This window comes from Lytechinus pictus, chromosome 14 (assembly GCF_037042905.1).
Source record: "Lytechinus pictus isolate F3 Inbred chromosome 14, Lp3.0, whole genome shotgun sequence".
Classification (NCBI taxonomy): Eukaryota; Metazoa; Echinodermata; class Echinoidea; order Temnopleuroida; family Toxopneustidae; genus Lytechinus; species Lytechinus pictus.
In genome coordinates, this window is record NC_087258.1 from 15,446,052 (window position 1) to 15,518,140 (window position 72,089).

General features: G+C 36.3%; 1 protein-coding gene across 3 annotated transcripts; it reads left to right on the forward strand.

Annotated features, from left to right (window-relative positions):
* The first annotated feature begins 4,452 nt into the window (after positions 1 to 4,452).
* Positions 4,453 to 40,232, forward strand: LOC129276567 (nonsense-mediated mRNA decay factor SMG8-like). 3 transcript variants are annotated; one of them, XR_010295657.1, is made up of 23 exons: positions 4,456 to 4,575; positions 10,047 to 10,164; positions 15,004 to 15,054; positions 16,632 to 16,754; positions 18,604 to 18,687; positions 19,191 to 19,258; positions 22,086 to 22,197; positions 23,284 to 23,331; positions 23,778 to 23,866; positions 25,375 to 25,505; positions 26,667 to 26,845; positions 28,141 to 28,280; positions 29,753 to 29,840; positions 30,136 to 30,291; positions 30,626 to 30,772; positions 31,866 to 32,070; positions 32,627 to 32,830; positions 33,700 to 33,843; positions 34,565 to 34,717; positions 35,196 to 35,379; positions 36,096 to 36,278; positions 37,566 to 38,649; positions 38,946 to 39,859. XR_010295657.1 is itself a non-coding variant. In XM_064109265.1 (22 exons), exons 2-22 carry the CDS (start codon positions 10,055 to 10,057, stop codon positions 37,681 to 37,683), a joined length of 2,712 nt encoding a protein of 903 aa, XP_063965335.1. In that variant the 5' UTR covers positions 4,453 to 4,575; positions 10,047 to 10,054; the 3' UTR covers positions 37,684 to 40,232. The 3 variants fall into 3 exon arrangements, 2 of the variants coding, with proteins under 2 accessions (XP_063965335.1, XP_063965334.1); XM_064109265.1 differs by having other exon boundaries at positions 4,453 to 4,575; positions 18,609 to 18,687; positions 37,566 to 40,232; XM_064109264.1 differs by having other exon boundaries at positions 37,566 to 40,232.
* Positions 40,233 to 72,089: the final 31,857 nt, after the last annotated feature.

Consider the following 72,089-nt stretch of genomic DNA (forward strand, 5'->3'; position numbering starts at 1 on the left):
TCCTCGCACTTCGAATTATTATTTTATGTGCAATAGTATGCTTCTTGTCATGACTACTTAAAGTGATTGCCACATTTTAAGGTCTTAATATAAAACATTTCTTGTCCATGCTTATGTTCGCATTAGTGAGATATGTCTGCTCTCCATGAATTCCTAGAATCAGTCCTTAAAATGTCCCTTTTTCTGATCTCAATATCAAAACTTTTCAGATTGCGCTTCGCGCTCGCATCATTTGGTTAACGAAATACGTATGGTCTTAGTGAATTCCTACAAACAAGCTTAAGAATGTCCCTTTTCAGGTCTGAATTTCCTAAATTTTCAGCTCGCGCTTCGCGCTCGCAATATTTGATTATTGAGATGCGTATGTTAATAATCATGATTACAATGACTTCAAGTGCTTAATGTGTAATTCTAACAAAATCAGCAAGCACTTAGCACTCGCATTAGATGACTGTGGTGATATATGTAGTGGATTCCTTAAATATAGTCCTTAAAATCTCCCTGTTTGGGGGTCAATATATACTAAAATTTCAGCTCGCGCTTCGTGCTCGCATTATTTCATCAGTGAGATACATATCTGTTTAATATATGGCACTGTCCTTAAAGTGTGTCTATTAGGTCAGTATACCTGGCAACTGAGCTCGCTTCGCGCGCTCACTAAGTGACTCAACATTTTTGCTGGTGCCCCCCAATGCCATGACCCACAGTACGCAACTGGGCCTACTTGTAACACAAATTGAATTTTGTGATTTTAGTGGGGGTAATATTGAAAGATCCCCATCCACAAGAATATTTGTGTCAATCATCCCCCCCAACCAAGAATACCGATCGACACCCATGACTATTATTATCATTATTATTATTATTATTATTAGTAGTAGTAGTAGTAGTAGTAGTAGTAGTAGTAAGAGTAGTAGTAGTAGTAGTAGTAGTAGTAGTAGAAGTAGTAGTAGTAGTATCATTATTATTACTATAATTATTATCATTATTCGTCCGTTATCAAACATGCAAAGTATGCAAGCTGGTTGCAATAAAGATTGAATTGAATTGAAATTATTGCCAACGTGTTCCTGTCTCATTTTTGACACAGTATCTGAACTGCCAACCGAACATAAGACATTTCATAATAATAAAAAAATAATTGACACACCACATTGATATTTACACGCATGCAGTTTTTTCATTGTTTTTCATACTGAATCTGGATATCTCAAATGACAATTCCATTAATGCTCAACGTCGTTGTGAAAGACTATTTGTTACTCTCTTGCTAATACACCATTAAACTGCGCATATATGAAATGTAGTCTCATTTAACCTAAACTGATTTTACAGCAAAAGAAATAAAAATAAAAGAACGATTGTATTAACATTTGGAGGTTTACTAATGTTTTTATCAATATGTTTTCAAGTCTATGTTAGGTTTTGTCTACCAATATGATTGAATTATAAGCTTCATTGGTTGAATTTTAAAAAAATATAGATAAACGAAACGCTCAGTCGGATTGATATTTTTATCATCATCGTTGTTATATCACAATCATTTTTTTTTTATGCAAGAATATTGTTAATTTATAGTCGGGGGGGGGGGGGTGGGTTCCTGTGAATAATAAGCCTACTGTGTTATTGAATGGAAACCAAGTCAGATTAGTTCTTTTTTATTATCATTAATACTTCAAAGATGTAGGAATATTGATGAATTCTGGCTGGGTGATGCCTGGTGTCCTGTATATGAGCCTACCGCGGTTTCTCTTTTAAACTGTAAGTGAATGGAACATCCGGTCAGATGAGTATTTTATCTATTAAAAAAAAAAACACTGTTTGATTAATTTTATTTTAGGGATTATTTGTCTTAATTTCTGTCTGGGAGATGGTTGTCCTTTGAATGATCAGCCTACTGGGTTAGCCCCTTAAATTGTAGGTCAATGGAATGTCTAGTCAGATGTTTTTTTTTTAATTCATAGAATTTGTAAGAATATTGTTATTCTCTGTCTGAGAGATGGTGTCCTTTTTAAACTATTACGAGTAGGCAGTATAAAACTCGACCAGTCCTGTGCACGGGACCGAAAGTTGAGGTCAAGGCCTCGAGGACAGCCTCGTCCCGATGATCACAATATATAGACGGGTCAATAAATGGTTTGACCCGGGACAAATTGCAACAAAAGGTTTTTCAACTGATTCTAGCAGTATTTGACCTCAGGAATAATATACTAAAAATCTACCAAAATCCGCATCCAGGAAAGTACCTATTTTCAAGGTGGCGTCCAAGATGGCCGCCATTCACTGAACTTTGATTATCCACCATAGAATCCTATTTCGGATTATATTCCATGGTCCAGGGGTAAAAGGATTTGTTCATATATACAAGTTAGAGTGAATGTAGGCACTCTAGTCTCTAGACTAGGTGTGGTGTGTCAAAAAATCGGAGATGGCTTCCAAAAATGGATTTTTAAATTTTTGGAAGCCATCTTGGATTTTTTATCATATAGGCCTATACCGGACCAAACTTGTCCCAATGTATTTGACCATTAAAACTATGGTCTAGACACCAAAATAATATCTCCTAGGTGGATATGAAATGAGCTATGTCAATTTGTAGTAACGGCCATTTTAAACTCCAATTTTGGAAGCCATCTTGGATTTTTGGACTCATAAGACCGCTGACTGTCCTTGTAATTTGTTACAATGCACTATTTCACCCTTAAAACTATTGAAGAGAGATCAATATTTAAAGTCACTTAAGTAAGTCATAGATGATTGTGGATTTTTAGCCTACGGCAACCATTTTGGGCGCCATCTTGAATTTACCAGGCCGTCTTATAGAGTAGGTGACGACAGTTGGAGGGGCATCAATGGGAAACCTGTGCATCTGACCGTAATTAAAAGCAATAACTTATCACGGTTTGCGCACAGGTTACGTTATGTTTGCCCTCATAAACAGGGGCCGCGGAAGCGCGAGGGGGGGGGGGGGCTTGGAGTTTAAGCCCCCCCCCCCACTTTTTTCCAAAATCGTGTACAAAAAACGTAAAAATTACCATATGATTGTGATTTTTTGCATGGTCAGCCCCCCACTTTGAAAACCGTTCCGCGGCCCCTGCTAAATGCATGGCTCTGCATGAGAAGCGGGGTGATGCTGGGTGTGCATGCTGAAGCACCCCCCTTCAATATTTTTCTAGGGGTCCGAGGCACGGCTCCTGGAAATTTTTTTTTTTTTTTTTTTTTTTTTTTGGGGGGGGTGATTTTTAACAAATCAGTACCACTCTGTAAAAATCGTTCCCTGGCCCCTCCCTGCTTCAATAAAAAAGAAAACTAGAATCTGGACAAGTGGCATATACATGTATAATGATCAGAGGAACTAAGTTAAAGAGATCTTTCGATCGGGAACCCCTGATAAAACTTGATTTTCTAAGTCTTGCCCTTGCGAGGGGTGGAGGAGAGGTGACACGATCTTGTAATTTGTCGCAGACTAGATGTTAAAGGGGCAATACTTTGTGATGAAGCTATGTCAATACCGGGTTTCAATACTATAAAGTCCTATAATAGAAACATTTTTTTTCTGTAATACTGGTCCATGCAGAGAGTGGTCGACATGTTGATGCTCATGTCGTTGTTGTTGCTGTTATTTTGAATAGGCATGCAAACTATAGTCAGTTTTGACTAATTGTTGCCTTGTTAATTTGTCCAAGTCATTTCAGCAGACTGTCAACTTAAAAAAAATAATTGATAGTGGTCTCAGAATTAATGGTATTGATCTGTATATTTTAAACGTCTTTTGCCTTTAGCCGGCAGTAGAATGTTTCTGCTGTTTCATTTTTTTTCGTACAGAGTTTAGTTCTTTTGCCCAAGTTGAATTTTAAAAAGTCTTGGAAAGTTGGGATAGTATACAAGTATTAACGCCACCAGAAAATTAGCTATGATCGATTAACAGGGATGCATGCCTAAGCATCGTGGGATTGAAGTTAAGTACAGGTACTTTTCAAAAAGAAATTTCTTCTGGAATTTACTCTGAAAGTTCCTGGAATTTTACAAAATATCTCGGAATTTTACAAAGTATATCCAGTCTTCTTCTCTTTTATACACAAAAAGGGATGAAATATAGGGTCCAGTGCCGTAATGAGCCACAAATTTTGAGGGGGCGAAATTTGGGTGAAATATGACCAAAGACGTATAGGGTAAAAGAATTGCTAGCGAGCGATCAAGCGGGCGAGCAAAAATTTGACATTTTATCATTACAAAGATCTAATTTTGAGATAGATTTTGACGTAAAATTCAGAAAATAATGTCATTCCTGGAAATGATAACTTCTCAGTATTTCTCACTTCCCGAAATGATCTTAGAAAATAGCAAAAGTTTAGTTCAGGAAGAATGGAAGCACTGCGTCCAGCTAGAGCTGTCTCGATCTCTTTTGTCCTGTTTGTCTTTTTCTGTTACAATGTTTTTGAGGATACCGTTCATCTTTGCCGAATATCTTGCTTCTGCAAGAAAAGAAGCACTGTTAGAATTAGAAATCCCATCGATTTTTTACCATTCTGAAGAAATGGAAAAGGAAAGTGTGCAACTGTTGGATAAACTAAGGTTGGTTATCTACATGGGCCTCATTCTTTCCCTTTATTTTGAATTAAAATGATTGTTTTGATATGGAAAAGCGTGTCGATTGAACTGACTAAGTGGAGTCGGTCGATGGAGAGCAAGCGGCGCAGTGCTGCAATTTCTCCGGGGCGGCCGAGGCGAGGATGGACGCTAATGTTCGGACCAACCCACGTCCACGATCTCACTCTCAGAATGGGGGGGGGGGGGGGGGGGGGCGGGGGTGTGATGAATCAGGAACAACTCGGACTGCGGGCCGAGTTGTCCCACCCGTTTCTTAATTTTTTCCACAAATTTGTATCTATTTTTTGTCATTTCTAAATTCCTTCCTTGTAACATTACTAGGCGGCTAGGCCTAGGCCTACTAACAATTTCTAGGACTAAAAATTAGGCATTTATTTTAGGGATATGGAGTCGGAGATGGTAATGTTCTTCACTTCAGTCACTTTCTACTTCTTTTTTCTACGTCTTTGTTTTTTGCTGAACCTGAAGTGAAATATAAAAAAAGGGTAATTTACTTTTTTAGGCACTTTTCTACAGCTTTCGATTCCCATAGGTGCGCGTGTATTAGCTGTGTTGGTGCTCTACTCCGCCCCGCTGAACAACACTTGATTTTGTGATCGTATCACTTGAACTTAGTTACAATACAACTTTTATCGCAGAAGATGGACTTTCTTGTATTCCATGATTAACTCAATTTTTTCATCACAAGGATAAACTTTGGTGTATATGCACGATTCTGTTAAACTTATTCAACTTTTTTTTCTGGTCGTAAGTAGCGAACAACCTATGAATGGTCCGGTGCTCTTCATTGTAATTATTTATACGTAGCTCGGCCTGGCCGCTGAAGCTGGTGGGATGGGATTCAGCCTGAATCCTCATTGGAAGTGGGCATGCATAGTCAAAGAGCTGAGCTTGGCTGAGTGAGAGAGAGTGAAGTTTGGCAGTGTAGGCTCTGCCCTTTTTAGTAGATTTTTTTTTTCTTTTTTTAATATTGATTTTCCCTGGTGAGTGTTGTAGATCTAGAGCTTAGTTTTAGTTAATTTGTGGTGTGGCTTACTCGAGTAAGGGAAAATATATACCGGGCTTGGGGCGATCCCGCTCCGGCCCCAAAAATGCTCAAAAGCATGGCCCTACGCACGTAGCAAGGGTAGTGCTTCTCCCCCACCCCCCCCCCCCCCCCCCTGGAATTTTTTTTAATTTAATTTTTTTTATTGAAAATTTTCAAAATATTCACTGAAAGTTTGCATGAAAGCTTTCACTTTAAAAAATGCAAAAGCGCCCCCATGACAAGCTCGGTCGCTTCAATCGCTCCCTCAATGTTAGTTTTTTTAAATTTTTGTGTGCGTCTTTTGAATGTCTGCATACGGCCATGCTCAAAAGAGCCAACTAAATTCCAGATTCATTGCAATTTTATGCACCCTTTCCTGTCAATATTGTTAATGGGTACCCGGTAGGAAGAAATTCCTTGAATGCTTAGGCAGCTCAGCTAAAGCTGGGGTAATAATGATAGCAGGGCCCGCTGGTAGAACAGTTTTTGAAACTGAAGTGGCTACCCTGGGTAAATATACCTATATTATTATTATTATTATAATCCTATCTAAAAATGTCATCCAGCTACCTTTTCGTCTACTAATCAGAATATAATTTGTATCAGCATGCAAAATTGTATATTGATCATATATGGGACAAATGAAAATCCTAAGGATATCGATGCATTTATAAATTCATTATGTTCTCGCATCATCTTCATCCCTCCTCTTATCTCTATCTGCCTTGTTTTCCCTTACTCAAGTAGCAGAAAATTGATTTAAAAAACACAACTGCAGGGCCAGGCTTCCATCTCCCAGCTCAGACTGTGCACGTACGTCCACTTCCATTGGGGATTCTGGCTGAATTTCACCCCAGCAGCCTGACGTCCACCCTTAAGACCAAGAAATGAAATTTTTAAAAATAAATCAGGGAAAAACAAGGAATGGAAAGGGGCACAATGAATTAAATCAATTTATTTTAATTCCTGTAGAAATAAATAAAACTAATTAATAAAAAATTTATTTGATTTAAATATAATTTAAGCCCCCGAATAAAACCTATTTCTATTGATCAGTACCCTCGGCACGGCATGCCCACACAGCTACAACGCAAATATTTTTCACATTTCGAGGGCAGGAGCAAAATCGCCTCGAGCCCCTATCCACGTAAAAGTATTTTTTCCGTAACTCAAACATCCACACCACAAAGTCAAAGAAAGTGAAGCATATTAATTATTACTACAGTCCAACCTCTCTTATCCGGACACGTTGGGACCAGCACCAATCCGGATAAGGGATTAATCCGGATCTGGGAGACCCAATATTAAATACACGCAGCTGCTGCCTCGATCCCCGATACGGCGGTAGCTATACGTTATCTATGGTAGTGGGCGTACAGACAGTATTCACTGCAGTGTCAGTGCAAATTATAGGCGGTATATTTACGGAAATGAAATCGAACAGTGGCCTAAACTGTTGGGTAATTTACCTGCTAAAATGATTGAGGAATAAATCGAGCATACCTCGAAAGAAAGAGATTGAATGACTCGATGAAACTAAGTTTTACAATTAGATCATCGCGGCGGCTATCGCAGCTTCGCAATGTCAGCCATTGTTATACTGACTGTAGGCTCAAATATGATAGATGGCGCTGTCCGTATTGAGGCCTAGCGTTAGCTAGTGAGACATGTGTTGTTATTCCCGGGAAACAAAAAAAGAACGTGATGAAATGTTTGAACTGCGCCCCGATTATTATCCTGCCTAAGTTCTTTCGGTGATTTGGGTGAGATATTTTCATGAAAAATAATGTTGTTTTAGGTAGACTATATTAGGAAATATATGTAATCAAAGTGAGTTTGCGTATAGGATTGAGTTTAGATTGCATTCTCATTTCCTCACGTACTAGATTGAATTGAAAAAAAAAAAAAATCTCGGCAAGAGTGCGTCCGGATAATAGAGAGATCCGGATAAGGGGAGGCCGGATAAGAGAGGTCGGACTGTACTTAAAACTAAGCTCTACACCAGGGCAAATCAATTTAAAAAAAGAAGATATATTTACTAAAAAGGGCAAGAGCCTACACTGCCAAGCTTCACTCTCTCTCGCTCAGCCAAGCTCAGCTCTTTGACTATGCATGCCCACTTCCATTGGGGTTGAATTCCTGTATCGCATGTATGCTAGTCCTTGCCAGTGCGGGATCCTATAATAGTTGTGAGGAGGGAGTTTGAAGTCATTTTTGTACGATATTTGTAACCGTCCAATATTTTTGCACTTTACTCTAAAATGCTTTTCACACTGCATTTCCTTTAAAAGCTAAATGAACGCAGTTGCAGTAAAACACTGATTTCGTGAGAAAGTCTGTAAAACCAAGGTAAAGTATTGATATATCATCGTGGATCTAGATCTGGTACAGTTACATAAAATGAACTTCGTGAAATCATAATATCTAGCTAAAAAACTATCACACTGAAGATCACCAACACAGATAGGCACACGTGGGACAGTGTATTATTATTGCTGGAATAAAGACCCGACGGAAGTGACCGAATCCGCGCTTATTTTGCTTATTTCTCAGCAATTACACAATTTCTTCCAGAATCCTTTGGCACATATTTTTTATTCATACAAACAGACACTTTGGTGATCATTACCGTAAGTAACGGTGTATTAACCGCACCCGTGTATTAACCGCACCCCCAACTTAGGTCTAAAAAAAAAAATCCTTCTCACTTTTACACTTTTGAGGTACGAAGAAACAAAAACTAAGTTAAAGATTTCAAAGTATTCAAAGAGATTACCGGTATGAGGAAATCTGCTGTTCTTGATCAATTCATCTACAAATGTTAGCAAGAAAGAAAGGTCCCGACAATATTGGCCACTTGCACACTCACTCACCTCACAGTCACAGTGTACACACACACAGCACTGCCGTTCTTGTACATGTACATTGCAAACTTCGATACGGTACCACTACCAGTACATCTTATCAAATTGTGAACTGTGTCTTTCACATTTCTTGCATCACAACCTCACAATCACTTTCAGAATTTGTCTAGCATTCGATGGCTTAGCATGAATTTTGGATACGGGATTACAGGAAGGTTCAAGAAACAAAGAAATTGGCATTTTTTCCAGTTGTTTTACGGCTTCGTGCCGTCTCTCTCATCCGTGGTGCACGGTGTACATGGTATCTTATGAAAAGCAAACAGGAAAGAAAAAAATAAGCTGGCGCGAAACGGGACTTTGAGGGGTTAAAATGAATAGCGCCAGCTTAAGTCGCACTAAAACCACAATACAACGCAAGTTAGCTCTCGGCCGCGCTCTTGCTCAGCTGTGACAAATTATTACCGAGAATGCTTGGTGTCTCTTTGAACTTAGCCAGGGAACTTCGCTGCTTTGAATCGAGAATAAAGTCGAAATTAGTGTCATGAAGGTGGGTGCATTTGTTATGGACACTATTTGATTAAGATCGTAATAATCGCTTCCCATTACCCGCGGCTCATACCCCTCTAAACGACATTGCCCTGGGCGGCTACGCCCGGCCACTCGATGTGTTGTGTACTGGCAGACTTCTTACATGTTCGGGAGGGGTTACGCGGGCGGGCTCAGACCCGTCACCGTGTATTAACCGCACCCCCGACTTTTGCTTATATCCCGCCGAGAAAAAGGTGCGGTTAATACACCGTTACTTACGGTATATTAAATTCTGTAAAAAGTCATTTTGAGATCGTTCCCACATCTGGAATTTATCTTTAACCCCATAGGCTACTATCTTATTTGGATTCACACTGTCTTTCTTAACCCCATACTATTTGCCTATCCGGGATTAACGCCTTAACTCCGGACTTTCACACAGCTCATGAATATTGATGATTTTACCATACAGAGCGTGATTAACGTGCAATTTCGACTGCTGTGATTGGCTAATGCTTAGCCCCACTTCTCCATAGCCCAGGTTCGTTTCACACTGTATCTCTTAGCACCGCAATGCTAGCACCACAATAAGCCGGCTAACCCTGCTTTTTTGCAGGGTCAGATAATACCGTACTATTTACTGTGCTAGCCCACTTTGCTAAAACGTAGTGTGAAAACGAAGTGGGCTAAGCTTAACCCCGGGAAATTGGTGGGGCTAAGACCCCCTCCCCTTAGCCCCACCAATTTCCCGGGGTTAAGGAAAAAAGTGCAGTGTGAAAAGCATATAATAATCTGATAGTTGGTTTGCCTCTTGTTCCACTAATCAATGTTCCACATCATGCATCTAGAACACTGAATAGAGAATCTAATGAAAATGAGAATTATGCTCACTAAATTCACTTTTCACTCATGTACCTCAAAAAAATTATTCTTCCCCCCTCCCTCCACAGGGTACTCACCTCTGAGTCCCCCTTTGCTCTGAATGTAAAAATATTTTGTTTTCCATCATGTTTTAGGAGCTTGAATGGAGGTTCAGAAAACATTTGCGTCATTGGTGTTTTTGGTAAAGGGTCGTCTGGTTCTTCCTGTAATGGGCTCATTCTCAACAACCTTCTTGACAAACACATCTTTGAGGTGAGAATTTTATAAAATAAATGATAATAGTGATGATAAAGTGCAACAATTTCAACATAAAACACTACCAGTCACAATTCTTTAACTCACTATTGCTAAAAGCAGAGAACGATTTTTTTTACTTTGCTTTATAGTGTAGTAGTAGTGCTGCAAGTCAGGCGCCATGTTCGGGTTCGGTTCGGTTCGGCAAGGTTCGGCAGAAATTTGCCGAACATTGGTTCGGTTCGGGGTTCGGTAATGATAGACTGATAAAGCTATAGTTCATTCAGGTATATACGTAGCGTACCGGTAGATAATTTGTACTTGATTGACTGCATGTGCTCGCGTGTACCTCTGTCACATCAAACCATTTTATCTCTATCTTGACATGAAACTATGAAAGTTATAGCTCGCTCAACGAATCAACTTTTATCTCGAATTTGATTATCTGATGACAGATTTATTGGGTAACTCACAGTTCTAAAATGGCGACTCTTCCTATACCCTTTTTACACAGGATTTTCTTAACCCCGGACTATCGCTAACCCCGTACTATCCTTAACCCCGTACTATTTTTTTTTCCTTTTCACACATGCCAAATTGTTATCGCTAACCCCGGATAAGGAATGCTTGCTTTTCACACACGAAACTCGCTAACCCCGGACTAGTGGTTTTTGTCGATCATTCGTAGTACAAGTACTTCACTCGTACCTTTTTACACACGCTAAAATTTCCTTAACCCCGTACTATATAGTACGGGGTTAAGCTTAGCCCACTTTCGTTTTACACTAGCGATCTTAACCCCGTACTATCGCTCTTAGCACCGCAATTGCTGGGATAACCCTGCTTTTTTGCAGGGCCAAATAATCCCGTACTAAAGGTGGGGTTAGCCCACTTTGCAAAAATGCTGTGTAAAAAGAAAGTGGGCTAAGCTTAACCCCGTACTATAGGTGGGGCTAAATTGCCATTTAGCCCCACCTATAGTACGGGGTTAAGGAAATTTTAGCCTGTGTAAAAAGGGTACTAGTCGTCCATACCTGGACCACACTTAGCTTTGGATACTTGCCAAATTAACTACGCTCGCACTCGTACCAGCTAGGCCAGCGCATGCAGTCCCCTTGTAGCGGGACTCTGAGCTCATGAATATTTATATATACAGTCCGGCCAAACGTGATTGGCAATTACGTCGGCCAGCGCCAGTGCACTGAACTGTAGGCATAGTAGGGCCAGGGGCGTGTCGAAGAAAGCGTGCTTATGTAATGCGCCTTTCGCTAATTGGCTCGATGGGTGAACTAAACCACCAATCGCATGTCGCTAATTGTCGCATCGGTACATACAGCCACGTGCTTTGTCTGCTCGCGAAACTCAGCTCACTGATTGAAGAGCAATTCCCGAGATTTCTATGATTTCATTGGTCAGATTTCATTCGACCATGAACATACAGACCAAGTGGGATGCAAAGTTTTACGACTGTAATGGGACAGGGGGAGTAGAGTGATCATCGAATTATTTATGGTTAATTTGAGAAGTTGATAAGAAAGGAAAAAAAAGTAAAGATTGGGGGTCATTCTCCCCCAAGAGATGAATGTTTCCGCATGGCTTTATCTTCATTCAACTTGTCAACGAGGGGAAGGGGATCTTGCTATATGCTATACCGTAATCATTCATGAGTGTTTTATTTTTATTTTCATCTGATTGTTAATAATAAAAAAAGATAACTTCACCTCATCTCATGTCTATATTATTTGTTTTGCGTCTCTCTTTTCCATCTCTAACAGTCACTCACTTTATTTCCCACTTTCACTGGATCTCTCGTTTTCAAAACTCTTTACTTCTCTCTAAAATCATGAAAACTAGACAGTAGCGAGCCGACACCTCAATAATAATGTCAATCACCTCAATCAGATCTTTATTCTCCGCCGCAACAATACACGAGTTACGATCTTAATCACATCGTATCGTAATTCGTAATATTAATGGTACTTCATCTTTCACTTTCAGTTTATTGAGCTCGTTCATTCAAAATACTTTCAAACAAGAATCTTGTTCGCCACCTAAAAACAACAATATTTTAGATAATTAGATTTAACCAATGAACACTCATACAGTTTTGGTTTTCTTTACCATGCTTCGGCGATTCGGCCACAGAGCGAGAGATGATGAAAGCCAGTAAAATGATTATAGCGCAAGCTCGCGCAACATCATTCATCGGATCGCCTTTCTTAATCAGGGCCGTAAAAACCACAATGTCAACATGAAAATGAAAACAAAATCTAGTAACCGCAAAATAAGCGCATACTTCCAACATACAATTGCAAAGAAGATTAAATAGAGAATGCGCAAATATAATGATTAGAAAGGGTGTAAACTTATAAATTTATTAGCTGAAAGCCGTTTTTTTTTTTTTTTGGCCGAACTTCCGAACCAAGTCTTAGTGTTCGGTTCGGTTCTGTTCGGTTCGGAAGTGCCATGTTCGGCGAACTACCGTTCGGTTCGGCGGTTCGGCTACAGCACTATGTAGTAGGTTTGTAAAGAAGTGTGACTGGTAGTGTATGTAGTGCTGATTACCCCTGGCTTTGCATGGCTACGTGAGTATTCACGGAATTCTTTCCTACCGGGTATTACACCTGCACTTGCATCCAGATAGGGGGAGCAAGCAGCTACCCCCCAAAAAAAAAATAATAATAAAATCGTTCATGACCAAGAAAAATTAGAAGAAAAAGAGAAAAGGGAAATATTGTATTTTTTCTGATTATATCAAAGTCGTCTTTAAAATTAGATTTTGTTTTCAAAACCCTCAAAATGTTTGCTTGCTCGCCCGCACCTTTTTAGAACTTTTACTCCATCCACCATATTAGGCCCCCTCTGTACACATAGGTTTGGATTGGCTAATGTCAATTAATGCCTTGCCAAAGGACGTAGTTCTGTGGTGGGATCTGAACCTTGGACCTTGTGATTCAAAGTCCAGAGACTTTCCTACTGAGCCTCAGTGCCTTATATAAAATTCAGTGAAACATTTCCATAGTGACTATGTAAGATATGAAAGGGGCACAAACTGTTCGGCCTTCAAAATGTTGTTTCCCTCATCTGACCGTAAATTACATTAAAAATTGGGCAGCTTTTTTTTCTTCATATTTTTTGTTATCAGACCCAAAATATACAAAAGCAATTTTCTCTCAGAAAATGTCAGATTTCCATACAAAATTTACATTCAATGGTTTAAAAAGTACTCAAATATACATTTGACTGTATAAATAAACAATCCCATGCATGATTTTCTTGTATATTAAAGTATAAAATGGACCAACCATCCCAAATTTTTCACTTTGGGCTAATGAGGGCAAAAGCATTTTTGTCTCGCCTGCATAGCAGAGCGAGACTATAGGCGCCGCTTTTCCAAAGGCGAAGGCGTCAACATTGAAATCTTAACCAAGGTTAAGTTTTTGAAATGTCATCATAACATAGAAAGTATATGGACCTAGTTCATGAAACTTTGACATAAAGGTAATCAAGTATTACTGAACATCTTGCCTGAGTTTCAGGTTGAATGACCAAGGTCACAGGTCATTTAGGGTCAATGAACTTAGACCATGTTGGGGGAATCAATATCGATATCTTAACTAAGGTTAAGTTTTTGAAATATCGACCTAGTTCTTGAAACTTGGACTTAAGGGTAATCAAGTATTAAAACATCCTGCCTGAGTTTCCTGCCACATGACCAATGTCAGAGGTCACTTAGGGTCAGTGAACTTTGGCCATGATGGGGGTATTTGTGGTAGTGTCATCATAACTTTGAAAAGTTATGGATCTAGTTCATGAAACTTGGACATAAGAGCTATCAAGTATCCCTGAAAATCCTGAGTTTTAGGTCACTTGACCAAAGTCAAATTTCATTTAAAGGGGAAGTTCACCCTGAAGAAAACTTTGTTGCAAAAATAGCAGAAAAAATAGTAAAAAATATTGGTGAAGGTTTGAGGAAAATCCGTTAAAGAGTAAGAAAGTTATTAGAGTTCAAAGTTTTGGATTTGTGACGTCATAAACGAGCAGCTGCCCCATGTGTTATGTAATATAAAATGCATGAATTTCAAATTTTGCATGGTTCCTGATGACTTAATTTTGTTTTCTTTTCATGATCGGGTGTGAAATGATTTGTCTATTGATATACAAAAGGTATAGTGAAAACCATTTTCAATTTTCTGAGAAAATGACATTTCATTGATTTTTTACCATTCGCTATGTAGGAATGCTGCTCGCATATGACGTCACAAATCAAATAATTGAAATTCTAATAACTTTTTAATTATTTGATGAATTTTTTTCAAACCTTCTGCAATATTTTTTATTATTTTTTCTGCTATTTTTACAATAAAGTTTTTGTCAGGGTGAACTTCCCCTTTAAGGTCAATGAGCTTTAGCCGTGTTAGGGGTATTTCTTGAATTGGCATCATAACTTAGAAAGTTTATGGATCTAGTTCATGAAACATAGACATAAGGGTAATCACGTATGAATGATTGTTTTGCACTGGTCTTAGGTCACATGATCATGGTCAAAGGCCATTTGGGGTCAATGGACATAGTATTTTATTATCATATGAATGTTTTCTTTTGTGAATAATTATTCAATAGCTCTATTTAAAGTCAGCACTGCTACTATATCAAATCACGTACATGTAATGCAGGCGAGACTGCCAGAGGCGTTCCACTTGTTTTTTTTTTGTTAGGCCTGTTGACAGCAAAAGATCATTTGACAAATTCAAAGTGAACTGGCAGAATGTTCTGTTTTTGTTGACTACCAAGACACTTGATCTCATACTGACTCTTAAAAAAAATTCAATGAAATATATTATCTTTTCCCTGCAGAAATATTCATTATTTGAGCGTGTACAGTCAGGTGATCAGGAAGTTAATAGTGTGAGTATATTCAGGGCCCCGTCTTACAAAGAATAACGATTGATCCAATCAAGCGTAACTCTATGGAAATCCATCAGTGTCATAATTTTTTCTACAGGAAATGTGCACAATGTCCTTTATAAACAAAGAGAAGCACAGCGAATTTTCAAGACAACGATGAATGCATGAATATACATCATAGTTAGAAAATATTTTGAACAAACATGCATAATAGATGTTGACATTGCTGGCCATCCATAGTTGCGACCAATTGGATCAATCGCAACTCTTAATAAGACGGGGGCCCTGATAGATACATCTATGGTGTGACAAAATAAATTTGCAGTAAGATGCTTCCTAACCAGTGATATAGCTGCAGTGGTCGGCAGTGATCGGCCTGACCGGCACAGAAGATTTCTGACCACCACTCATCATGAAAAAACACAATTTCCGACCACCATTGATTTCAAATGAAAAATGTTTCAAACAACTCCTGGCATGCAAAGAAGAATTGCACTTGCGTTAATTTCCATCTTTAATCCTGTCTTATTTGCATAATTTACAATAAACATTTATATTTGATAAATTTTAGTTTATTTTCAAAGATTTGCTTATGTCAGGTTGTCAATACATGATGTTCATTCACTTTTTGCTTTAAGTCCGCTAACTCTGCCTAAAAAACTTTGTATTGCAGACAACAACTAAAAGGGCTCTAGCTAGAACACTTGCTATCAACAAGAATATTAGTTTTTTTTAATTTGATATTTGTCAAAATATTTCAAGATTAGGTGTTTGGAATCAAAATTGATTAAGAATCTTATTTAGCAACTTAGAACATGTTACCAGTCATGGGGGGTGTTTCACAAAGATTTAAGTATGACTTACAGTCGCACTTAAATGCTGACGCAAACATGATATGCAATGCGTAATCTTATCGATCAATACGCAGTAGTGCGCGTCTTCTTGGCATGATCTGACCAGTGCGGTTGTGCCTTTTATACCGCACGCAACTAGGCATATAAGTGTGACTTTAAGTCATATTTAAAATTTTAAATCTTTGTGAAACACCCCCTGGTCACACTGAACTCTTTGTGGCACATGTAGGAGTGACTTTAAGAACGACTGGGGATCCTTTCTTGAGGTAAATGATATTCACCATTAAATGTTGTTTGGTGGTTATTTAGCATGTAAGAAAGTTTCACCAGTCGTTCTTAAAGTCGCTCTAAACTTTCGAACAGCTTTATGAAACACCCACCAGCATAAAGTTTTCAGATGTAAAGTGGAAATAGCTTTATAAAAATACCTTTGGAGCTATGTCACAAAGAGTTCAGTGTGACTTAAGATCACATAAGAGTGACTTATAGACACAGATTGTCGATGCGCAACTGATTAATACGCAGTATTAAACATGCATAACCTGAGAATAATTTGACCGATGCAATGACACGCAGCTGGGAATTTATGTGTGACTTTGAGTGACTTAAAATATTTGTAAAACACCCTCTGGGAAAGATATTGAATTGTGATCATCAAAATATTTCCATTTTACCAATTCTATCGCGGAGCTTTGTGTTTTTCTTCCTCTTCTTCTTCTACAGTGTTATATTGAACCATACTATGATCAATCCAGGCACACGCTTTACCTACAGCTTGTGTCTATATATGATGGTGCTCAACTGGCTCATATATGTCGACTTCTCCCGCAGCATATATCAACAGCTGTAAGTCAGATGATTAAAGTACCTTTTTGTTCCACTGTGAGTTGTGATCCATGTATAAAGACCCTTGGAAAAAAATGGAAATGCAATGATATTGGTAAAAAGAAAAATAAATTGGAGAATTGTCCAATCAGGTAATAGATTTAATTGTTAATGTCTGAAAGCAAAATGTACTTTGGGACTTTTTGTGGTATGGTTTGCTGAATTATTTTTAAATGAAGGGAAAATGCTTTAATTGTTGTGATTCATGGAAAGATAAAAAAAAATGGATATGGAATATGGAGATATGAAATATTTATGAGTATCATACCCCCACCTGCTCCCGACCCTTCAAGATTGTTGAACTGTACATTCATTGTCTTGATAGCTTTTCAAGGTGATTCGAATAATCTTCTTGTAATATATTTTTGCTTTGAAAATCATTTCAAAATATTCCTGACCACATACCTGTAATTTCCCAATTTATATAATCGTTCCAGGGGTGTGTGCTTCACAATCATTGCATGTACTTTTTGTGTCATATGCATAAATATAAACATAGCACTGTAATGCTAAATTAAAAATCCAACTCAAACTCTTGTGATCTTGTCCTTTTTGACGATGTTCAGCAGTATACAGATCTTTATCCAGATATGTCTTTTCTCTTTGACAAAAGTACTTGTAGCGATAAAGAAGATAAGTATTTGGAGATGCAATAGCTCAGTCGGTAGAGCGGGGTTTCAGATTCTGGTGACCCGGGTTCGATGCCCACTTGGTGAGCTAGTGCCCTTTGGTAAGGCTTTAATCCTCATTACCAGGGCCCTCGGAGAGGGCTTTAAGGACGTTCCACAGTTAAAGTGAAATCCATGTCATTTTCACCAAACTTTGCACATAGATACTTTAGAACCTTAATATTCGAAATATGCAAAAATTAACATAGGTCCATGTGCTTGATTTTTTGCTATAGAGCTTCAAAGTTCACCCAAATTGATGTTCTTAAGAATTGCGCATTCAAAAGAATTTGGCATTTTTAGACCGCCCAAGATTACTACAATGAGTTTAAACCTCCATTACTCAGTCAAAATACATGAAAAAGTCATCAAATTTCGCAAGAGAGTTAATAATTGTATCGTTAGAATGGAGAATCTATTAATAGTGCTATTTGTTTGCAATTTTAAGTTTAACAGCACTGTCAGTTCTTAAAAATGGCGTAAAAGATAACAAAATTCCAATCTAAAAAATGTAAAATTTCAGTAACAAACTACAAACGTACAATACATGCTGCACTTTATTCAAAAACCTTGTCATTTTCACCAAAATTTGCAGAGTTGTAGAGGAAGGTATACCTAAGAGGTACAAACATTAAAAAATAGGTGTTCATGTGCTTGTTTTTAAACTATCAGCATTTTTATTAGAGCAAATGTGCTTTTTAAAACACAAAAAATGGGCCGAATGCTTTAATAGTATCTATGTGAAGAAAAAATCAAAACCACTCTACCATTTATTCAAACTCGGGGTAATATTCGTGATTCTTGGCAGCACTGCAGAGTAAAGTATTTTGAATTTGTAGAGAATATTTTTTTGAATGGTCCATGGAATAATTCAATTTTTTAGCTTCATGAAATAATGCATCGGATCTGCAGTTAAAGTGCAGAAGATGAGAAAAATCAGCTCATACCCGCAGCTAATTAATCACCAGTTCATCCATTGTGACGTCAGCGCGCAGAGTGTAAACTATGCGCAGATCATAATGCGCACAAATATAACTGTGGAACGTCCTTAAGCCGTCGGTCCTCTGGTTGATTGCTTACAACCATTCATGCTTTCTTAGCAATCAGGTAAAAAATCACTTTATGTGATTGTTTTCTTACAGGATAGCCATGCATACTGGAAGAGCCATGAAGGTCAACACGCCAGACTCTTGCTCTACTTATTTAATATATGCCACATTACGATAGTGAGTATTTCATGTATAGCACACATTCTAAGAATATTACTGTCCGATTGTAAAACGGGCATCTCTTGATGCATTGTAGTTTAACCCACTCCATAGGGTCATAGCATATGTTATCAAAATCCAGAGAATGCATAAAATTAAAGTGTGTTGCATGGAGTACAATGTGTCCACAAAGAGCAAATATTTGGAAATAAGTCTGATACAGTAAGTTAACAGCGAAGAGAGAGGGAAAGAGAGAGAGGGGCAGGGAGGCAGTGGGGTGTACATGTAGGTCAGAGAAGGAGTATTGTATATTCACTTTTATTTTAATTCTAGATTAAAAAACGAGACACGTATATCAAACAGAAATCAATTGAATGTGTGCTTCATCCAATTACATTATTATATACATGTACATATTATATTATATATGATCCAGAATTCTCTACATGTAGCTTACTTTTAACAATTGTTCTTTATTAATCTGGCTATTGTTTTCTGCTTATGTTTGTGATTGAATGCAGGTCTGTCACCCTAGAGCTGTATTTGACACCAGCTATGTGAAACTTTTCAGAGCATTGCAAACAACAAGGTGAGATATTGCTAAAATACAGTACTCTACCTTTTGTCATGCTCTATTCAGATGCATTTCGACAAAATTGTCTTGGTGTTCTTTTTAAGCCATTAGATATGGTGAGAAAAATTGCCCTAATTATGCTTACAAATGTGCATTACATAATTAAGGTCTCCCAAATTGTTTAAAGTTGTGCAGTCAAATTGTGATGTCATAATGATGTAAAAATGATTTTATAATAGAGAGTTTTCGCAACAGCTCCGCAGACGCTTTCTGGGACATAGAGAATCTAGTAAATGCCCTTCATGACAATCATTTGTCGAGGGTTGAGTTATGGAACAGCAGTTTCTTCCTGGACTCTGTACAAACAACATATTTGCAATTCTTCATCAGCTCTGAAACGTCGGATGAAAGTGCTGTCCCCATTCACCAATTTTCAGCAAAGACTTCCCAGGTTTTCATTGTTATTTGTAATGCATTTTCAATGCATTTGCATGCTAGGATTGCTTCTGCGTCGCAGTGCGAAAACTTTGTAATATCATTGTAACAGAGCTGCCAACCATTACGTTTTTGCCGTAATCATTACGTTTTTTCATTCAAATTACGGCATTATGGTTTTTCTTTTCTAATTACGTTTTTTGACAATTTTGATAATGTTTTTACATAATTGTATGTATGTGGAGTGCGTGTTGAGCCCGAGATGAGCCTGGTACTTGGGCGTGTGTAGTCGCCCGCCGGCCGGTTTTCCAACGCACTTTAATAATTTGATAGCTTGCACGTACATATACGTTAGTTGAATATGCGAGCGGCATGCATGGTACGAATCGCGATGTATAGCGACTGGTAAATACGTCTGTAAGGATGATGACGTCATCCAAGATGGCAACTTACGATGACAAACGAAAGGATCGAGGATGATTATGTTTTGATCATCATTTGAAAGGAAATAACAGTAACTGCGGTCTAAGGTACGATATTTCTGAATTTTATATGTTATCTTAAATTTGCATGTAATTTCTTTCTTAAATTTGCATGTAATTTTATATGTTATCTTAAATTTGCATGTAATTTCTTTCCTATAAAGTGATGTTTTATGTACAAAAAAACGATCCGAAAATCAGATTTCCGCCGAATGTTAGATCTAACGTTACTGCTAATACGTTGTCTTTACGCACGGGCCAACACTCTTCAGGTGAGTGGAGCCAACGTTTGTTCTTGCAGCGCAGAGCGAGGAGTACTATGAATTGGGTAGGGTAATTCCCCAAATGTAGTAAGAGAAGAGTCCATTTGTAATGGAGGGGATTTGGAGGTTTGAGGGAAATTATTATTCCATTTGCAAAATTTTACAAAAATACTCATCATATATATTAAAAGATTGAATCATCAAAAGATATTTTTCATATACTTTAAAATTAATTGTAGTGATAAAGAAATGAAATTTTGAGGCTATTTTCTTGAATTGATTAATATAAATTCCCTTCGGATAACGGTACTGTCTGGTTAATTTTCATCAACTCGTATCAAACAAATACGATGAATTCAGCTTTGAAAAGACCTGGAAAGCTCTTCATTGTCCCCTGAAGTAATAATTCTGGGTGATATTCAACATTTATTGATAGTTTCACATGATTTATACTAGAGAGATGTCCTACTGCCTTTGGAATTCATTAAAAAAGTTGGCACTTTAGCATTCAGTTTAGCAGGAATGGGAAGATTTCTTCCCCGGTTCTGTCGGCCTAGATGTCTGCTCTATAGTGCTGTCACTGCTGGGGATGATTGAGTGTGCGTGCAGTGTGATTGAGGCTGAGCTGTGCACATCGTGAAGTGATTTACGATGGGACTTTTGTGGAATGATTTCAACTTCTTATCTATAGATCTATTTGAATTTTAGATTAGATTGATTTATGAATAATTTTTCTATATTTGTGGAATGTTACATGTACACTTCCATTTTATGACACTTCGATTTTAAAGGGTACTGTTTGGCAAAAACAATGTTACTTGGGAAGAGAAGTCTGAATTGATGTCAACTTTTTTTTTTTTTTCTCTTAGTCTACAATTTGGTAGTTTTGTCAGGAAACTCAACATAAAACAATGAATTATTTTAGAAGTGGAAAGGAAGCCCCAGAAAAATGGAGCCCTAAAAATGTTCACCAGAACTGATTTTGGTGCCCCTGAAAGAATTTTTTCTCGACAGATCTTCACTTTGATAAGTGCCGGAGTAGGTTGCACTACAAAATGAAAGGCCTACATGTACTTGTCATTTTTAGAAAAATTTGCCTAGGTGCCCATTTGACTAGAATAAAAGTGGCCTTCATGCCCTTTAGAATGGCCTTGATACCCCTTGAAATTTTGGGGCATCCAAGGCCACTTTGCCGGTCGCCCCAAGCTGAAAGTGCCCATTTAAAAATGGCCTTGCCCCTCTCAATTCTTAATTCAAGCCCTGCTACTGACTTAATTAAAGTTGGTAGATTATATCAAACGGCCCAAGACTAAGGGTCCAATTTGTAACACTCCGTTACTTAGCCCAGACTAGGCCTAGAGATTAACTTTTTTTTAATTGTTCACTGCATACATACTTTTTGCATTGGATGTTTGTCGCATGTGGTTTTATGGTTCGTTTTAACACATTCCTTTTTTTTGTTGGAAATTCCTTTTTTTGGCCATAATGATTCCTTTTTTTGCTTGCACAAGGTTGGCAGCTCTTTTGTAAGGCTCTCTGTGAGCTTCATTAAAATTAAGAATAGATATTTTGAATTTCAGATGCTGAATCATTGACCAGAGCCCTGTGTTATTGTTTTTGAGAAATAAATCCTGTCCATTTTTCCCACTTTCCGTTGATTAGGGAGAAGCTGTTGCCGCAAATAAGTAGCAGTCTGAAAGGCATGTCTGTGAGTAGACAATGGCAGACATCAGGACGTATGTGTACACCACGCTTGCTCTTCATATGTCAACAGGTGGGTGTCTATAAAGGGGGGTGTTTCACAAAGACTTAAGTGTGACTGATTTGCCCAATGTGGTGATGCCTTTTGTTCGGCATGCGACTGGACATTTAAGTGTGACTCTAAGGGTGTGTTACAAGAAAATATTTGCAATCAATCGCAAATATTCTGTTGTAATTTTACAATGAATAGGTCAATTTTAGCTGTAGCAGATCAGATTACTATGCTTGCTGCAAGAAGCAGTTCAGCAATCAATCCCAAATTTGTAATTAATTACAAGAGATATAATTGATTTAGGGATTGAAAATACACTTGCAATTGATCGCAAGTTTCTTGAAATGCCCCATAAGTCCTACTTATCTCTTTGTGAAGACACCCCCCTTGTTATAATCTTGAATTGCAGTTTGACAGAGACCAATGGGGTGTTGCAAGAATGCATTTGCAATCAACTCCTAATTTCCCATGCAAATTTACAATTGATATATCAATTATGGCAAATCAATTTGAACCTATTGTTCCAAAAAATAGACCCGAAATTGAGTGCAAATTTGCAATTAAACAAACAAGACTTATGTTTGATTTAGGGATCTGAATTATCCTGCAATTGTTTGCAAGATTATTGCAACTCTCCATTAGAGAACAACTTGCAATGATTGTAAGTCTATAAACGGTCTCGATATCAGTTATATGTCTTGACGTTTATTGGAAATTTGCACTAGAAAATAAAACACATTTGAATCAATTGCAGATTTGTCATTAAAATGTTTGCAATTGAGATGTAATTGATTGCAAATATGTTTCCTAGATCATTCCCTGTGATGAACTGAAATTTACATAACATCAGCTGATCATCATCACTATCGTATGAATTGATTTGAACAAACTTTATTTTTCCCTTCACAGAGCATTGTACCAGACACTCGTATCAAATGGAAAATGAGAAGCACTAATTTTAGTTGAAGTAATGAGTAGTAAAGGAAAACAATCGTCATGCTGATATCTCCAACATAGTTATTTCAGAATGCAAAGAATTAAGTAACAAGTACGCTTTTGTGAATACGTACTATTTGTATAGTAATTGAATTGTGCTTATATTTTCAGAGTGACTTGGAACATGATACTGACTTGAGGCTTGGAGGGCAAAACAAGGTTGGTTCCAATCATGTTTCTTTTATTTGAAAATGTTCATACACTCGGTGTATTTTTGGATTTTGAGATTTTGGATTTTGGATTTTGGATTTTGGATTTTGGATTCATTTGGATTTTGAGATGAAAATTTCATAAAGAAACAGTAGGAGGAGGAGGAGAAGGGGAGGTAAATAAGAAGGAAAGAAGAAGAATAAGAGGAGTAGGAAAAGAAAAGAATGAGGAGATGGAGAAGGACATACGGAGAAGAAGAGAAAAGTAATTCAAGAAAAATAACAAGGGGGGGAGAAAAAGATTAAGATGAATGTTGACCAAAATACCAGGAATTGTAATATTTTATTTTATGACTGAATGGATATTGATCTGGTTCTGTGTGGATTATGCATGTACCATTTGTCACAGAGAAGTGTTTGTATACAGGGTGTATGTGTTTTTATATTATTGTACAGAAAAAATCTCAGCGTAAAGTTCTTCAACATCATCTTGAAGATCAGATCTACAGGATCTTCAGGAAAAGCCACATCCTCACAAATAATATGTAAGTGCTTAAATTATTTCAGAGAAAAATATTTCTTATCTTCCAGCAATAGAACGGTATTTTTCCTATCAGCTTTGTTTTTGAGGATCACCAGCGTTTAGCTGTTTGAAGTTAGGACTTAATGTACTTTTGAAAATGTCATGCCCAGGACATTTGTCGGAAGATTCTCAGTCTCTTACGATAAAAGAGATAATTTGTTCACTTTGAATAACTTAAAGAATGAATTTTAAAGGTGTTCCAGTGATGGTACAGATAGGTCATCACTTCTGTAAGCTGTAAAGGTCACAAATTTACAATGTAGTGGTTCATATGCAAACCCAATATGAATCACAGGATATATCATTTAATAAGTTAACAAATCCTTGTTATTGTTCTTACCTAGGTATACCTGTTCAGTATCCTTTTGAACCAAGCATTTGTGCTTACCTGCTTTTTGATGATCAACTGAAGGGTTCCATACAGATGGTCTTAGTGTAAATCCTAGAGTACTGAAATGATGACATCATAAAATCCTCTTTTTTTTTGCATTTTAGCATTTGTCATAACATAGGGTGGTTTGGCATGATGGAAAACACCCATAACCTAAAATTTGGGGCCAAATATATAACCTCATAAAAGCATAATTAGCCCCGTCATAGTCAGTGTATCATTTGCCTGGTTCATAACATTTAGAATCAGGGCCAATAATGCATTGATTTCCGTGGGGCTGATTAATAATAAATGATATATTGATAATAAATTTTACCCAGGGTAACTACATCAGTTCCCAAAACTGTTCTGCCAGCGGGCCTTGCTTAACATGATAATGAATATTACCCCGGCTTTAGTATGGCTAACCTGATCGGGCGCTCAAGCATTCGAGGAATTTCTTCCTACCTGGTAGATATTCACCTCACCTGGGCTGAGTGCAGCACAATGTGGGTAAATCTCTTGCTGAATGACAAAAACGCCATGGCTTGGAATCGAACCCACGTCCCTCAGATTGAAAGACAAGAGTCATAACCACTAAACCACGACACTCCCCCACTTCATGAATTGTGTATTCATGAGGTCATATCTTGGGCCCCCATGGTTTGATTCCAGCCAAATTTGGGTTGTGTGGGTACTTCATCCTGCTCTTCCAAGATATGGTATAAAAATGCTGAAATGCAAAAAAAAATTTATGACATCGCACTTCGATAGAAATATCGGGGCCTTGTCTTACAAAGAGTTGCAATTGATCCGATCAATCACAACTATGGACGGCCAGCAATGTCAACATCTATTATGCATGTTTGTTCCACATATTTTATAACTATGATGTATATTCATGCATTCATTGTTTTCAAGATAATTCACTGTGCTTATCTTTGTTTACAAAGGACATTGCATATTTCCTGTCGAAAAGATTATGACACTGATGGATTTCCATAGAGTTATGATTGATTGGATCAATTGTATCTCTTTGTAAGACGGGGCTCAGGTTAAAAAAAATCCTTGTAATTTCTTTGTCTTTGCATCTTCCCAAGGTCTCATTGCCTGTTTAGTATCCCGTTGAACCAAGCATTTGTGCACATTTTGCATTCAGATGATCAACTGAAGGACACCATACATGAACTCATCAACTCTTGTTCTCTGACCAGCAGTAGTGACAAATCAGGTATGGACTTGAACCGCTAATCTATAAAAAAATCCTCTTTTATAAATATTGTTGTGAATGACAACATGAAAGTGATAGTTTAAGTGATGAAATTGATCAGCCTTATTTAATGAGTCAATTAATAATTCTTTCATTCGAAAAAAATCTATTACTCATTGTTTGTTATTAGATATTATTCAATATTCATCATTTGATATTTATCATTTATTAGTCATTATCCATTATTCACTGGTCAGTATTTATTATTCATTATTAATTATTTATTATTTATATTATATCATTTATCATTCATTTATTCACAATTCATTATTTAGTAGTCACTCATTGAAGATCATGACACAGGGCTCTAGTTATTTGAATAATACCACAGGACAAGCATGTAGCAATGTAATTTACATCACAGCACCTATAAGAGAAAATATTGTGCTCAAAGGGGAGCGAATTGACTAATGTGTGTTGTCTTTCATCGACTGTGTGTTATACATGGCTATTCTTAAAATATACCTTTTGATATTAACGATAACTATTAACGATACAGAGGATATATTTGCTTATGATTTTTATTTTTGTAGATAAAATGTAATTTTTCGAAGAAAGGTACCTGTTTGCTTCTTGGTAACGTAATTATGGTGATATGAATTTGTATATTAGTCTGGTGATAATGTAAGTTGGTCTATATCACGAGACCACACTGTTGAGAATGTTGCTTCATGGGTAATGAATCTGGCTAGATATTAGTTGAGGATTTGAGGTGGGGCTATCAAGGGTAATGGTTCAGTCCGTTCAGTTAATTTATCTTCTATTTTTGTTATGAAATGTCATTGAACTGTCAATATTGTTTTGAAAATGTACTATTACTTCGATTATATTTGTTTATTTTGATGAACGGAAATAAATAAATCTGAATCTAAAAATGGTTTGTATGCACTTTGAACAAAAAATTCAAGGTATTAACTGCACTTGGAAAGGGAAGAGCCAGGAGAAGAAAGTGGTTGATCAATCAACGATTCAACTGGAGAGACGAAGGGAGAGGGTTGGAGCTATAATTAAAAAAAAAACAGATTTCTCAAACCCCTTCTTTCTCCAAAAGTTTATTGTATCATCATTTTTAAACAGATTACTGAAATCATTTCTTTCTCAATATGTAATTGTATTATATAGGTAACCAGCAATCAGAGAAGGGGGTATTTGTGATGCCTATCACCATGGAAACCATTCCATCTCTGACCGATAAACCAGATGATTCATTGAGGGCTTTTGTTCACCAGCATGTCGATCTCATAATCAACAAAAAAGGGTTTGATGATAGTCAAAGAGGAGCTGCAATCTCACATTTCGAGGTATATTTTAAAAATATTTTATTGAATTATCTTTCAAATTTGAGTATAAGTGATGAAATTTACACAAGAATTTGCCATTGTTATTCCAATGATTGCACTCTTTATTATTAAGTTCTTTGTTTTAAAAGGTAATGCATCTAAACATATATTGTCATTTTATACCAATTTTATTTTTGTATATTTGTAAACCCCGACTAGTGAGAAGAGCTTCATAACAGAAACTAGTTTTTCTTTAAGTCATCCTCAGGCACTAGTGGGTGGTAATTCCTTCCTCTTGTACATATTCTTGTTGTCTTTTGCCTGGAAATAATGTAAATAAATAACCCTGTTCATGTGTGCCAATACTGAGATATTAGGGTAAAATTACAGATGCACATAAGCATTAAAACACTTTTCAATCCCCTTCCCCCTTCATAAATAATTCAATATACTATACAGTTAAAAATATTGTAATGTTGCCAATTTGCCATGATATTTTAGTGATTCGACTGAGATGTTAATTGTAACAATAAAATTGATCACTCATATATAGAGAGAGGCAAAATGTTACAGCATTCGCTTTTTTTTTAACAGAAATACTTTACAAACCATGCTGTGTAGTCAGGCAAACATACAGCAACCAAAACTTACTTCACTTGTATATACGTACTAAATTTTACTTGTTTTTTTTCTTTAAAATAATAACCTTAACTATAAACACAATTAGGACACCTAGATAGATCCTTGTCATTTGATTGGTTGTTTGATATCGATCATTCTAGCTCAATTTACAATGACGTCATCATCCGTGCAATTTTGGATCTATACGATTTTGTCCATTGCTCACGCGCACTGAGACCGCATGCACCACAATTAAAAACACTCGTGTTTGCAGCACGTGTGTTGTATGTACATGCCAATCAATAGACTGAGCTCGCACTGCATGAGCATATATTGCTTTAAAATTCATAAATTTAAAATGAAAAAGGATCTATTTTTAGGTGCCATATAAATCAAATAATGAATGTTTGTTTCATTTGTGCAATGGACAGAATCTTTCACCTCATGAAGTATTCTGTCCATTGCACTCATAAACATTCATTATCTGTATACTGATAAACAAAAGTGAAATAGATAATCATATGAGACTACCTTACCTTTATTATATAATTTTTTTGGTTTGTACAGGCAGAATTGTCTTAAATCTGTTTTTTTTTTTCATTTTGTGGCTGTTTGTAATGGATGAAAATTTACTCTTATCTGCACATGTGTTTACCTTGTCTTTCCTTTTCTTAACCTTTTAATCAAACATGCAGTATCCAAGCATGAAAACATGGATTGAAGTAGCCACTTCATCTTATGAATTATTCATGAATTTGACCAATGACCCCAAGGTGACCTCTGCTTTTACCTACCTCCAGACTGCGTTGGACCAAGATCTTAGATTCTCAGAAATGTAAGTAATCAGAAAAGAAAAAAAACAGATTGTTTTATTTAAATCAGATTTTTTTTTCTTTTGGAAAACAAAGTGCAAATACTAACATTTTGAAAGTCCACTTATAAAAATGGAGCAGGGGTCTATGTATAATAACTGCATAGGCTGCATCTTAGGTTTTGCAAGAATAACCTGATTTTATTAACTTGATTTCAATTGCCCTGAGTAAATATGAAATATTCATATTTTGATGTTGTAAAGTTGCTTAAAAAAAAATAATAATAAATCTGCCATGAACAAAACATTTGTCAATCATTTGTACATGTTTCAATGGAAGTGATTCAAATAAATGATTTGAAGAAAAAATAGGGATTTAAATCATGATTCTAATCAACGTGATTTTAATCCACCAACCCTGGCCGTTAACACAAAACTTTGTGATTGATCGTACACTTGATTTATATGCTTGATTACACATAATGGTCAATGTAATCGAGCATAAAAATCAACCTTATAATCAAACTGTTGACTTTTTCTTGAGGGGCCCCTTACAGACCTGCCAACTAGTACGTTTTAGCCGTATTTAGTACGTTTTTGCAACCAAAACATGGCAGTACGTTTTTTCTTTGAAAAATATGTTTTTTGTAAAAAAAAAAAAAATTTATTGAGAAAAATAATCTCTATATGTCTCTATTTCATAAAACGTACACAAATATGGTTATTAGATCAATGTAATTTCAGGTAACTTGTTTTTTTTTTCAATCATTTTGTTAAAACCAGGGTGACGATATACAACATGTTTTAATGTTTTTTTTTTCATCTGCAAGAGCAGTGCGCATTTTAGCTTGCATGCAGCTGGAGCGCCGCGATGAGCGAGTGCGCCAAGCATTTTATTATGAAATACACTTTTTTGGGGAAAAATACAGTTTTTTTAAATCACAGAATACAGTTTTTCATTCCCAGAGGTTGGCAGGTCTGCCCTTATGTAAAAATCCCGGGGGCAGTTTCATAGAGCTGTTTGTAAGTTACACACAAATTTACACACTACTGGGGCCCGTTTCATAAAACTTGTTACAATAACAGTTTGAAGCTACTGAAACCTTTTAATTTGATTGGCTGATAGTTAACTTGTTATAGAAATTATGAATTTGTTATATCAAGTCTTTATGAAACAGTACCCTGGTGGCCGTTCACTGTGGTAAATGAAATTACTGAAATTTACAGTTTGTGACGTAACAAGATACATGAGGTTTTTTTTTTCCTCGTTTTTTTTCTAAATTGCTTTCCAGCATTACTGAGAGATATTGCACAGTGTGCACATCCCATGTTTGAGTAAACCCCAAACTTCAACACATGTTTTCTCCTTATTCTTGGAAGCTCTTTGTGATTTCTGTGGGTTGTTGGTGATTAAATTTTATACTTTATATATATATCATTTTAAATCTTAATATAAGATTTTTAAGTTAGTTTTATTTCTTGATCTTTGTGTATAGGAGGTGCAAAAAGATTCTACCGATGGCGAGCCGATCCTATCAGGAGAATGCTTCCTCACATTATACCAGTACTGTTCACAGAAACAAGGTAAGCTGATTCAGGATGTTCAGAATAATTGATGGAGATTGAGAAGTAAACATAGCATGCATTGAGCCACTCTTGTGGTCTGCCTACTGGGTGCTCCCAGGCATGGTGTGTGGCAGACTTCATTTGATTTTTTTTTATAGATGTTTATGGACTTCCATTTCATCCGAATAGTTTTTGTATTGTTTATTAAACTCTTGAAAGACTTGTGGTACGCCTCTCTTTATGTTTGAATCAAATTATTTTACACTTGACAAAGATGATTAAATCCTTTAAAAATTGAATCACCCTTTAAAAGCTCTTACAGGCGATGAAGATGTACTCCCAGCATGCCCGTGGTCCGGGCTATGAAACCTTTGCGGCTCAGCTCCAGGAGGAATGCGAACTCTTCTGGCAGAATGGACGACAGCTCTGTGAGGTCATCAGTCTGACCGGTCATCACTGTATACACAAGGTAATGGTGTAGGAAATATGAGAGGTCGACAGGCGATTTCTTCCTTATGACTGCCCAAGTTGCCCCTAAAATTCCCCCAAAATGCATGTTCTGGGGCGACCATTCTTTCTAGAGTTGCTGCAAGATCTGTCAGAAACAGTGGAAGATTATTTAGAAAATCAACATTCTACCCTATGGCAGAAAAAATTCGCTATTACTGCATAATTGTTTGTTGCGTGTAAATTTCGCCTTTTCGCTGCATCTTATTTTCGTCCCCTGGTGGGTGTTTCACAAAGATATTTGGAGTTATGAACGACTTATTTAGTCTGTTATTCATTTATTCTCCACCGAACAGCTTCACTTACTACCGGGTGACCCTGAGTTAGATCCTCCTAGGGAGATTGTCTTGAGCCATCTACCCCATACCAATAACAACCAAACACCATGCGCTTGTAACTGTGGCAAATCGGTAGGCACCAGGGAAGACCCTTTTGATGTGAAGGTAAGTTCTGATATGTTCTATGAGGATACCAATTGGAACCAGTTGTGACCTGGGTCCCGTAACACAAAGGTTAGCGATTAATCGTACGCTTGATATTCACAATTGATTGTACATTGTAGTCAATGCAATCAATCGTAGAAAAATCTTCTACTATCATTGCTAAGTTTTGTGTTACGGGCCCCAGGTGAAACACTTGTCCAACTTCCAACTTCATCATTAAAGGTCAAGTCCACCCCAGAGAAATGTTGATTTGAATAAATAGAGAAAAATTAAACTAGCAGAACGCTGAAAATTTCATCAAAATCGGATGTAGAATAGGAAAGTTAAGGCATTTTAAAGTTTCCCTTATTTTTCACAAAACAGTGATTATGCACAACTCAGTGACATGCAGATGATTCGGTCGATGATGTTCATCACTCACTATTTCTTTTGTTTTTTATTGTTTGAATTATACAATATTTCAGTTTTTACAGATTTGATAATAAGGACCAATTTGACTGAACCATATAGTATTAAATAATGCTAATTCCACATGTTCAGGGAGGAATTAATCATTGTTTCACTTGACGAATAGGGGAAAATTAGAATATTTCATATTGCATAGACTAAAAAAAATGTACAAAAGTAATAGTGAGTGGATGATGTCATCAGTCTCCTCATTTGCATACCGACCAGGATGTGCGTATAACTGTTTTGTGAAATTAAGCGAAACTTTAAAATGTCATAACTTTCTTATTTTACATCCCATTTTGATGAAATTTTCAGTGTTATGCTTGTTGGATTTTCTTTATTTATTCAAATCAACTTTTTGTTGGGGTGGACTTGTCCTCTAAAAAAATTAAATATGAATAGAGATTTGTGAGATCATATAAACCTCAAGAATGAAATGCAAGGCAACTTAGGTACATTGGTTGGACTGAAAATCACATTCAGTTTGCAAAATAGTTATTATTTTGATTTTCTAGTTAAACATATCCAGATAATATTCTGTTTGAGATAAAATCAAGATATGCTGCTTAACATCAGGATCAGAACAACTGCAAATATTTAATTCATTTTTTTTGTTTCCATACTCTCATTTTTTGTCATTCAGGTTGCCAACTACGATTTCTTTGAGGAACTGGAGGAGAAATGCTGCAGTAAGCTTCAACACTATGCTTTTACAGTCTACAGACCTCCCCCCGCAAGACGACCTTCCCAGCTGAACTGTGAGGATGATTCCATTCCAGATGAAGGGGTGTCAGACCAACCGGATGAGATGGTCACTAAATCAATTGAAAAGATCAAATTAAGCAATGGTAAGTGATTTTGTTGCATTCAATGAAGCTTTTATCTGTGCTAAAGTTATGGCTTGATCTGTTTTTAAAGCAGTCGCATGTGTAAAATCTGATATTACATAAAGGCAGGAGTGTTATTTAAAAGTCTGATCAGTATTAATACGTAAGGAAGCTGGAAGTATGAATGTGTATGATTATAAGAATGATCAATATTTTGTCATGCATGAAAAAATTGCGAAATGGACTCCAGTTGCTGTACAATCATGCACTCGCATTCTTTGGTAAGGCATTCATCTACATTTGCCACTCCCTACCCATGTGTAGTAAATGGGTACCCAGTAGGAATGAATTCCTTGAATGCTCTAGCGCCCGATCAGGGTAGCCATGCTAATGCCGGGGTAATAGTATTCCGCACTTAAAAACATTGTATTGAGCACTATATAAATGTTGCATATTATTATTAGTAGTATCATGTCCGCTGTGTGTGAGTTTGTTGCTTCGAGGTGCAGTTTACGTATAAACGGTATTGACATTATACATTTTTATGTTGTGATTTTTCATTTCATTGTTAATGTAGACACAAAAGGAAGCCAATCGGGTGTAATGACCCCAGAGCTCAGTCTTGGTCAATCAGTCCCCAATGAAGGCTCTGCAGATCAGCCAGTGATGGGAACAGTTGATACCCTATCTACACAAGATGAACAACCAGATCTTGAAGAGGAGGAAGAGGACCAGGAGGAGGAGGAGAAAGAGGAGGAGAGTGATGAAGAGAACGATGAAGGTACATTGCATTTCATAATTGACTTTTTTGTGCGTCAGTAACACTTCATTTATATTTGGTCTTTAATCATCGTATGGTGATCGTATTTTGCTATTTCTACAATTTCTTTAGGGGACATGTGAAGGTTGTATTCTTCAATTTACAGTGCTTGTCAAAGTTTTTTCTTCTATATTTACATGAGCTCAACAAAGATGTAAATCATGAGTTATCATTATGAGTTATTAAACAAGGATTTTTTTTCTAAGAAGTTGATTATGTGATACCTTAAAATCTACAAGTAATCAAAATTATATTTGTGATCCAAATCATACTAGATTATTTCAGAATTCTTGCAATTTTTTTGCACTATAATTGATGTACCTGTTTTACCAATTTCTCCCATATGTCCCATCCTGCATTTGCATGCAAGCTCATGGTCACATATCTCTCTTTAATAGACTCTTACTGTTGTGAAGTCAAGTTTTATAAGTTATTCTTTGATGTATAAATTCTTAATAATCATTTTAATAAAGAACAAATTAATGATGCAATGATGCAATTAGTTTTAGTTTGGGATTGTCATTTTTCTTCAAGCAATCTGCAAATTGTGAATATCATATAATAATTTGGTAGTTAATTATTTTTGTATGGAATTATTTTTATTTTTTTTAGTACACTTTATTTATGATTCATGCCAAAAATGCTAACATATTATGTTTATTATGTTATGGAAAATGTATTATACGAATGTTCCATGGATGCAGAAGAAAACAATAAATCAAATCAAATCAAATCTCTGATTTTATTAAAGCAAACTGCAGGATCTTCATGATAGATTTAATAAATCCATTATTAAAGTGTATATTCATATTGTTTGTTTTGTGTTTTAGATGAAATGGACGTTTCTGAGCCTCATGTTAGGAGACCCATAGAGGGTATGTTATGTAGTACCACACTCAGAGGCATGCTTCCTAAGTTCCCGTCCTGGTCGCTGGTTTGCCTTGGTCCAGCTTCTCTGTATAACCCAACAAAAGGTAATGATTATGAAGAGATATTAAAAGATTAACTCTGGGTCAGGTAGCAACCGAAAATGAAATGTTCATGGAACAGAACAAAACTTACACAGAATTTCATTTCCATGTATAAAAATCATGAATAAATGATATCTGCAAAACAATTTTCTTGAAATTTAACCCTTTCCGCGCGTACTTCGCTTCAATGCACGCTCAGTGCCGCGCTAACTTTGCATTTCATGCTCAATCAAACTGCATTGTTTCCCTCCCTGAAAACAATTCAGCACATACAGAATATTTTCATATGGAATCATCTGCCTACATGTCACCAACTCGTTTCCCTTTTTTTCAAAGCCTTTCAAAGATTTGAAATGCAAACCAGCCTAAAAACAACCCAGCAAGATTCATTAAAATCAGAATTTTACACAAATTGGCTATGGCTTTTCAAACTTTTTAAAGGTAACAGGTCGTGAGTGCTTCTTCAGACGTCTCACTTTTATGTCAATAGCAATATGCGTGGTGTCGTTTGGGAACTAGAGGGCATTTTCCGAAAAAATAGGAAATCTGTCTCTCTAAATCTACATTATGCTTTTTTATGTCCTCATGTGAAATATGATATATTATAGAATAATTGCAAAATACCATGCTTTTCTCTCAAAATCATCGCTCACTACGACAACTTGAGTTTTGGCAATGATTAATTTTAGTTTTTTTGTCATTGATATTTGTTTTTGCGTTCAAGGTCTGGAGCAGCCAAATTTCATGCGAGACAGCAAGCATCTGTTATCTTGGGATATACCGATCCCTAAAGGCTCTCTCCTAGACTCCGTCTGGCCCTCGCCTGGTGAGATTGTGACGTCATCAAAGAAAGGAGGCAGGACAAGGGATAAGAAAGGTAATGACCACACCATGTATCGGTTGGTCTAATTCTCAGATAGTCTAAGACCACATAAGCTACACCCACTTTGTCACTATTAATTTGGTCTATTTGCAATTTGGTCTCCACTACCCCTGGCCAGATACTCACTTTTTACTTTCAAGTCTTACGCAACTGTTGAGACCATATTTGCGACGCCTGGGTACGTGGTTATGAAATTATGCAACATTACGAACAGTACGAATCTCCTAGACGTCATCAGTTTATTTGTCCAGAGTCAGAAATGGTCGTTGAGGTTGGATCTGGGTCCGGGTTCTTGGTAATTAATGAACTATCTCATTGTTTTTCTATCAGATGAGTGTCCATCAGCAATGAGTATGATTGTCCTAGAGGATATTGATTTTTCTGTTCTGGACCAAAGAAAGTTGTTATGGTTTGATCAAGATCCGGGGTCCTAATGATTAATGAATGATCTCATTGCTTGTCTCCTCTCCAGATACCTCATCGGATGGGCTCAGAGCATACATTGGCAATGAGTACGAGTGTCCCAGAGGTCATCGGTTCATCTGCTCTGGACCAGAGAAGGTGGTCAAGGTCGCGTCGGGGTCAGGCGGTCCTAAGGAAAGCGCCAATAAACTCATCACGCTGGACATGCCTCTCTACTTCTCCTGCCCATGCAGGTATGAATCACTGTGACACGCGAGTCTCTCCTCCCGAAATAACTGGGAGTATGCAAGTATACCACTACACCGGGTTTCCCCTAGTCCAATACGAATAGTGCTGTGGGTTCGTAAAGTGCAAAGGTGGTGACTCTTCTCTACACAGGTCTCCAATTTAAAGGTCACAGAAGTCATTAGCTACATCAAAACTTATTGTTCTTGTGGTAACTGAAGAATCATTTGAGGGATCAGTTTCAGACTTTGGATTTGTATGCTTATTGATGTGGAGATGATACAAGGAGATTCTGGGGTCAAAATGTCAAGATCAAGGTCACAGAGCTCATTGCATATGTAAAAATTGATTGTCTTTATGATAAATTTCAAATGCAGCCCATTAATGCATACAGGAATTGCAATAAGGCAGGATCAACTTTGGGGTTAATAAAGTGAAAGGTCAAAGATCACAGAGGTCAGTGCATAAATGAAAATGCTTCGTTCTCACCATAACTCAAGAACGATGTTTATCGAATTCTAGCTTGGCTCATGTTTATTTTAGGAGTGTTGGTGATGCAATATCTTCTGGGGTCACAAAACCAAAGCTTACAGAGATCCTAACTCATTGTCACAGTAATTGAGAGATCGAATAGATAAATTAAAGTTATCTTAGTTCATGAATGCATTTGGGTGTGACAATTCGCTGAGTTAATTTTGTTTTTATCCCTTTTGATTTTCCTCAGATCTAACAAACCTCCTCTAGGTCAGCTGATCAGGTCATTCATCGTGACCCCACCCAAACCGGTGTACATCAAACTCAACCCTAAAGTCAGACCAGGACCACACCCTACACCTGTCTTCTCCCCTCTACCGGGCGATGAGGGTATTACCCTTACCCCTAGTAGCGTGTGGGTCTTGAGATACCCGTATCCTTTCTCATTCATCATTCTGTAGCTATGCTTTAATCAGCCAGATTCGGCACCTTGTCAGGGGCCCGTCTTGCAAAGAGTTGCGATTGATCCAATCAATCACACATATGGAAAGCCAGTAACGTCAACATCTAGAATAAATTTGGTCAAAAGATTTTCTAGAAATGGTGTATATTCATGCATTCATTGTTTTCTTGAAAATTCACTGTGCTTCTCTTTGTTTACAAAGGACATTATGCAAAATTCCTGTAGAGAAAATTATGACAGTGATGGATTTCCATATACTTCAGATTGATCGGATCAATCGTAACTCTATGGAAATCCATCATTCATCATCAATTGTAACTCTTTGTAAGACGGGGCCCAGAAGTCAGAGCTGCGTCTTTCCTTCAGGAATTCCTCAAGCAGCTTTCCATAAGCAATCTTTACATTCCATCATAGGCAAAGTAATGGGACATGCAGGAAAAAATGTATAGTTACTTTTTACAGGATTCCTGCTAGAAGACACAGTACAGGCTTTTGACAATTTGCCTAACATCTCTTTGATGTCATTTGAATTTGTTAAAACCCCTAAAGGTAACCTGGAGGTGTTTCACAAAGATTTAAGTGTGACTTTGAGTCATGCTTAAATTCCTGATTGCATGTGTTATATAACACATTCCCGCATTGGTCAGATCATGTGCACGAGACATGCTCTACCACATATCCATCAGTCAGATTTCATGTTACATGTTATGTGTGCATTGACATTTTAGCATGACTCTAATGAGGCATTGCAAGAAACTTGTGATCAATTGCAAGTCTATTTTCGTTCCCTAAATCAATCTTAAGTTTTGAAATTAATTGCAAATTTGTCATTGATTGCTAATCTGCTTCTTGAAACAAGCAGTGTGATATGATTTGCTACAGTTAAAATTGATCTATCAAATGTAAAATTTCAACAAAATATTTGCAATCAATTGTAAATAATTTCTTGCCCCCATAGTCACGCTTAACTCTTTGTGAAACACCCCCTGAAGTGATAACAAAATTTTGTGTCACTGTACTGTTTAGAAGTAGCATTACAAAATGGCTTGTGTTTCTAAATGCTTGTAGCATGCAGTGTTCAACGTTGATGATGTTTGTTTAAATATATTTTGGAAGGTCAATCATAAACATCCTTGTTAATTCAGAAATTTAATAGGGAGAGAGAGCAAATGCTTTACATATTCTAATATACCTTGATGATTATAAGATTGGATGTTGCCAATGTATCTATCCTCCTTGACCAATCCATTGACCCAGATTTGTATATGTGAGCGAGGCTGGTCCAGTCATGCCTCCTGCAGACAATCAACCCACACCTGGCGCTAAGCTTCTCAAAGGCCTGTACCTAGTGACCCTACAAGCACCTGAAACATGAGATGATTGTCCAAGGAAAATTTCGGAGAGGAAGTCCACGAGCCGCTGCAACAGCCACGACGAAGTCTTGACAGTGATAGAGAAGGAAATAAGCCTAGTGAGGTCATCACCTTTTAAAAAGATATTGCCTTGTGATTTGCCAGGCTCCTGAAGCATGAGATGACGAACAGAGGTACATTCTGGAAGGGAGCTAGCATAGGCCATTTTAAGAGTGTTGATTATCAAACTGTTGTCCTAGTTCAACAGAAGACCTGGAGACCTTAGAGATCTAGAGATGGCATATTATGGACCAAGGGTACATTCTGGAATTTAGATATCATAAGCCACTTTGAGAGCTATGATAGCTTTGATAAAGCCGTTCTATGATATCAAAAGTCTTGTCCTTGTCCAACAGCGTTTTGAAGAACTCTATCTGATGTCCCTTCAGAATCTGGAGATAACAGACCAAGGATACATGTACATCCTGGAAGAGATATACCATGAATCACTGCAGATCTTTGATGAAGTCATGCTTGGACACAAAACACATCTTGGACACATCTGTTGGACTTAGTCCAACAACATCTTGAAGCACTCTACCAGGTGGTCCTAGGTTATCTGTAAATGAGAGTCTGTTGTACTTCCTGGAGAGAAACTACATATATTGCATCATCATCCTTGCTACCATTGCCTGTGAAGAACTTTACAAATATTCCAGCAGACTTGCTTTCAAACAGCACACCTGTGTGCTGGCGATTGGTTACTGATGATGTTGAGGTACTCAGCAGGCACAGATCTCCACTCACTAAGATGGTATCTCTGCGGTTGAAGACCAATTCCTTTGAAGAACTTGATGATATTTGCTGCCAACTGGTCAACAACCATCCTCCCTCTGTACCTGCAGTTGTAGTTATGGATGACTTTGAAGAACTTGATGATATCTCCGAAGATGAACCATCAACCACAATTGGTTACTGATGACTTTAAGGTATTTGATAATATCTCAGCAGGCACAGATCTCCACCCACTAAGATGGAATTGTCTGCAGTTGAAGACCAATTCCTTTGAAGAACTTGATGATATTTGCTTCTATATCTCAAGATGAACCATCATTTTTGTTTTGGTTACTGATGATGTTGAGGTACTTGGTAATATCTCAGCACACAGATCTCCACCCACTAAGATGGAATTGTCTGCAGTTGAAGACCAATTCCTTTGAAGAACTTGATGATATTTGCTGCTAACTGGTCAACAACCATCCTCCCTGGATACCTGTGGTTGTAGTTATGGATGACTTTGAAGACCTTGATGATATCTCAGAAGATTAACCCTTACCACCTTATCTCTGTTGCTGTGGTGAATTCCTGATGATTTTGAAGAACTTGGTGCTATCTCTGAAGATGAGCCTTCGACCACCCTGTCTGTATGCATGCAGTTTATGACCATGTTGATGAGCATAGGTTTGGATCTGATCATCTGCTGAATCCAGAAGCTGTTCAGTCGAATACTTTATGAGAGATGACCAAGGTTAGCTTAAAGGTTACAGGTGAGCTGTGTTGTGTCTTGTGTGTTATTTCATGGCACAATCAGTCAATCACGTATTGAGTCCTTTTGGGGGCTTCTCAGTAAAATCATCAAATCACTTAAATAATCATTCCAATTTCCATGTAAAATGTGTGGCCATGACCATATGAAAATGTAAATGGAGAAAGAGAAGTCTTTGTGTACAATGCTACCGAATACCATGATGATGTTTGTCTGGTATACATAATATGCATGAAAAATTATGTACAGTAATGTAGTACAAATATGTTTTGTCATAATCATGATTCAAATTTATGATACTTGTCACTGGAAGTTTAGTTATGTTCTAAGGAAACATCTCGTGCTGAAATTGCATGAGATGAGAGAAGAGAGAGAAGAGACGATTTGTGTAATGTTTGTATGAATTAATCATGAATAAATCCATAACATATTTGATCTACTACCGAACAGAATGTCAAAAGAGAACACTGCAATATTCGGCAAATTTGTATCCTTAATCAGTGTATTTATACTTTTCTTTTTTCAGAAAAGAATATTTTTATGAAAGTATAATCTGGAAAGAACTATTTCAGATCTGTTAGGGCTTGAGTGTAAGGCATTGTTCAACATTCATTAATTTTATTTTGTGAAGAGACTAGCACATAGTGCTCTGCAAAAAAAAAGTAAAAATAAGAAGAAAAAAATGAAGAAAGAGAAGAAAGAAACCAGAAGAATAGAAGGATCAAGGGGATGTGGAGGAAGAAAAGAAAAGAAAGTGGGAAATGGACATATTTGAATGGATTGAAAGAGGAGCACAAAGGCAAGTATAAGTCCTCTATGAAAGAGCGCCATCTATGTTTTAGTTTTATATACATGTATAAAACTCTTCTAAAGAGTCCAGGGTGAAAATTAATGTTTCATCATTTTGTACAAATCATTAAAATTTCTTTATATGTAAAAGTGATTATTCAAATATTATGTAAGCTCTCAGATGATCCAAGATACAGACATCTCGACATTTTAGGAAATGTTATTTCATCTTTTCACATTACAAGGGAAAGAAGAAAGAGAAAAAAACGTCAGAGGGGAAAGATGAAAAAGGAGAAGACAGAAGAGGACCACATGACTTTACAATTCAATTCAAAGTGATGCATTATCAATCAGATATGCGATAGTATAGTATCATAATTTACAACATAATTAGCGTCCATTGTCTGGTTATGGTTCTATTACATATTGTTTTGCTCTAGCGTTTTAGTCATTCATGCGATTTTACTCCGATGAGTGCATGTCGAAAAGCTTCATTATGTCCGTTTTTAAGGCTATTTTACATATTAGATTTGTTTAATTACATGTATATGTATGCGTTACAAACAAGACTGACAAACAATTATATGGAAAGGGGTATTGGATACAGTACATGTACATCTGTTATTGTATGCCATAACCTTGAATTGATATAGAAATATTGTTTCTTTGCCCGGATGGGATTATCACAAATCATGAGTTGGTGCTTTCTGTAATTTTCACTTCCGTATGCGTTTTGCTAAGATAATAATTCTTTTTTTTTTTAAATCATGGATTTAAATCATCACCAAATATATCTGCTTGTGAGATAATTACTCTTGATTATTAATACCACAACATTAATCTTGTCAAAACTCGCAGATTCACAGTAATCATGAAACTTTGTGTATGTAAAAGTGATCGTTGTTCAAATATTCAGCTAAGTATTAAGCTTAATTGGAAAAGTTCATTTCTTAAAGTAGCACTCTACATTCAATGTAAAATTCAATGAAGCGCTTTGAGCAGTTGTAGATTGATGAAGCGCTATATAAAAGCCAATTATTATTATAAATGTAAATTTTTTTTTCGTAGTGCTACATTCTCTCTTTGTAGAATGTGTAGTGATGCGACTGGTCGGGTTGCAACAACTCACAGTTGTTGATTCTTGATCTCACTAAAAGGGTTGTGATTGATCTTATTATTTTTTAGATATGGAAAGCCATCAATGTCATAATACTTCATATAAAAGATATCCACAAAGTCACTTTGTATTAACAAAAAGGAGCACACTGATTGGCCCAACATTGGTAGTCTGATGTGCAAACCCTTCACTTGAGTTAGGGGTCTTAATGTGCAGCCTATTATTTCTTATGTACTCAAGGCCCTCTTTGAATGGACGTCAAGTTTTATAAGTTCTAGCCTTATGGAAACCCACTTGTTGATCAAAGTTTCATTCAGGGTCCATGCCTGCAGACTACAACAATGGTGTATTCATCATTTTTAGAAAACACTACTTATGTCATTCTAGATATTGGCATGACTGGCTTTCCATAGTCGTGAATGATGCAATCAACATCACTGTTTGTATTAAAGACAATGCCCATGCCATCATTTCAAACAATGGCATCTTTTAGCAAGTAAACAAGTGGAAGTTGTAATCGATACAACTGTATTTTGTACATGACCAGAAACAGTTGGAATTTATTTGATAAGATTGCAATTTTAGATCTCAGAGATAAATTTTATGAAGCTGTTTGTAAAGTTTTGCCCAGCCCTAATAACAACTATGGCAGGCCAAATGTGTGTCTGGATATCAATATCTGAAGTTGAAATATGTGGGTATTTATTGACATTTTACTGCTGAAAATCATATTTTCAGAGCAAAGTGCACATTTTCCCATGAAAAAAAAAATGGAAGAAAAAAAAGTAACCATTTCAGCATTTCATATTCCAGCCATTTGTATGATTGTGCTTAGGTTTTCAAACAGCTTCGTGAAACAACCTCTAAATATCATGAAACGTGAACTGTCTTTTCTTTGCTTTTTAATTATTTGCGAATCATATTCACTGTCTACGATTAAAAGGAGAAAAGATTGTTTTCTTACTGAAGGTAAAACTATTAAAATAATCATCATTTATTAATCAACTTCTTAGATTTACTTCTGTGCAGCATTTAATTCAATGGGATGACATTTCTTTATAAAAGTACCGTGCTTTAAATAGATACTATAACCTCTATCATCAGATTCTGGTTTGCCTGCATAGTATGACTTCCTCCCCTCCCGAAATAATTTCAAACAAATTAATTGGCTTAGTCAGTTAAGTTACGATATTGAAGAAAAAAATGAAATGAGTGATATTAAAAATGATAAAATATGACAAAGGATTCATGTACATGAATAGTGAGTATATGGCATCATCAGCTCCATCATTGGATACATGTACCACTCACGGTGTAGATGTCACGGTTTTGCTTGTGATGAAAAGCAAATATCGAAAATGTCATAACCTTCTTATTTTACATCCAGTATCAATATTTGTTTCAACTCGATCTCTTCCATTATTTGTTAGACGTAATTACCCACAAGCTACATGGGGTATTAATTCTGATTTCATTTTTTCCCGGAATTCATTGTTAACATGTGTATTGAGGGAATGTCGATTGGTGAGGATCTGCATTGGTTGGGGTAGATGGATATGAGTGATGGCTGATGAAGGATGACTTCCAATTGCTTCTTGTGAGCCAGAGTTTGGCCCAATCTTGACATTCTAGTTTAAAGGTATATACATTCCCGTGATTCAAGAGGGCGCTGTTGGGTATTTTTCTTTTGTGCTATACATACTGGCCGCCATCTTCATTACGATGATTGTCGATGCGATTTGCGTGCAGCTGTCAATCAGCTGCCAGTTGCATAGCACATGTTCACATGTATGGCACACATACGCTGCGCTGCTTTTGGCTACATTGGCGCTGGCCCGCACATCTGCTGACATAACTCACACAGCAGAAGGATGCCGAACCAACCTGCCAGGATCTCCGAACAGCAGTCGAAGCGCACGCAGACTTAGAATTGTGAGAGTTTGGGCATTCAGAACGTGGTATCTGCCTGTACTCACATGTATGTCCAACAGCGCCATCTTGAATACTGTAAACAATTACCTTTTAATCTAATCCCGCTGAGTCTTTCTTGCAATCTCAGCACCATGCTCAAATAGCATGCATCAGGTTTTATCATGAATGACATATCCCAGGCAAAATTTCAAGTGCTTCTCCACATACGAATTAGCTGGATTATTGAAAAATAGCACACTATCTTGAGCCAAAAAAGAGCTTCATCATTAGCAAATTTGCTTGATAAAGATTCATTAGATGGAGTTCTGCATTTACTTTGTAAAAATCTATTATGACTTGAATCAAGTTGATCTAAAAAATCTACAAAATAGTTCCCTGAGAAAAGAATGAAGGGGATATTTATATGAGTATAATTTCTTTATTATGATGATGATGATGAAGGAGGAGGGAGAGGGTGGTGAGGAGGAGGAGGCTGATGATGATGATGATGGTGATGATGATGATGATAGTGATGATTAGGATGATGATGATGGTGGTGAGTGTGATCTTGTATACATGTGTGAGAATGTTTAATATTATGGTAATGATGATTTGGATGATAATGGTTATATTAGGCAGTTTCAAACCGCCTCGATCACAAGAATCCCCGTTAAATTACGAGAACATTTTTAGGCTAAAAAATACCCATTAATTATTCCTGCATTCACACCGCCCCGAAACATACCCTTCGGGATAAATTCCTGAAGTTAGGAGCATGCGCAGTATGGTCAAATAAGCAGGCAAGGCGCGAGATTCAAAACCACTAGCCCAGCAGCCACCCACGGCGCCCGCGCCCAACGCTGGGCTAAAAGTTCCCGTAAATTGCTTTCACATTGCCAAAATACCTGCGACCTTGGAAAAATCCGCGCGAAAGTTCTCGTAATTTTGCCAAGTACCTACTATTTAGCGGGTATTTTCTTTCGGGGAAATTACGCGTAGTTTGCTTTCACATTACCAAAATACCTGGTATTTTCTGATCGGGGTAAATTTCCCGATCAGAGAATACCTGGAACTGACGAACTTTGAGGCGGTCTGAAACCACCTAATGGTGATGATAGTGATCCATCAATAGTAATGGTGATGGTGATGATGATGATGATGATTATAATTATGATGGTGATTATGATGATGATTATGATGATGATGATGGCATGATGATAGTAATGATGGTGATGATTATAATGATAATGATGGTGATGATGATGATGGCATGATGATAGTAATGATGGTGATGATTATAATGATAATGATGGTGATGATGATGATGGCAATGATGATAGTAATGATGATGGTGATGATTATGATGATGGTGATGATGATAATGATGATCTTATTGGATTAGATACTGTTTGTAGCGAGGCAAAAAAAGTAAAGAGAAAAAAACGAAAGATACGAAGGAGAGAGAAGGGTGAGATGAAAAGAATGCTAGGCAGGGGAAAAGAATGAAAAAAAAATTGGAAGACCGTATATAAAGAAAAATAAGATCAAAAGAGGGACAAAGAAATATAAATTGTGTCTGGGATGATAAAACCTCTTATCTCAAAATTAAAAAAAACTGAGGGCATCTTAGAAAAGGCTGGATTGTAAAAATATAGCAATGGTGGCAGTCTCATGTTGTCTGAAAACAGTCTCCTGATACCTGTGAAGAACTCTTTATTCCTCATCCACTGCTATCTAATGTAATTCACTCTTATCCGTTCAATTTATATTATTGATGTCACGTATTTTTTCTTTGTTGTTTATTAAGCATTACATTATCTAATGTAATTCACTCTTATCCGTTCAATTGATGTCACGTATTTTTTCTTTGTTGTTTATTAAGCCATTTGTATGAATACATGTATGTTTATACATTGTATCTGTTATTAAATGTTTTTATGAGAGATGTGAAATAAATGATACTGAAACAGAAAACAAACTTTCTCAAGGCAAAAGAATGTTGCTGCCCATGTTATGTTATGACTCTAAAATCTAGCTTATTCTGAGCTGTCATCAATTTGAATTTTGATATACAGGTTTTATCAGCTCAGCCACAATATGTATAATAATTTATTCTAAAAATAAACCCAAACTTATTGGCCCGTATTCTGAAGTCAGGTTTAAGTTAAACTCAGGTTTAAAGTTGTGGTTTAAGTATGGACAGCCAAAAGTATCAATTTTTTTTTATTAAGTTGTACGTTTCTTATGTTTGCTGTGCTCTTTCTTGATTCATCGATGGTGAAGACAATAATCTATATATACTTCCTAGACAATTATGAATGATTTGAGAGCCAAATGAGCTGAAATATGATATCCCTACTGTTAGTGATTTATGTAACGATTGACTGTCCATACTTAAACCACAACTTTAAACCTGAGTTTAAGTTAAACCCGACTTCAGAATACGGGCCATTATGTTCTACCACATTGGTCAAAGTAGCATGATAACAGTATGATCACCTAATGGAATCAGGAAATTACTGTATGGATTTTGCATGTGGTTGTTTATCAATTAAAGCTCATATTTTCCTTTGTTTGCCATTCTGCTTTTGTAAATTATCTAAAATGGGGGTCAAAAGGATATAACTACTTTGAAATAAGTAGCGAAGGGCACATGGGACTACTAGTAATATGATAAAAGGATAGATTAATTTATTGTTTCAGAATTTTCATATGGTACATACTGTAATGGTAGCATTGTATATCACCTTTTTTTAGATTTAGACCATTATTTGACACACATAGATTTTTATATTGTGTGATGAAATGTTTGTTTCTGTATATGAACCTTGTTTTATACACTTAGTCAGGATTGTCAATTTATACTCATTCTAATACCAAGTTATTAAAATTAATTAATACTCTTGCACATTTCTGATTGATTACAGTATATAATTTTGTTTTTTACATGGGGTATTGGCACTGAAAGAGTTAAAGGAAGAAAATGGGTATAAGGTATGTTACTTGTATGGAGGGGATTTATAACTGGCTTATTTTCACTTTTGTGCATGTTTTTGTTTGTTTGAAAATCATTTATGTTTTTTTTACCTTTGATTTTGTATCTTAGCTGAGATTAGCGGTGTCATATATCTTGCCTACTTCAGCCCAAAAAAGAAATACGATACCGATAAATCCTTGATATTCATCAAAACCCTTTCACACAGAAAAAATGAACATCGAATGCACAGATATAAATTTATGATTATCTCATAATTTAATTTTTGCTCTCTGTAGTGTTAATTAATGTTATTATTCAGAGTTAACTGGAATTGTATATCATTTTAAACTAGTTAATTAGTTGTATGTACATGTAGTACTTAAACTGCGTTAAATGTTAGCTCTTGCAGATGTTTTTCATAGTGGCTTATGCATCCTATTTTGCCTCCATGTTTTTGTTTGTTTGGTAATCATTTGTGTTTTGAGTTTAATGCCCATGGCTGTGTCTTATCTCAGATTATTGGTGTCATATATCTAGTAAACTACACCACTGATGACTAGTAAGATGATACATGCTTCTCTTCAATCTATACCCTTTCACATTAAACAAGGGGTTTCTATTGGGGGAAAATAAGCATAGAATTGAGCGTAGATTCTTAATATTGCATTCCCTATATGAAATTCTTATTTTAGTTTAAATATGGAATTTTTATTAGTAGTCACAAGAAAATGTGTTTGAAGCAATCCTTTTTGTTCATATATACATGTATATATATATATATATATATATATAAAATAAATCAAAGAGTTCTGCGTCGGCGTCATAATGTAGAAACAAAAAAAGACTTAATAGAAACGCCGTGAGGAGACATACATGTCTATCATATATATATATATATATATATATATATATATGATATATGATTTGCTAATCAATGAAAAAAACTTAAAGACCTTGTGTAATAGATCTCAGTTGCTCTATATCTACATGAAGGGAAGAAGAACACATTCTAATATATTTAAAGACTATCCTGTTTGTTTGTAAGGCTGTTTTATCAGTGTGATTTGGGTGTATTTTTTATTCCATAGCCTTTAGCATTGTTCTTGTAGATTGTTCACCCATATATATGTCTCTTGTTTATAGTGCTTAGCAATGGTTACTTTTTTGCTGAAAATTTTAGCTTGTTAGTACATGTTCTGTCTTGTTTATTCAATTGTTTTTACATTACATCTTCAAGAGCTTTCTCAAACAGGTATGGGTTGTGTATTGTAAAGCTGTCATACGTTATGCATGACTTTGAATTATCATACCCTTTCGTGCTGCTAAATCATGTTGATTCCTACATGTATCAGCTATGGTTAAAATCCATTCTTTACGGATTGAAGTTCCAATTCTTAGGGAGATTCTGAATGGAAAATTCAATATCATTCAGAGTTTGATTAGGGTTTAAATAGAATGCCCTTTATTTGTTAAACCAGAAAAAATATCTCCTTTAAATCAAGAAAGGGTGACCAAAGTTGTACTAATTTACAGATTGAGGTTATGCAGTGACATCCTTGTGCTGCCATTGTATGGAGACTGGAGCCATTGCCTTGCATGCATTGGAGATCTGCAGCTGGCACATCTCTGACAACTCGGTTTATACACATATTCCTATATCCTCTGAGGGAGGGCGCTATGAGATTATGATGGAATATTCATAATGTGTATAGCTTAGGTTTACATTATGAGCAAAATGATCAGACATTTTCAAGCCTGTTCTAATTCCTTACATGGAGGTGGCTGTACGAATCTTTTCCAATCCAAGCTTCGGTGCTACACATGTTTAGACCAGCCTTGTCCAAGAAGATCTCTTCAAGCAAACCAGGTAACTCTAATATTTACAAGAATATTTTTATTTTTATGACTATTTTTTTTTTATAAAAGTGAAACATATGTAGGCCTGTATTCTGATGTCTAATATAATAACTTAGGCCATGGTCAAACTGTGTCAAAGTTTTGGGAAGCCATAAGTATCAAAATATTGTTAACTTTGTATGATTTCATCTTAATTTACAAACTTAAAAATAGTTTAATGAAGCACCCGATACAGACCCTCAATTATGAATGAAGTTTTGACTGTTGCTGTAGGGTGCCTGCACTTTAACCACCATCACTACAATCCTCTTGTTGCTGTGCAAACCCTTCACTCGAGGAAAGTAGTCTGAATATGCAGCCTAATGTCCCTCCCAACGACTTGAGCACAGAAGCATCATGTTGGAATTTTGCTAGTCTTGTGTCGAGACCCACTTGTTAATCAAAGTTTCAGGGTCTGTGCCTGCAGACTTAAATATTGTCCCCATTTTTGGTAGACATTGTCAATGTCATTTTAATTGCTTCTATATCTTCACATGATGGTGCGAAAAGTTAAATGTCGCAGACGGTATTATTTAGTCATTAAATGGTGAACTGTTCATGAGCTGTCTTACTGCAGGATATGTGCAATGCTCTATAAAAGTCAGGAGACCCTTTCTCTCAATCTATATTTTTTGCACCATTTTAGTGGACCAGCAGCTGTCCATATATTTCTGAATACGATTTTAGGATGTTGAACCACTTAGTTCTCATATACTGTGATGTATTATTAACCTGTCTGACATGTTTCTTTATGAACATTAACACATTAAACCTTTGTTTTTTAGGGGCAGCCAGTGAAAATTGGTGCTAAGGTCTAATGGAGCTTGCAGGTGAAAGCTGATGTCAAAACAGGTAAAACATAAGATAAGAATTGTGACCAAAAAAGACCAAGGGGATGTTGCAAGAAAGTATTTGCAATTAATTGCAAAATTTCAGTTGCAAATTTATAAGTTATATATCAGTTATGATTAAAACAAATCGATCCATCCTTGTTGATGTAAGAAGCAGGCCAGTGATCAATAGTAATTCTGCAATTAATTGCTAGACTTATGATTGATTTGTAGGTGCATCGTGGTCTAGTTTTTCTGTCTCTCGCCTTTCTTTCAGAGGGTCGTAAGTTCCAATCCCAGCCATGGCGTGTTTTCCTTCAGCAAGAAATTTATCCACACTGTGCACTCGACCCAGGTGAGGTGAATGGGTACCCGGCAGGATCAATCATTATTATTATTATATTTATTGATGATTTCGGGACCTAAAATTGATTAGCAATCAGCTGCAATTTTCTTGTAACACCCCATAAAACAAGCAACACAAAAGCGACATGCATATTTCAGACATTTTAGAAATGCTATGGAATTTACCGTAATCATAAATGAGATGTCAGACCTCACACAAAACTGTCTTTTTGTTTGCATTATATTTAATTAGTTTTAGATCACTATTCTTATGCTGCCAGCACTGGCATCTGACTTTCAATAAATATCAACAAAGAAATTCTGCATTATGCAGAGAGCTTGTCTGAGGCATTTTGTTTACATGATTTTGTTTTTTCTTTTGGAGAGACTATGTTATTGCTTAAAGAGATTTATTATTTTTTCAATATCAGAGAAAGAAATGCAAACTAGTGCTCAAATCAATTTCTTGCTCTTGAAAATGTCTATATTAAATATTTATTCTGGTAAAGATCATATATTTTGTCATAAAATCTCTATCGATTTTCATTTTACGTTTCCATAGATTTGGGTCAGAGCTTTGGTTTAATGAGACAGTAGATTTAAAGCAGTCATTGTCTAAAGATATTTATCAAAATTAATGTAGAAATTCTTTAAATATAGATATGCCATTATGTTTCAGAAGTTACATGCTATGCAATTTGCAGTGCATTTTATTTAAGATGCAAGGCATTGTCAAATCAAAAAAGTCCTTGAGAGTATATGAAAATGAAATGAAATGAAATTGAATTATTCATTTGAATGGCGTCAGAAGAAAATCCACATGGAAATCATAAATGTGTAAGAATTGATAAAGCTACACATGTAGATAAAGCATCTCTGATATAATCTGGTTACTCTGTTTGTTATCTTTCATCTATTATGCCCTACTTTTTAACAGGAAATTTGCTCACTGAGATCTGGATAAACTTAATGAGAATTTTCTTCAAGAAAACAAGGTGAGCTGTATATTGTGGTCCTGTTCAAAATATTGTGGGTATATTATGGTTGTTCATAAGTATATCACTGCAATTTATGAAATTCTGTTTTGTTTTGCTTGCATTTAATTTTACAACACATAGATATATGATAGTTGTACTGAAACTTACATGATAATGTGGGTATTGATATCAAATGGAATTAATGATAATTACAACAACAACAAAAGCATTGGTATTGCTTTGCTAGAGATAAAATTCATCTTTCAAATTTGCAATTTATATTTGCCATCTCTGAGATGTTTTACAAAGATTTGATTTTCAATTCCAAGTTGCTTGTAATGAATGCAACTTCTGACATGGTCATATTCAGCTGGAAAGAGGGGGTGGGGGGGGGGGTGTCTTTGAAAAATATTTATCAGCTCCTCCCCCCCCCCTTGGAAAAGAATTCTGCGTACGGTTTTGACTTCTGAAGGTCCCATGGCAAAGAAAGATAAAAAAGTGTGTAGAGGTTTTTAGGTTCATCCTGTATTGTTTTTGCTTGTATTGTACAAGTTGGAGGCATCTTACTAAGAAGAGGAATGGGAGAATGAGAAAACAATGTGAGTGGGAAAGGGAGAGGAAAAGAAAGGGGGGGAAAAAACAGAAGAGAGGGGATAGGCGCGATAGCTCAGTCGGTAGAGCGGGGGATTCGTATTCCGGTGACCCGGGTTCGATTCCCACTTGGTGCGCTAGTGCCCCTTGGTAAGGCATTAATCCTCATTACCAGGTCCTTCAGAGAGGAAGCCGTCGGTCCTCTGGTTGCTTGCTTACAAGCTTTCAGCTTTCATGCTTTCTAAGCAATCAGGTAATAAATCCCCCACCAATCAATAGGATAGAAGGATGATAAGATGGAAGGAATATATTGAGGGAAGGTGGATACTGGTATATGATACAGGGGGAAAGAGAAGAAGAAAGGGGGAGAGGGGGAAAGAAGGCCTAGATTAAATATAAGGTGGGAAAGGAATGGATTGAGGGGAATGTGGGTACTGCTATATGATAGAGAGGGAAAAGAGAGAAGGGAGAAGAGGATAAAAGAAAAAAGAAGGGATAGATGGAATAGGATAGATGGAGGATAAGAGGAAGAAAGGAATGGATCAAGGGGAAGGTAGGTAGTGGTATATGATAGAGGAAGAGAAGAAAGAGGAAGAAGTAAAGTGAAGAAAGAAAAGAAAAAGAAGGAATAGATGGAATTAGATGAAGGATAAGATGAATGGAATTGACCAAGGGGAATTTGTGTACTGGTATATGATAGAGAGAGAGGAGATACATGTAGTAGGAGAGAGAGAGAGAAGAATATTGAATGAGCGAGAGAGAGCGATGAAGAGGGGTTATGTACCTTTATATCGAGCCCTTTATGTTTGCGCTAGAGCAGGTGGATGTATTATTTGTATTTCATTATATATTGATTTCTGATTGTAATACATTGATACTGTGGTGTATGAGTGCTGTTAAATCATCTTCCTAAGCTCAAAGACATTCATAGTATGGAGCTGCCAATAATGATTAGGTGATAAAGTTGCATATGTCAATGATTATAATTATAGTTGGTTGGAGGTAATAGCAATTTTATTTGATTTAGAACATGTTTTCCCTGCCTTCTACAGTGCTCTTTATTTTGAAAAGAAATTCCAAGCTAATTATACAATATATCATTACTCATCTGCACACATGTATTGTAAATATCCAATATGACGAGAATAATATTACAAATCATTACGGCCTAGGGCACAATTACATACCATTTAATGTGCATTGCAAAAACGCTGGTTTTAATTTAACACCAGCCTGGTATCTATATCGGAAAACACTAGAAAAGTGTTGGAACAATACTTGATTGGCGTTAGGCTAACACCAGATAGGCATTGATACAACACCAATTGGTGTTAAAACAATATCGGTTTGATTCTTAACTGATGTTATTTCAACACTTATCTGGTATTTTCGGATATAGATACCAGGCTGGTGTTAAATTAATTCCAGCGTTTTTGCAGTGTGAAAACGATGTAAATAATTGATTTTCAGAGCAGCATGTTCAGAGTATTTGTAATTGCAAATAGTAACTGTACTTGGGAATGTATTGACCTTTAATTTAACATTGAAGGGATATCTCGCAACAAATTGCAATTGAGTATACAATGACCCAAGTCCGTCTCTTGGCCAAAGTCAGTTAAACATGAAATACCGTTGCTTATATATGAGCACATCTTGTGTGTAATTTATATCCAGGAATTCCATCCAAAGGTGCTGAAAATTAACGAAAGTGAACGAAATCCTCATTAAAAATCATTCAGTTTTTCTTGATTTACTTGAAATGTACTATCATGAACTTTGGTTATTCTTATATTCAAATACTCAATTAGAATTATTAAAGGACAAGTCCACCCCAACAAAGTTGATTTGAATAAAAGGAGAAAAATCCAACAAGCAAAACACTGAAAATTACATCAAAATCGGATGTAAAAATTCTGTTTGCACTGAATTTTACAAAACAGTTATATGCAAATTCTGGTTGGTATGCAAATGAGCAGATTGATGATCGTCACCCACTCACTATTTCTTTTGTATTTTATTATATGAAATGTGAAAAATTTGAATTTTTTTCCTTATTGTCATGTGAAACAAAATATTATTCCTCCATGAACACGTGGAATTACCATCATTTTAACAGTTTATGGCTAAGTCAAGTTGGTCCTTGTCAAATCTGTAAAAATTGAAATATTATATAATTCAAAACAATAAAAAACAAAAGAAATAGTGAGTGAGGGACATCATCGACTCTCTCATTTGCATATCACTGAATTGTGCATAACTGTTTTGTGAAAAATAAGTGAAACTTAAAACTGTCATAACTTTTTTATTTTACATCCGATTTTGATGGAATTTTCAGCGTTATGCTTGACTTGTGATTTTTCTCTATCAATTCAAATCAACAATTTTCTGGGGTGGACTTGACCTTTAAGTAGAGAAAATCCAAGATTAAAATATGTTTGAACAACATCTAAAATTCAAATCATTGTTCGATTTAGAATTGTTGTACGTCAAAACAAAAATATAATCTGTTTGCACATTTGTATACTGTTCTCAGTTATCCAACACAATATTGACTATGTTTTTCTGTTGAAAATAATTAAAAATGAATTTGTAATTTGATTCCCAATACTCCCACCCCCTCTTTAGTCTGTCTAAAGAATACTCCTTAAAGTTTTAATTGCATATATTTCTTCATAATGCTCATATGTCACACGCTGCTCCCTCTCTTCACATGTCACAAATTCTTAATTTTCTTTTTCTGCCCTCGTTAAGTTATCCCTCATAATGCTCATATCAATTTTTTTCTCTTTTATACTCCTCCTCCCCCTTCCTCTCTCTTTCTTCATTTCACATTGTTCCAGACCCATTTATATTCAAGGTTCATGATTAATAATAGATTAGGGATAATTGACAGTCTGAACTTCTTAAATTCTCATCTTTTCTTGTCTGTCCTCTTTGAATTATCTCTTCATATCATTTTTGTTTTCACTTTTCTTGTAATGTTACCCCCCCCCCCTGTACACACATAATATGACTCCCATTCCTCTTTCTTTCTTTGTTCTACATCATTTTAGACCCATTTACACGTATAAAGGCTCATGCTTGATAATTTACCAGGGACAACCAACAGCCTGAACTTCTCAATTTTGTTTCCTTGTCTACTCTCTTTAACTTATTTAGCAGGTCTGTGTTTTCACTTTTTATTGTTATGTTACCCCCCCCCCTACTCCCGGGAAGATATAATGACATCCTTTCCTCTCTCTTTCTTCATTTCACACTCTTTCAGACCTATTTCAAACAGAGTAAGGACAATTGGCAGTCAGAACTTCTCACATTCTTATTTTTTATTGTCTGCCCTCTTTAAATTGTCTCTAATTTCCATTTTCCCCCCTTTTATACTCCCCCTTCCCAGCCATGCCTAATATGACACCCCTTTCCCCTCGCTTTCTTCATTTCACATCATTTCAGACCCATTTACATGTATCATGGCTTACGATACATAATAAACCAAGAACAATCGGCAGTCTGAACTTTTCATATTTTTATTTTTCCTTGTCTGCCATCTCTCTCATCCATTTTTCACTTTTATTGTTATGTTATCCCCCCCTTCCCGGGCACACAATATATGATATTCCCTTCCTCTCATTTTCTTAATTTCACATCGTTTCAGACCGATTTGAATATAGGTTCATGATTAATAATAGACCAAGGACAATTGGCAGTCTCCACTTCTTAAATTCCTATTTTTCCTTGCCTGCCCTCTTTAAATTATCTCTCATGTCAATTTTTTCCATTTTTTGTAACCCCCTCCCACCCATCTTCCAGGGCACGCATAATATGACATCTCCTTCCTCTCACTTTCTTCATTTCACATCGTTTCAGACCCATTTTCACGTATATAGGCTCATTAAGATACCAAGGACGATTAACAGCGTGTCTGAAACTTTGTAATGATCTCCATATTTCAGAACCTGATACTGATGATGATCAATTAAGAGATTATAGCTTGACCCCTTAATCCATCACTATTTCCTTGAATAGCTCCTCATGCTCAATTTATTTCAGAGTATAATAGGAACATCCCTCCCCCTCATTATTCTCTTTCTATTCTTGCACTTACACTAAATCTATTCTTAGAGAAGGGAGATAAATTGGTCCATCTGTTGTAAGCTTATTCAAGTTACGATTTATCATCATTATTATTATTTTACTATTTTTGTTATTATTACAATTGATATTATTGTAAGACTCCACAGTAACTTTTTTGTTGGTGGCTTGTTAATGCCACCAAAACCACCACATTTTAGTATTTTGCCCCCTCTCCCTCCCCAGATATAGAAAAACTTATAAAAAATAAGTAAAATATTAAAAAGTAAACATTAATCAATTCATAAATTTCTGCTAAAAAATGATATATTCCAAATGAAATAGGGCAATTGACACGAGTACTACTTTTTTCTTTTACTTTGATAGATTTACTCTTAATTATTTATTTTAATTTCCTTTGGGAAAACTTACTGTTCAATGAGTTCATGTAGATAGGATAAAGAACAAACTTGAAGCATTGGAACTATTGAAAATACTAAATCTGAGTGTCATGTGGAGCATAGAACATTTAAAAAAATAGTTTGAATTAACTCCTCATCCCAAAATATAACATCATCAGCTGCCCCCTTCATCAACAAACCCACATAGGTAATTGGGCATTGCTTGCAATTTCCTTCTCAAACTTGTGATAGATAATTTTTGTAACTTGAACTCCCAGCTCAAACATGAAGAGGCGACAGTGCTCTTTGCTCTGACCAGCCGGTGTTCCTAAGGGAGCTGATGCTGTTGGGGGTTTGTTGAATATTATCAAAATTTGTACATAGATTGTTGTTTGCGATTATGTTGAAGCTTGTCTGTTGCTATTTGATGTTTGCCGATGTTAATCTTTCGCCCGCAGTGGGAAGTATGAGTCAATGAAACATGCAATAACAGATTAACTTTTAATGACTTCAATCTGTGATTAGTCTGTTAAACTCAAAATTTGCCAGAATAAGGATTTTCCTCAAATTTTATGTTCATTTGTGGCTAAACAGTATTGCATGCTTGCCATGTGTTAAAAAACAAAGTACATTTATTCGAATGCTTTTTCTGGAACTGCCATTATATAAACATGTTTGCAACAATTCAAAATTTTAGTATATTATTTTAATGCGACCTATTGTGCTATTTTATCATTTATTTTGAACTTTGTAAAGTTATATTTTGTTTTCAGTGGATGAATAAATACATGTACCTGTATCATAAAACCACTTTTTTTCTTGAATAACTCAGTCCCTTGAATCTATTAATATGCATACGCCCAATTCAGTTCTAGTAATGTTTTTAATGGTAATTTCATAATTTCTAACTTTGGTGCTTTAATTATCGCCTATTAAAAGACAATCTGTGCACTGACATAGTCAACATTTCTTCACACAAGCTTTTTATCAATCATGCACCCCCCTTAAACATGCACAAAGGTCATTCCGCATTTCACCAATTGGATATACAGTAGTCCATGAATATTTGACACACATGAATCTAAAGAACATGAGACACTTCTTTGCCCAATAAGTTTAATGGTGGACTTTCCATCTTCTCTTATGCCAACATGTGAATGAATGTCTTATGCTGAATAAGTGCATGTGCATGTAGAAGCCAAATATATTTTTTTCTTCATGCTCGAGCTTTCATCATATGGCTTTTTTTCTCTGATTAGTCTTCTCAGAATAAAATCCCTGTTTGCATTCATTTCCAGGACAGAACCCTATACTGTTAGACCGATCCACTAGACTGTCCCGGAGCTATGCCTTGTTTCTGTTGACTCTTGATGATTAGGATTCCCCATGGTGCTATGTTGGGCAAGTGGTTCTCTATCAAGGTCAACTCTGTTTTCAATGCAGGTAATTAGTTGATCATTCCCTTATTTTTCTATAATTAGCATCTTTGGTTACTTGTTTTAACTTTCCTTTAGTTAAATCTCTCTTTCCCTTCCCCTTTTTTACATTTCTATTATTTTTTGCGTTCTCCTTTCCATTTCTAATATGTTCCATAGATTTTTCACCAATTATTTTCTGTTCTTTGTATGTTCATGTCTATCATTGATGCCCTTTGTTCTAATTTTTCTCACCTTTATCAGTTTTATTCTTTTATCCATGAAGGTTTTTTTTTCAATTTCCTGTTACAGGCCTTTGGGTTTATAGCCATTCTTCTTTTGTTCACCATTTCTCCTTTCCCTTTTCTCAAAATCTTTCAGACTTTGGAGTATTTCTTTATTTTTTTCAACTTTCTATTTTCCCTTGTTTTATAGATATTTATGCAATTTCGACTTTGTCTTTGCAATCAATTTATTCACTGTAAATTTGTGTCCTGTTATATTGCAAATGACAGATATTTTTAAATACGAGTATTATTAATGTTCACATTGAACATGTAACATGTGTCTAGATATAAACCCCCCTAAAGAAAACAAAAAATGACATCCAACAGTTAGCAAGTCCCCAGATATATTCAGAGATTACTTCAGGCACATTTCATACATCCCACTGACCACCGGTCCGAGCAGGGATTGGTTTAACAATCATGTGTGAATGGGGTGGAGTTTCTTAGAACATGTTGAAATTGATTATTTGTCCATTCATCGGTCATCTTGTATTCCACCAGATGTAGAGCATCTTAATGGAAGGGGTGATGAAAGAAGATGGAGTATGGTATAATGAATGGAACATGGCCGGTGAGATGAGATGGTAAAAAACAAGTACAGCTACCGCTTCTAGGCCTCTGCTTCACCTGTTTTCTGGGGACATTTCATGAAAGAAAAAGTCAGTGTGTGTGTGTATTTGAGTTTTGTCAGACGTGTATCGATCAGAAATGATTATTTACGTCTGGGACCGACCTTTTACGTCACCATCCGAAAGATGTGACCAGGGCTCGAACCTCGAACCTCTGCATCAATTTGTAACTTCCCCACAGCTTGGATTACAGGCGCACGCCAAAACGCCCAATGATTTTTGCTATTTGTTATAAGCTTCTGAAATCCTTGAATCTCATTTGGCTGAGAGCAATTAAATTAACCCATTGCATTCTGGAACCAGGTGGTCCCTGTATAAAGTCAGTGGGAACCACATAATTCATTCATCAGTGGGTTAATCAGAGAAAATCACTGACATTATAACTGTTCGTGAAATGCAGCAAATGGATGGTGATTTTCACTGACTGTTTGCTCTTAGCCAATCAGAAGCAAGGGTTTTACTGATAAATATCACTGATGATATCCTTATGAAATGCTCCCTTGGTTATGTCATAAAAAAGAGCATTCATCTGAAACATATTAAATGTGGTGTAAACTAAACCCACTTTGTAATATAAAGATATTTATGTGGACAAGTTGTGGTCTAGTGGTTTTGACTCTCGTCTTTAAATCAGCAAGAGGCCTCCTAGGCGCAGCGTCCTTTTGGCAAGGCGTCAATCCACACTTTGCCACTCTCTATACCCAGATGTTAAATGGGTACTCGGTAGAAAGCAAAACCGAATGTAGTTTGTATAGCCTGCGTATGGAAACAATCCACACTTTGCCACTCTCCACCCAGGTATTAAATGCCTACCCAGAAAGATGCCCAGCAATTGGGTTTGGATGCCATGCTTGAGAAGGAAAATTCCTTGTATTTTCTACTTTGATTTTCTTTGATTATTTACTCTTTCATTTTATCTAATTTACCACTTCTTTTTCCTAATTACTTTCTTCATCTACATAAGTATCTGTAATTTATTGCACTTCTTTTATTAATTACCCCTTTTCAATCAACTTCATTTCATTTAACTCTGAACATTTGAAACTTTCCAAACCCAGAATGATGTTTAGAGTAAACTCATTACCTTTCCTTTTTGGAGGGGAAGGGGTCAAAGTTGAGTTTTATCACAAGAATTATTGTCCTTAAAGGAAAAGTCCACCCAAAAAAAATATTTGAATAAAAAGAGAAAAAAATCCAACAAAATTTATTTACATTTTGGTGTAAAATAAGAAATTTATGAAAATTTGGAATTTTGCTTAATTTCACAAAACAGTTATTTTGCACATCCTGGTTCTTATGCAAATGAGGGGACTCATAAAATCACCCACTCACTATTTCTTTTGTACTTTATTATAGGAAATATTTTAATTGTCTCTTAGTTGTCATGTCAAACAAAGTTTTATTCGTTCTTGAACATGTGGTATATGTATTACCATTGTTTTAACATTTTACGGTTCATTCAAGTTGGTCCTTTATTGTCAAATCTAAAATTTGAAGTATTGTATAATTCAAACAATTAAAAAAAAAAAATAGTGAGTGAGGAACATCATTGACTATCTCATTTTTACTGAGTTGTGCATAACTGTTTTGTGCAAAATAAGCAAAACTTTAAAATGTCATAACTTTCTTATTTTACATCAAATTTTGATGAACTTTTCAGCGTTATGCTTGTTTGATTTTATCTATATATTGAAATTAACATTTTTTGGGGTGGACGTGACCTAAATTGTGTGAGGTTTTGTTACTCAAATAATTTCTAATATGTATTAAAAAAATGCTCACAAATTTGTTTCAACACCTGTCTCATGCGGTACTTAGACTTGCCTTGAAGAAACGGTGCAAGAGATTTCCAGCGTGTTTAGGGAAAGATATGATGAGGAGGAATTTGCAAGAGGAAAAATAATATTTTATGAGGGATGCGTCAGAGCGGAGGATAAACATTAATCAGTTTGTCTTGTAAGCCCGTTGGGTGTTGTGAGCGTGATGATAACGTCATGAGCACTTTATGCTCACACCTTACTGTCAAGGCGGAATCGATGAAATTAGCGTTTAGGGTCCATGGCACGCTTGGTTGACTGTCTATAAGCTCAGATGGATGGATACAGTGGGGTGCGTGTGAGTGAGAGAGAGAAAGGAAGAGTTCGACGAACAGAAAAGAGAGAGGGAGGGAGAGAGAGAGAGAGCGAATTAGCATTAAGGATTAGAGTATGGTTTGTCTACTGTGTATAAATTTAAGTTGTGAGTGTGAGTGAGAGAGGGAGAGAGAGAGAGAGTGAGAGGAAGGGAGAGAAAAAGAGCAAGAAATTGAGATAAATAAGGAGAAACAAGAAAGACACTTGGATAAAAAATAAGGAGACAGAAAGAGGGAGAGTTGAAAGGGCTGAGAGATGAAGAGAGAAAGTGCATAAAGAGGGGGAAATGAGGAGAGAGAAATGGAGTGGAGTGTTGTGCAAGAAAGACATTTGGAGAAAAAATAAGGAGACAGAAAGAGGGAGAGTTGAAAGGGCTGAGAGATGAAGAGAGAAAGTGCAAGACAGAGAGAGAGGGTGCATAAAGAGGGGGAAATGAGGAGAGAGATATTGAGTGGAGTGTTGTGCAAGAAAGACATTTGGAGAAAAAATAAGGAGACAGAAAGACGGAGAGTTGAATGGGTAGATAGATGGAGAGAAAGTGCCAGACAGGGAGAGAGAGGATGCAAGAAAAGGGGGAGAACGGATAGAAAAATGGGAGAGGGGTGTGCAAGAAAGAGAGAAACACATAAAAAGAAAAGGAAAAGAAGTGAGAGAGAGGGGGAGGGGAGACAGAAAGAAGAGTTACAGGAGAAAAGAAGGAAACAGAGGGAAAGTGGAAAGGGAAGAAAAGACAGACCAGAAGAACAAGAGTGGAAGGGAGGGAGCGAGAGTGCAGAGCCCAGAAAGAGGAAGATAGAGAAAGTGGATAGAAGGTTGGGAGAGACTGAATAAGGAAAGAGAATTTCTTTAGTACATAAGACCAAGAGTTCAGAATGAAACCGAGTGAGGGACTTGGGGAATTTGTGTGATAGAATTCGAGAGGAGCAGCTTTGAATGTGCATAATATCCTTCCATTTTAAGTTGAGGCATAGAACTGGCTGGTCGATAAACATGACTGGGGAATGGACAGAGTTGAAAATTTAAATTTTGTTGTACAATCGTTTCTCAGGATATTAGCAAGTTTAGTTTTCCTGATAATGGTTATAACTGTCAATTTCATTAAAGCTTTATTCCAGCCACCTTTAGGATGTTGAGTTAAAGCAAGTTGTGATATCAGATATGTCACTTATATGTAATATATATCCTACATGGCTGCAAATTTTTCCTAGTAACAGGAACAACCCTATTTGGGGCAAATGAAAATTGTGTTCTTATTTATGGAAGTTTCTCAGTTATTTATTCCTATTTGGCAGGTATCTATCCTAGCTTGCTCAACTTTACTGAAATATGTTTGATGTTCTTTAGCAGCCTTTAGCATGGGATATTTAAACTTGGAATTTATTATAACTATATAATATATTTCATGAACGTTGACAATTATTACAAACTTTGCACTGTCTGATGATGATGTATGATGACTTATGTGGAGTTTTCCATTCACAGAAATAAAATCCAACTTGTACATTATACCAGTAGCTCTATGGTCAAGGAACAATAGTCGGCATTTATTTTAAATCAATATCCCTCATAGAAATTCCATGACAGCTGCTAGCTATTGACTAGTTAGAGGTAATTGGAAATAAATTGTGAAAAATCACCAATATGAGGCACCTGACATTGGAAAGCAGAGGTTTTAATCCAAATCCAAAAGTAATTATTGATATGTACTTCATTTTGAAGGGAAATGGGAAAAAATAGATTTATTCATATTTCAATGTATTTGATTTAGAGAGTATAGAAATGGGAAAATGCAGTAGTTGCATAGAAATGATAGTATATAAATTAGTTAATGTACTGGCTAATTATTTCATTTTTTTGTTTAATTAATATATACAAATCTACTTACACATGGAAGTCCCAAAATGATGAAATGTCATTCGAACATTTCACGTTTCTTACCCAGTGAAACCCAAACTTTGTTTTGCCTGAAGTTGCCACCTGACCTATCTATTTTAGCAGTATAATTTGTAGTGGTTCCTGACAACAAAATCTTGTTCAGTTTGTTACAAGTCCTCCAGCCTGTTAAAACTCTCTTGCAGTATTCAAAGGAAAAGTGTAATTCGACACCTAAATCTCTTGTTATGCATGGTGTCAATTTACCTGTGTATCTTTGTATCAAATGCTGCATCACACAAATTGATATAATAGCCAGCGACGTGTGTATTATCAGCTTTTTCTCATTGATATGAAATTTGAACATGGGATTATAGGGAATGGAATTTGTGATTGAAAATAGTGAATTAAAATCACAATAGAGGAATTACTGACTGGAAAGAAAATATTCTCTTTTGTCATGTATTTATTTGCGGCTTGTACCTCTATTGTGCACTCTTGTATAGAGGATAAAGTTTTCAGAAACATTTTTATTCTTTCTGAAATACCCTTTTGAAGTGTATTTTAGCTGCATTCAGCAAATATCTTTTGCTGTTATTTTGAAGAAAATAAATAAATTCACATCGATTGAATTAAATTCCTCACTAGCTCTCATTTGATATTCTGATTAAATTTATAAATAAAATTCAGATTTGATAAAGGGGTGGCAAAGACGTGAGCATTTTTCATCTTTCTAGTTTACACTTTCACCCAAAATGTCAACATTTGCATAGGACCTTTGTATCTTTATCATAATTTATATAATGAAGAAAGCAATTTCTACCCAATATTTAAATACACATGCAAGAAATGCAAACCAAGGTAAAACAGAATTGGCAATCATTATGATTAGGATTCATCTCAACTTCAAAAATCCATTTTCTCAGACTTTGCTCAAGCGTGTCTATCTTGCCCCTGCTCTGATTTTTATTCCTTTTTATTATTTTGTTTTGAAGCCAACTTTCATCTAGGGAAAAGTTCCTATTTCATATTCATTTTGCTCACCACAATTAATATCAATTTCTCTTTTTTCAAGTTTTATGAGAATGATATCATAATTCTATTTTACATCCCTCCTCCTCCTTGTCCTTAAAGGAGAATGAAACCCTTGAAACTAGCTGAATCCATATCAAAGAGAAAAATCAAAGAAACATATTGTTGAAAGTTTGAGGAAGATTGAATGAATAATAAGAAAGTTATGAGCATTTGAATATTGAGATCACCAGTGCCATGTAGATCCTCCCATCGGCAATGCGACCAAGATCTGTGATATCACACACGTACAACTCCCTCATTACTTTAGTACTTATTTTACTTATATTCTCACTTTTATAGAGTCTATCACAAGGTTAGGTGTTTTCTTTATGAGATGACAAGTACAGAGGTTTCACAACATTATATCATTGATGAATCGTTTGTCATATGATTAGAATGAGCAAAAAGAGATGTTTTGGGGTATATTTTCAGTGTCCGAATGGGAGAGTTGTACGTGTGTGACATCACAGATCTTGGTCGCATTGCCAATGGGAGGATCTCCATAGCATTAGTGATCTCGACATTCAAATGCTCATAACTCTTTTATTGCTAGTCCTATTTTACTCAAAGTTTTGTTGATCTTATTCTTTGATTTTTCTGCTTTCACAAAAGCTAACTTGCTCCAAGAGTTTCATTCTCCTTTAATTCTCGTCTTTGAAAGCTCTGCTAGGGTAAGCAGGAAAGGGATTCCTGCATGCATGGGTGCGTTTATGCGCCACTTTTTTACCCTAGAATCATGATCTGAATGATGATTCTGCAGAATCACGATTGCGTTTAGTCAGAAGTGAAAATAAACGTCTTTCAAATCACAAACATGAAGCACGGAAAAAGGGGCGTTTGGAAAGACGTTTCTGTAGAATCACGAATGAAAAAAGTTGTATAAACGCAATCGTGATTTGAATCATGATTCTATGACGTCACTGTGTCGTGCTACTTTCGTTTTGACTCTTGCCAAGCTCAAGGCGCTCTATATGCTCAGTGTATTTACATAATTATGTGTTATGCATGCATTTCTTGTCATGTTCAAGTTCTGTGTTCGTCATCACATCGTCCACTACTTTTCATTTTTTGGTCATAACTTCAAGTTCTAGTAAATGAATTAACTGGACAGACAATGATCTCAGTTGTTGTTGAGTTAACAGTGTCAATATTAAATTGGATCTACATGTACGCTGAAATTCACTTTCGAACACCATTTTCGATAAACCGACAAGATGAATAGAAGCATGGACAAAATGAGGTATAGACTGAATTCTGGAAGCAAAAGATTTTTCGAGAGCCGAAACACGTGCGAAAAACTTCCTCTGTCAAACTGCGCACAAGTTATGCCCAATGGATTGGCCCATAATCTGAGGAGAAACGGCATTGGAATGAAGGTCGTCTAAATGCTGATTCTGTGATATTGTGATTCATGTTTGTGTTTTGAATCATGATTCTGACTTAAGGTCGTATAAACGCAGCCCATTTATCAACCACATAATCACTTCCCTGGGGAAAAACTAATTCTCTTTATCTACAATTGTGGTTTAGTTCCGAATGACAGATATTTCACTCTTGCTTAATTCTGGTCTCTTGAAAATCTACAATCTGCCTTTACAAATGCATTTCATAAGAAGTACTTGCTGTGTTGCTGTTACAGAAAGTTTTTTATGTTAAACGGGTGGTAAGTTATACAGTTACACATCAGTATACTTTTCTGTAAAACTGTGGCTGATCGCGTGCTCCAAATTGCTCCTAACTTGCTTCTAACAATTCAAGTTGAAAGATTTTTAACCATACAATAATTATTACTTCTTTTTTTTTGGTTACCCCTAACATGCCACCACTTTCATGTTTGAGTGATTCTTAAATCAGTATATAGATTAACTTTCAAATGTTTTCGTGAGCTAATATGGGAACATACATGTTTAGTGCAGAGATGAATAAACACATTATCAGACACAGGTATCTGTTCAAAATAGGATTTTCAAGCCATCGTTACACTGAGAAAAAAATGTTCCTCATTCAAATAATTCAGTGGCTTTTTCAACCTACTGCATAGAAGGGGTAATAACTTTATGTTGAATAGAAATAAATCGTAGATATACGCTCCTTTGAAACTTGAACTGGAAAGGATAAAGTAGCAAAGGGATAGCAATTAGTCAGATATGGAAAGAAAATAAAGTGAAAGGAGAGACAAACTCTCAGTTTGGAGAAAAAAATATCATGGGATAATAAAAAGGAAAGGTGAACAACAACAAAACAACAGAGCTGAAGAAGAGTAAAGATATGCCTGTCAATCTTCTTGACAATATATTTATGAGCCATAAAACGATTTCCAAGCCATATAACCATTTCCAAGTTTGATTTTTCATATCTCGTCAACTATTCATCATCTGATGACGAGACTGACGTATAAGATCTCTTACTCAAAGGTAGCATGATCGTTTTTAGCATGATTATTTGAATTTTTAACCGAAACCATTTGGATTTCTCACCTGGTTTTCACATTCGTGGCAACAGCACACTGAGGACATGCATGTTTCACACAGAAGACCTGGTTTCACGCAATTCTTGGTTGTGTTTATACTTGATTTTTGATGGCAGAATGAGTGTTTTGAAACACATGCTGAATGAAGCTCGGAAGGACCTAGACAGCTGGCAGCCGTCTGTTTTGAGGAGTTTTTAACATATTAATTTTTTTTATAATTCTCCTCATACACAGACGGCTCACTATCGTGCAGCCACCATTAGGGGGTTAACAAGACAAAATCCCCCCGACGGGGCTCATTGATTTTTGTCTTTATTTCATTAAAATATATAAAAAGAACTGGATCAAAATAAAGATTATTATTCCGTTTTGGCCTGAAATGCACCAAATCGGGCTGTACAGATCGAGTTAGAACTTCGGTCTCTGTAATTGGTGAGTGGAGCCAACGGAGTTCAGCGGAACAACCAACATAACAGAGACCGAAGCTTTTGGTCTAGGAAGGACCATGCCAGGATTGTTTCAGCCATAATTTGATGGACTTATTGAGAGTACTGGTCATTCAGACTATGTAAATGAGTGACCACTCATTGCCTAATAAGGCATATGCAAAATGTTCAGTTAAACGTTGTGTTTATGACTTATTGTGTATCAGACATCAGGTTTTTCCTTTCCCCTAAAAATATATTCTTATTGAAACGTCAATCCCCAAAACCTATTTACGAGTTTATGATCTATGTTCTATAATAATTACACTTGCTTATACAGCACTCCTTACTTTATCAAAAGTTATTATACATGTAGCACTCTACAATAATTAAGCATATAATCACCCTTTTTTTAGCTGAGCAGTTGTTACACCTGAATTTCAAGGAATAAATTCCTTCCAGCTAGGTCCCCATAACCTTGACTTCTGTTAATTTCCTGATGTAACCCCATTTTAGCCTCAATTCATTTCTAAATGCCAATTCTAGCCCTTAAGTATTGAGCATGAACGTCCCCTTTGATATGATAGGATTGGCATATGACAGGTTGACTTTCAATGGGTGAATGCACTTCTTACAAGAATAGACTCACACAACAATGCCACTACGACAATGCAACCTGTCGCATTCTGCTTCGATGATAATGACAGGTTTTGGGGAAAAATGTATTTTTCTTTGGCAGCTATTGAGATTTTCAACTGCCATTGCCAAGTTGGTATTTTTGTTGCTTTAAATCAAACTTGAACTGAACTGGGCCGTTGGCAGGTTTATTTTACGAGCGCTCACTCTACTTCAGATATAGTTTGACCAAGTTCAGATCTCTCTCTCCCTCTCTCTCCCTCTCTCTTTCTCATGCACACTCCCACTTCCAGTTCAATGACGGCTACGATCCAAGCTAGCAGGGACCCTGGAACGATCAGTGCTCACGTCACAATGCTGCTGCCGTATGGTTTTGAGGATCGAGAGAGTGCTGGGCTCGTACTCCAGCCCTGAAGCATTGCTTGGAAGTTTTACTCGTTGGACAAGGACTTATTGGTGTTTACAACTCCATGGTTATACCAGCTAGATTTGGCCTATTGCCCACAATGCAACTGCATCATTGAAGCCATAGGTGAGTTCACTGAGATGGTTTATTTTCAATTGGTCTAATGCCAATTCGTCTAATTATCAACTCGTCTTCTATCGCAATAGACGATTCGGCAGTTTACCACTGAGTTGACAGATGGTTATGATTGGGAATTATTTTGAAGGTGTGAGGGGCCAATTAACCCACTTGGTTCTGTATACAAAGCCTGTGAAATTGATTATTCAGTTATTGATTGTTAACACCTCTTCTCTGTCTACCCGAATGTCATTCTGCATTTAGGCTAACCACTGAAAACAAATTGTATGCTCTAGATATGCCTTTTAGCTAAAGAAATTATGCTAGGGAAAATAATTTGCTAGGGAAATGGGGTTTACTTCCATTTGGGTCCAATGCCAATTCGTCCAATTGCCAACTCATCTACTATCGATTGGTCTACCATCAGTTCGTCTAATATCCACATGGTATATTTGCCATTTCGTCCACTCACCATTTCAGCTAATAATCAGTTGGTCCAATAGCCATTTAGTCCATATACCATTCGGTCCAATTAGACAAAGTGTTAATTGGGAAAAATTAATGAAAATAAAATAAATATTAGACCAACTGTTTATGAGACGAAATGGTCATAGACGAGCTGGTGATTAGATGAAGTGATGATTGGACCAAATGGTTATTGGACCAAATGGCTGTTACATGTTGATGGATGGAATGGCATTAGACTAAATGAAGCCTTACACCATGTGGTGAGTGGACGAGTTGGCAGTGGATGAATTGGCAATTTACCAGCAATTGTGCCTGGATGTTCAGTGGTGTCCAGATTTGACTTCAAAATGATCTATTAATTCCTTCAGTGTGTGAGCCCCCCCCCCCCCCCCGCCACACACAAATGCTTGAAATAATGTGTGCTTTCGAACATGAAAGTTTTCAGACTATTCATGCTCAATTAAATCATGTGAGAAATTCAGAACTTTGGGGCATTTAGTTGTGCTGTCCTGCTCTGTGTCTATATTTACTTACATGTTAGAGAGCTCAATACACATTAGGTGGTTTCAAACCGCCTCGATCACAAGAATCCCCATTAAATTACGAGAACTTTTTTAGGCTGAAAAATACCCATTAATTATTCCTGCATTCACACCGCCCTGAAACATACCCTTCGGGATAAGTTCCCGAAGTTATGTACGAGCATGCGCAGTATGGTCTGATAAGCAGCAAGGCGCGAAATTCAAAATCACTAGCCCAGCAGCAACCCATGCACGGCGCCGCACCCAACGACACGCTGGGCTAAAAGTTCCCGTAATTTGCTTTCAGACCGCCAAAATACCCACGACCTTGGAAAAATCCCCGCGAAAGTTCTCGTAATTTCGCCAAGTACCTACTATTTATCGGGTATTTTCTTTCGGGGATATTACGCGTAGTTTGCTTTCACACCGCCAAAATACCTGGTATTTTCTGATCGGGGTAAATTTCCCGATCAGAGAATACCTGGAACTGACAAACTTCGAGGCGGTCTGAAACCACCTAAAGAGAATTCAGATGCAATTTAAAAAGTCAAGCGAAAGTCCCTTGATGCGGGCATTTCATTGGTTTAAAGTCAAGGTGCAGTTGATTTTTTGGCCCCTACGTGCCTAACATGCTTGTAATCACAATCCTGGGAAAAGAAAACATTGCTTGCAAAAAAAGGCAATGAATGCCCCCCCCCCCCCTTTGTAGTGAAAACCCTTTATTCTTTCCTGATCAGATATTTTGATAACACAAATTTCATACTCTTGGGATGTGAGAACCTTTCATTTATTTTCCTCAGTTTGTATAGAATTGTTAATTTTTCTTCCATATTAAAGACAAATCTTTGGGAGGGGGTGGGGGCTAGTCAGAAAATTCTGAAAAAAACAAGCTTTCCGTCCCCCTCCCCCCACCCCTTTATGAAATCCTGGTTCGGCTCCTATCTGCATTGAACCTTGGCGCCTGGGTTTACATATGATGAGACGGATATGAGAGGAAACATCCCAAGAGTGTTTACTCAGGGAAACCACGGTCATACATGTAGCAAGCAAGAAACTGACTAATTTAGAGAGACCTCATCAGGATATTATTCTTTAAAAACTGTCAGCTTTAGCAGATGCTAGATGGTCGTAGGAAGAGAGCGTGCCCCATGATGATTATAAACTCCCATGAACTTTAAGTCAGGAACATTTTTCTTTTTAAAGAGATGGATCTATCAGAAGTGGTAATGGCAATGAAATGCTGCTGAAAGGTCTCTTATTTACAATGCGAGTCAGAAAAAAAAAAACTTCAAATATTGCCAATTTAATGGTATAAAACATGACTGAAACACAGAAATCTCAAATATTTCCTGAAGGATAATCTTCTCCAGAATAATTTGATACCAATTTTATTTAGTAATAATAATATATAATTAGGAGGCATTTTTTGTTGTGATGTAACATTCAGTTTGTGCCAAAGTAAGGCATGAATGCTGTGAGCGGTGAATCCAGATGTCCATGAAGTTGTAATCCTACCTGAGTTGAACTAAATGTCATTGCAAAACATTTATTCAAAATTTAAAATAACATTGGAATGAATACTTAAAGGTGTTTATTAAACAATTATCACTTTAACTTTTGAAAAATAATATATTTTGCTATGAATTTTACCATTTTTACTGTAACTATTATAGGATTACGACTTCATACATGTAGATATCTGGATTCATTCATTGCATTTATGCCTTATTTTGGCGCAAATCAAAGTTTACATCACAACAAAGAATATCTCCTAATTATCCAAACATAGACATTTACCTCATAAAAATGTTGTCAAATTATTCAGGAGAAGATACTCATTCAGGGCATATATGAGATATTCATGCTTTTTCAGCCTTTTTTTTTTTATTAGATTGGCAATATTTGAAGTGTTGAAGTGTTTTTTTTTTCTGACTTGCACTGTATACTCTACATGCAAAAAAAGCTATGTGAGTGAAATTGTGAGATATTTCTTCCTTGGCTTCCAGCAAATTTACTGGGTTTATCTGAGAAGAAAGCAGCAGAATGGTCTAATTCAGCAATAGGCCCAGATGCCTCACCACCTTGCTCTTTAATCATACATACAACGCTTCCGGTATTTGTGGGGGCGAATGAAATTCCAATGGTATTTAAAGTAAAATGATTAACACAAATGCAAAGAGAGGCAATTTTTTTAACATTTGTTCTTATATTTGTTCAAATAAATGGTGGGTATGCCTTTATTTACAATAAGTAATTTAAGATAGTAATATTGACCCAATTATATATTCCAGTTGACAAGGTAGTTGAATAACCAAAGCACTAATTTTAACACATTTGATCTATCCCTTTAAAGTTCAGGGGGTGTTTTATGAAACTTTTTTTTTTTTGAAGTATGGCATGACTGTATGAATGACTTGACCATATGGCTCGAAGCCAAGTGACATTTGTAATCATTTGTAATCATATGATCTAATGTGTCACTTGATAGAACATTCTCATTGCTAAGAGAAGTGCAAGTATTTTTTGTCCCAATGAGACTCTCATACCTGAATTGAATTGAATTGAATTGAATTTATTCAAACCAGTCAAAGGAGAACAAAGTACAAACAAAATAAATGGTTACATTATAAAGAACTGAAACAAATGACAGGTTTGGGACCCCAAAGAAGCACAGCTTGTAATCAGGGGCCCCTGCATATGATATTTTACTCAAACATGGAATAACTATGAGAAGAAAAAAGCCCATATGTGAACAATTGGCAGCAAAAGAATATTGATCTGACAAAGATGTAATGAAAATTGTAACAATTACCTGCCTTGGATATAAAGATACATCCACAAGGTTTTCTTACATTTCACTTGTGGTTTGAGGGTAATTTTGTTACACTTCTGAAAGCTGCACTATTTCCAACAGCCACTTACTGCATGTATGATCTCCACTAGAAAATATGAATTATGGCTAAATGGAGTGAAAATGCCAACGTTTCTGTCTTGTGTCTGTGTGTTGTAGAGTTACATGAAAAGTGAAATGAGAATTTTTAAAGTCCAAAAAGTCTGGACACTTATGATTGAATCTTCCTTATTTTAACTCTCTTTTGTTATATGTTTATCATCTTGATGGTGACAAACCCTCAAGCCCCCATCACACTTATTCCGAATCAAGCAGAATTGGCCTGAATGAAAGGACTATTGTTTGACCACCAGTTGGTCATTTAAATCTACTTCGAACACCGTTCGAAAATACCCCTCGAATGTTTTGAACATGACCAAAACCTTCGGGACGGCCAAAAGAAATGACAAAAATATTTCGAATGCACCCAGAATGCAGTCAGAATATTTAGAATGCGCCTAGAATGTCCAAGAATGCAGCACGAATTATCAATCTGACTCCATTGCGGCTCATTTTGACTAGTGTATGAGTATTCACCTGGTCAATTTACTGAATTTGAACTCCAGTTTGGTGAATTCATAAGTTCCTCCCAAAAATTTCTAGATTTTTTGAATATTTTTTTCGTTCCAGCTTCTGCTTGATTCCTGCTGATTCCGAATAAGTGTGATGGGGGTTTAAAGTAATTTAGTTCTGACTTTTTTGCTACTTGCTAGCTGAAAACAAGAATATGTGTTATTTTTTTAATGGTCTTACTAAAACTGTAGATGGCTAAACAAATTTGCTATTCAATGGGATTCATATGTCACGAGGTTCAGATTTTAGTACTTCTGTGGAGAAGTTGAGGTTTTTATTGGAATGGAAATACATTAACTTTTTCTCAAAGAGTCTTGAAAAATAGGCTTCCTGTAATGATGGCAATTTATGTGCAGGTCATTTGCTAATAAGTCTTAGGAAGATTATTAATCTCTTGAACATGATCTGATTTCAGTTCGATAGATATTTTTCCATGGAATTTCATATCTCAATAATTTAACATCTTATTGAAAAGAAATATAATTTAAGCCTATAAGACATGAAATATTTGGGGCTCCTTTTGAGTTTTTTAGGGCTCTGACTTGGGGGCATTTCAGGGGCAAAATACCCCCGAGCCCCCTGTATTCCCCCCTGTTTTTAACTGCAACGGAAAGATCCTAAAGCAGTGAGCTGTTGTAAATCGAATACTTCAGTTAGTGAAATGAGTATTGTTGGATGTTATGTAAAATTGCAGTGACCGTGATATAATGGCAAGCTGGCGATGCTACCCTGGATTGTACTTCATCGGTTTGATATGAACAGTTGCATAATTATCTTGATGGTTTTAAGTAAAGCTCTATTATTGAGAGCTAGTGTACCTGGTTGAGCATTTCATGAAACAAATAGTGATGTTTCATCCTCTCCTTGTTATAAGCTACTGAAATCCATGCATCTGATTGGCTCAGAGCAGATTTGTCCATGAAAATCAGTGATAGAATGTTTCATGAACCACTCCCCTGCTCTGAGGCCCAAACACATACATGTAGCTTCTGTGCAGTTTGATCATTATCTATTTGCTCTCAGATTGAGTCATCTGGAATGGTGAGTTTTGAAACCAAATTTTGGCCAG

What these genes read in the sequence shown, in the direction of transcription:
- LOC129276567 (XM_064109264.1), top strand. Translation starts at nt 4,538, where the DNA reads ATGGAAAAGGAAAGTGTGCAACTGTTGGATAAACTAAG. An exon ending in TGATGAAGAGAACGATGAAG is followed by an intron (nt 32,831 to 33,699) that starts GTACATTGCATT and finishes TTTGTGTTTTAG; the next exon opens with ATGAAATGGACGTTTCTGAG. An exon ending in GTGTGGGTCTTGAGATACCC is followed by an intron (nt 36,279 to 37,565) that starts GTATCCTTTCTC and finishes CCATTGACCCAG; the next exon opens with ATTTGTATATGTGAGCGAGG.